Source organism: Neomonachus schauinslandi, chromosome 6 (assembly GCF_002201575.2).
Source record: "Neomonachus schauinslandi chromosome 6, ASM220157v2, whole genome shotgun sequence".
Lineage (NCBI taxonomy): Eukaryota > Metazoa > Chordata > Mammalia > Carnivora > Phocidae > Neomonachus > Neomonachus schauinslandi.
In genome coordinates, this window is record NC_058408.1 from 53,356,545 (window position 1) to 53,428,633 (window position 72,089).

Genomic DNA, 72,089 nt, shown 5'->3' on the forward strand with positions numbered 1-72,089 from the left:
CTTCATCAAGATAAAAAGCTTTTGCACAGCAAAGGAAAACAGTCAAAAACAAAACAAAACAAAAGACAACGAACAGAATAGGAGAAGATATTTGCAAATGACATATCAGATAAAGGGCTAGTATCCAAAATCTATGAGAACTTATCAAACTCAACACCCAAAGAACACATAATCCAATCAAGAAATAGACATGAACAGACATTTTTCCAAAGACATCCAAATGGCCAACAGACACATGAAAAACTACTCAACATCACTTGGCATCAGGGAAATCCAAATCAAAACCTCAGTGAGATACTACCCCACACCAGTCAGAATGGCTAAAATTAACAAGTCAGGAAGTGACAGATGTTGGCGGGGATGGGGATAAAGGGGAACCCTCCTACATATTGGTGGGAATGCACACTGGTGCAGCCACTCTGGAAAACAGTATGGAGGTTCCTCAAAAAGTTGAAAATAGAGCTACCATATGACCCAGCAATTGCACTACTGGGTATTTACCCCAAGGATACAAATGTAGTGATCCAAAGGGGCACGTGCACCCCAATATTTATAGCAGCAATGTCCACAATAGCCAAACTATGGAAAGAAACTAGATGTCCATCAACAGATGAATGGTTAAAGAAGATGCAATGGAATATTATGCAGCCATCAAAAAACGAAATCTTGCCATTTGCAGCAACGTGGATGGAACTAGAGGGAATTATGCTAAGCGAAATAGGTCAATCAGAGAAAGACAAGTATCATATGATCTCACTGATATGAGGAATTTAAGAAACAAGACAGAGGATCATAGGGGAAGGGAGGGAAAAGTGAAACAAGATGAAACCAGAGAGGGAGACAAACCGTAAGAGACTCTTAATCTCAGGAAACAAACTGAGGGTTGCTTCCTCAAACAGGCCATGAACTTGGTACCACTGACTCACAGCTGAGAAATGATTGAGGAAGTGGTAGCTCCAGTTCAGCTACATTGCATGGTGATCTACAGTTGTTTTCTCCTCAGTGACTTTGGAAGGAATTGACTAATCTGAACTAAATGTAGCGAACCATTACTAAATACCAGAATGCATCCTCATGTTTATTTTCAAAGTGGAATATTGTTAATGCTTGTAGAGAGATGTTTGAGATTCACAGAAAATGCTCTGGCCATGTTTACTACTCAAGTATTTCTGAACTCAATTATCAATCATCAATAAACCCACGTTTATTTATTTTCATTAATCTTGTGGAGAATGCAAATGCAAGGATCTTATCTCTTATAAGATTATGACAAATACTTAAAGTCAGCAAAAAGTTCACCTCTAGTTACCCAGGCAGGCAGGAAGTGTGGGCAAACAAGTTTGGTCCAATCATGCTGGTTGGTGGTAGAAAGGAGAAAATCACACTGTAGGAGAGTTTCAATATGCCATAAGGGTAATATGACTTCTCACACATTTGAGGGAAATTCCACTCAATTCAACAGTATTTATTGAGTTTCTGCCATGTTCAAGACACTGGAGTAGGTAGAGGTAGTGGTGGAAGAGAAGATTTAGAGATGAGTAAACTATAGCTTTATTCCAGTAGGAGAGAAGATTTAGAGATTAGTAAACTGTAGCCATAATTCTCCTTATAATTATACCTAGAAGGAAGAATAAAAGCAGGATATATATATATATATATATATATATATATATATATATATATATAATGTGTCATACAGGGGAAAATGTAGTCAGTAACCCAAGAATAGAAATAGTCATGTAGTGGTTTACTGCCCAAAATATCTTTTGTGCTTTTAGAGGAAGAGGACTCAGGCTACCAGCCACCTACTACCTTTAAAAATTTTATCCAGTAGCCAAGAATCTGAGGAAGAAACTCAGCTTATTTTGGATACAGTCTCCAGCTCTTACAGCAAAGCCTTCCATATCATTTCATTCAGTTCTTGGTCTTCAAATTTAAGTCTCTGGTGAGAATTTAGAAATATGCTTCTGTTGGTAGTATCCAGCGACATGGTGCCTGAAACCATAAATGCCTTTAAGAGATCCAGGCTGTAGATCCCAGAATGTAAAATATATACTAAGTACTATCAAGCTTACAAACTCCATGTGCCTTCCACCTGGTTCTTGACCTGCCATGAATCCACATCTCTCACCTATTGTCTACTCCCTGGCTCTTCCCTAGGCCAAAGCCCAGAGATCTTTGCTTTTTGTGACAGAAACTACCAAACTTGCTGTCTTTGCCCTTTTCTTGTGCTAATTTTCAGTTTGAAATGTCTTCTCTGGCCACAGAGATTTTAGTCTAAGCTTACCAACTATCTTCATTATATAACCTAGAATTTAGTAATTTGGTAGCTGATATACCTTAGCTACTAATTCAGCAGCTGTTGAGTTCTGAGGAAGCTCCTGGTAGAACTGGATGAAGTGATGTGTGCCAAACCACACCCTTCCTCAGTTTACATCACAGTGTAAACTGATTACAAAGTTATTTTGGGTGTTTTCTTTTAAGAAATCTTGACACTTGCCACAAAAAAACAAAGCCAAATATTTTCAAGGATTCGATTTCCTCTCTACCTACTTATGTGCTACTCATAAAATTAAAGGCAGGGGTGCTGGGTGGCTCAGTCGGTTAAGCGTCTGCCTTCAGCTTGGGTCATAATCCCAGCGTCCTGGGATCGGGCCCCACATCGGACTCCTTGCTCTGCAGGGAGCCCACTTCTCCTCTCCCTCTCCTCCCTGCTTGTACTCTCTCACTGTCTCTCCTTCTCTCTTTCTCGAGTAAATAAATAAAATCTTAAAAAAAAATTAAAGGCATCTGCCTTTGAAACTTGAACTCTGGTGATGCAAGTCATATAAAGTTCAGAGTGTCTAGGTCCAAATAGGGCTATGCCTGTAATAGTCATCCATTAAATATTTCTTAGCAGAATATATTTTCCCATTGCTTCTGACCATTTTTTTCCCTATTGTTTCATTCATTCAATCACTCAATTATTCATCAAATATTTATTGAGTTCTTGCCATGTGACAGTGACCGTTCTAGGTATAGGAAATATATCAGGAAACAAAAGAGACAAAAATCCTGCCTTCATGGAGTTTTCATCCCTTATAGTAGTAGGAGTGAAACAATAAATATTGGCATACCACATATTATTATAAATGGTCATAATCGATACAGAGAAACATAAAGTAGGAGAAGGGAAAAAGGAGGCTGGGATCAGGGGAGAGGTGGGATTGAATAGGTCACTTCTATGTTAGAATACTGGGAGAGTAAGAAGAACTAGCAAAAAAAAAAAAAGAGAGAGAGAGAGAGAAAGAACAGCCAGTGATGTAGGAGGAAAACAAGGGAGGTGTGGTTTTGGAGATTAAGAGGATGAGATGGGAACTAAGAAGTGATTGACCAACATGGAGGCCATTTGTTACTTGAAAGCAGCAGTTCCACTGGACTGATGGAGGTAAAGGCCTGATTAGAGTTATTTAAACAATAATGGGACACTTAGGGTCCTTCCGTATCTTGGCTATTATAAGTAATGCAATAAACAAAGGGGTGCATTTATCTAGTGCATATATAGGGTACAAACCAAGTGTCCATCAATAAATGAATGAATAAAGATGCATTATACCTACACAATGGAATATTACTCAGCCATAAAAAGGAATGAAATCTTCCCATTTGTGACAACATGGATGGACCAGAGCATGTTAAGTGAAATAAGTCAGACAGAGAAAGGCAAATACCGTATGATATGTGGAATCTAAAAAACAAAATAAATAAAAACAAACAGACTCTTAAATACAGAGAACTGGTGGTTGCCTGAGGGGAGGTGGGGGGTGCTGGGCAAAATAGGTGAAGGGGATGAAGAGGCACAAATGTTCAGTTATAAAATAAATAAGTCATGGAGATGAAAAGTACAGCATAGGGTATATAGAAAAAAAGTAGAAATTAAAATAGTGTTGTGTTAACTCATGGATAGGCTGAGAGACTAATGGGATACAAATTTCAAAAGAGGAATAAATGTATAAGGAAATTTAATATACAATAAAGGCAGAAATGGTAAAAAAGAAGAAAAGAAAGAAAGAAAGAAAGAAAAAGAAAAAGAAGAAAAAGGAAGGAAGGAAAGAAGGAAGGAAGGAAGGAAGAAGCATATGGAAAGCTTTCAGCTGTTAGTTTTCAAGAAAATGCAGGGAAACACCATAATGAGATATATCACACTAGATTGAATTAAATTGAAAGGACAACACCACCGAGTGTTGGTTAGAGTATAAAGATTTACATTGTTGGTGGCTATGTAAATTGGTAAAACAACTTTGGAAAATTAACAAGCAGTATCTTCTGAGCTATATGACCCTATGACACAACAATTCCACTCCTGGTGATATATACGCAATAGAAATGGATGCCTATGTGCAATAAAACACATATAAGAATGTTCATAGCTGCTTTATTCATGACAGTAAAAAAATTAGAAACAACTCAAATATCCATCCATAGAATGGACAAACTCTGGTATGTTTGTACAATGGAATATAAGAAATGAAGAACAATGAACTACTACTACATTCAACAATATAGATTAATCTCACAGAGATATATTGCATGAAAAAAGCTAGACACAAAAGAGTGTATACTTCATCATTCCATTAATATAATATTCAAAACCAAGCAAAATTAATCTATGGTGGTAGAGTAGAAAATAGATATTGCCTTTGGGAAGATAGTGACTAAAAAGGGACATGAGGGAACCTCTCTTGAGGACTGATATTATTCTAATTTTTATCAGGGTCATGCTTAAACACTATATGGTTAAGATCTGTGCACTTCATTATATGTAAGTCAGACATCAATACAGAAGGGTTTTTAGAAGATTTGGGAAAAGGGAGTAGGGACAACTTCATTTCTTTCCCACAATGCTAACATGAAGTTCTAAGGACACAGGACCTTACAGTATGAAGGATTGAAAGATTGTCCAGTCCAAACTCCTTCCACAGGAGCCTAGAAGCCTTCCACAGATGCTTTCCTGCAGACTGGAGTATGGATATGTGCCTATGGATGTCAATCACTTTTCTAAATGTCTGCATGTAATTATGATTGACTCTTTCAATTACGGTGGTGTGGCAGCCAAGAGATAAACTACAGCAAAACAGATTTGTGGTAAATTTAAAGAGTGACTCCCTTAAGAATTAAAGACATTGAAATATGGGTTCCATGTGGAGATGGGAAATTGTGACCAACTCCTCCCTGATATTTTATGAAAAGAAGCACCGTTTCTGAGTTGAGAAGACGTATTTCTGGTAGAATTCTGGATTATTCCAAACTGAGTGTTTCTCCATATTTGAATATATATATATAACATATATACCATACATATTATATATATATAATATATATGCCATATATATTTTTTATATATATAATATATATACCATATATATGTTTATATATCGTTTTTGGCTTGAATGTCATCATTTACATGTTTTTAGTTGAGCTGGTATAAAGATAACACACAGAAGAATGTAATGTCATACACCCAACTGGGTCACTCAGCTTGTTCTGAGGCTGCATTGCAGCTCGTCCCAGTTAGGACATTTTCCCTTTGTGTTGATTTGGAAATTACTAATGATGCAGCATAGACCAAGCCCTCTTTCTCTTGAAGCCAAGCCAACTTCCAGAGCTACACCTGCCAAAGAACACCCTCTGGGCTACGTGAAGCTTGCTTGCATGGTCTTCAACAGTGTGATGTAGCAACAGCAGTATAGACTGGAGCTCATGAATTGGGAGGAGGAGATTGCTGAACAAAAGGGGATTTTCTCCCTGCCTTCTCTTTCAGGCATGCCAAGGCCATGTAGGAAGGGAAATGTTCTCTCCCTACAGTAGCAGGTCCAAATTCAAAGGGGGTGGAAACTGATTGTGGGAGTATCCAGGATGGTAGGGAGAAAGCTGTGCGTTTTGTGGGAAGAAGTTGGAGCAAGGAGTAGAGAGGAGAAATCCTGCCCTGCTGACTACAATCCACGCTATAGGAAATTATGTAATAGGTTTCATCAGCACCTAGATTACTGAAGTCAGTGCTGTTCACCTCCAAAGACATGAGTCATAACTGAACACACACACACACACACACATCTAGATAATAATATCTTTTGGGGACCATGCATTTCAAGACATTCATTCTCATAGTAGAAGATGGAAAAATGATAGAGACAACTAAAAGAGTATCTGGTCTTCAACACCCACCAGTGTCATAAGATCTGCACAAAGGTGGTAATTTAAAGATCTAAGTGATGCTCACATACAGCATATAGGTTTTCGTTAACTATGCTGATTGAGAAAAAAGTGGATATTGACTAGAAGGCCTTTTAAAGGAAAACTCAGATAAACTTAAAATTTTTTAATAATATAATTTTTCAAGTACTGAATTAGAAAATAATTTTAATAATAGTTAACAGAGGTTGGTTGAAGTGTGGGGAAGTGGAGACTCAAATATGAGAGTACAAATCTGTATACATTTTTCTGTAGAACAATTTGGTAATATGTACCAAAAGTCTTAAAACACGAATTTCACTTACCCAGTAATTCTGATTCTAGGAATTTTTAAGGATAACATTAGAACTGCTATTCACACAATGAGATAATACATCAGCATTAAAAATGATGTTTTTAAGCCAACAACAAGACAGGTGAAAGAGAAATTAAGGAGTCGATCCCATTTACAATTGCACCCAAAACCATAAGATACCTAGGCATAAATCTAACCAAAGAGGCAAAGGATCTGTACTCAGAAAACTATAAAATACTCATGAAAGAAATTGAGGAAGACACAAAGAAATGGAAAAACGTTCCATGCTCATGGATTGGAAGAACAAATATTGTGAAGATGTCAATGCTACCTAGAGCAATCTACACATTCAATGCAATCCCCATCAAAATACCATCCACTTTTTTCAAAGAAATGGAACAAATCATCCTAAAATTTGTATGGAACCAGAAAAGACCCTGAATAGCCAGAGGAATGTTGAAAAAGAAAAGCAAAGCTGGCGGCATCACAATTCCGGACTTCCAGCTCTATTACAAAGCTGTCATCATCAAGACAGTATGGTACTGGCACAAAAACAGACACATAGATCAATGGAACAGAATAGAGAGCCCAGAAATGGACCCTCAACTCTATGGTCAACTAATCTTTGACAAAGCAGGAAAGAATGTCCAATGAAAAAAAGTCTCTTCAACAAATGGTGTTGGGAAAATTGGATAGCCACATGCAGAAGAATGAAACTGGACCATTTCCTTACACCACACACAAAAATAGACTCCAAATGGTTGAAAGACCTTAATGTGAGACAGGAGTCCATCAAAATCCTAAAGGAGAACACAGGCAGCAACCTCTTCGACCTCAGCCACAGCAACTTCTTCCTAGAAACATCGCCAAAGGCAAGGGAAGCAAGGGCAAAAAAGAACTATTGGGACTTCAAGATAAAAAGCTTTTGCAAAGCAAAGGAAACAGTCAACAAAACCAAAAGACAACCGACAGAATGGGAGAAGATATTTGCAAATGACATATCAGATAAAGGGCTAGTATCCAAAATCTATAAAGAACTTATCAAACTCAACACCCAAAGAACAAAGAATCCAATCAAGAAGTGGCCAGAAGACATGAACAGACATTTTTCCAAAGAAGACATCCAAATGGCCAACAGACACATAAAAAGTGCTCAACATCACTTGGCATCAGGGAAATCCAAATCAAAACCTCAATGAGATACCACCCCACACCAGTCAGAATGGCTAAAATTAACAAGTCAGGAAATGACAGATGTTGGCGGGGATGGGGAGAAAGGGGAATCCTCCTACACTGTTGGTGGGAATGCAAGCTGGTGCAGCCACTCTGGAAAACAGTATGGAGGTTCCTCAAAAAGTTGAAAATAGAGCTACCATATGACCCAGCAATTGCACTACTGGGTATTTACCCCAAAGATACAAAAGTAGGGATCCGAAAGGGTACGTGCACCCCGATGTTTATAGCAGCAATGTCCACAATAGCCAAACTGTGGAAAGAGCCAAGATGTCCATCGACAGATGAATGGATAAAGAAGATGTGGTACATATATACAATGGAATATTATGCAGCCATCAAAAGGAATGAACTCTTGCCATTTGCAATGACATGGATGGAACTGGAGGGTATTATGCTGAGCAAAATAAGTCAAAGAAAGAAAGACATGTATCATATTACCTCACTGATATGAGGAATTCTTAATCTCAGGAAACAAACTGAGGGTTGCTGGAGTGGGTGGTGGGGTGGGACGGATGGGGTGACTGGGTGGTAGACACTGGGGAAGGTATGTGCTCTGGTAAGCGCTGTGAACTGTGCAAGACTGTTGAATCTCAGATCTGTACCTCTGAAACAAATAATGCAATATATGTTAAGGAAAAAAGAAAAAAGAAGAAGAAGATAGCAGGAGGGGAAGAATGAATTGGGGGAAATCGGAGGGGTAGATGAACCATGAGAGACGATGGACTCTGAAAAACAAACTGAGGGTTCTAGAGGGGAGGGGGGTGGGAGGATGGGTTAGCCTGGTGATGGGTATTGAGGAGGGCACATTCTGCATGGAGCACTGGGTGTTATGCACAAACAATGAATCATGGAACACTACATCTAAAACTAATGATGTAATGTATGGGGATTAACATAACAATAAAAAAATTTTTTAAAAATGATGTTTTTAAGAACATATTTATTGATATTTAAGTGTGGGAGTCTGTTCAAGGTATATCAATGAGCAGGAAAAACGTATTTAAAACATATTAAAGGGGTACCTGGGTGGCTCAGTTGGTTAAGCATCTGCCTTCAGCTCAGGTCATGATCTCAGGGTTCTGGGATCAAGTGCCCTGTCAGATTCCCCGATCAGCAGGGAGTCTGCTTCTCCCTCTCCCTCTGCCCTGAGCCCAGCTTGTGCTCTTTCCCTCTCTCTTTCTCTCTATCAAATAAATAAAAAAAATTTTTTTTAAAACATATTAAAATATGCTGTGAATAGTATGATCCTATTTCATAAATAAATGTTTAAACAGTTGCACACACATAGAGGAAAGTCAGAAAAATATTTTATAAATAGTATGTATCTCAAAATTCTTTTTTTTTTTAAAGATTTTATTTATTTATTTGACAGAGACATAGAAGAGAGGGAACACAAGCAGGGGGAGTGAGAGAGGGAGAAGCTGGCTTCCCGTGGAGCAGGGAACCCGATGTGGGGCTCGATCCCAGGACCCCGGGATCATGACCTGAGCCGAAGGCAGCCACTTAACGACTGAGCCGCCCAGGCGCCCCCCCCAAAATTATTTCTGTTGAAAACCTCCATATTTCTTTATGGTTAGGCCTTAATGAGTCAACTAAAAATAAAGGGAAAAGAGAGACAAAGTAATGCAACTTAAGGCTTAATACTAAATGTGTAAGGCACCAGATCAGTGTTTCTCTTGTCTAATGTATAGATGTCACAATCACTTTGGATATTATGACTTATTTGGTCTGGGAGCCCCTGAAGCTGGTATTGCTAAAACTCCCCAGGTGATTTTAATGTACAGCCAGAGATGGGTCTAATGCACTGGGGCAGTGGTTCTCAAAATGTGGTTCCTGGATCGACATCATCAGCATCACCTGGGATCTCATTAAAAAGGCAAATTATTGGTCCCTCACCCTAGAAACTGAATCAGAAACTCTGAGAGTGGGGCCCAGCAGTGTGTTTTCACCAGTCCTCCAGATAATTCTGATGCAGGCTAAAGTATGAGAAACACTGCATCAGGGAATCATCAGAAACAATGCCATCAGTTTTCAGATGATCAACCACAGGAAACCTGTTTTAAAAAGACCTGCTCAGGGCACCTGGGTGGCTCAGTCGATTAAGTCTCTGCCTTCAGCTTAGGTCATGATCCCAGGGTCCTGGGATCGAGTCCCACATAGGGTTCCCTGCTCAGCAGGAAGTCTGCTTCTCCCTCTCCCTCTGCCCTTCCCCCCTGCTCATTCTCTCTCTCTCTCTCTCAAAATCTTTAAATAATAATAATAAAAAGACCTGCTCATAGCTCTACATGATAGTGGATTGATTGATCTATTCTAGAAGTCATCATAATTACAAATTTCCAAAATTGTGTGAAATAAGTAGGGAAAGGAAATTGTCTCTGTGCTCATGCACACAGGCAGTAATATTCCAAAGTAGGCTAAATAGACACATGTGAGAAAGCTTTGCTTTTACTTAGACACATGATTACATATTTCCAGTTCCTGGAAGTGTTATTCAGCTGCTACAATTCATGATCCTTTCCCACACTAATACATCCTCATGTTACAGCCAAAGGAAAATTTTCCACATGTAACACTGATCCATATCCAGGCTTAAAAACTTCAAAGTTTCTCCTTGCCCACAGGCTAAAGACCAAAATCCCCAACAAGGCTTAGGAGGTGTGACACACCACACATTGTGACCCCAACCCCCTTCCCCATTCTTGTGTCACATGATGTTGCCTGGTGAGTTCTGTGCTTTGGCCACCTTGGCCTCCTTTGTGTCCCTTGGACTCCCAGCCATCCTGCCTGCCACATTCTTTTCACATGCTGTTCCCTCTGCCTAGAACACTCTTCCCTCCTCCTCTTTGTCTATTTAATTCCTGGTCATCCTCCAAATCTCACTTCATTCCTCAGCTCCACAAGGCTACCTTCCCTGACCTCCTGACCATGTCACACCCATCTTTTACATGTTTGAAGAGCACAGTAATCTCTCCTTCAATACTCTCTCCTCTTACGTGTGATCTTGCATTTATCTGGGACACTCCTGGACTGATACCTATTTCCTCCACAATTTGATCAGCTCCACATGGGCAATCTCTCATTCATATGCCTGATACATTGTCAACACAGAGCTTGACATGTAGCAAGGGCTTAAGAATGCTTTTAGTGAGCAGATGAATGGATGAATAGGTAGATGAATGAGTGAAGAGTATTTTGACTATATTGCTAGGACTTCTTACTATTGAAGTTGTTGACAGTAGTCATTGACTTGCATCACACCATCCACATTCCTTGTTCAGAGTCCACATAATCTTACAGGAAGGAAAACAAAACTTTTTGGAAAGTAGTTTTATCTCTTGTGTATCACTACAGCTTGCATCTTGAGATCAGCTTGAGGAAGAAAACTGAAATAGAAGTCAAGTGTTTTACCCAGCTAGGACTCCGTGAATTGGATGTGAACAATTCGCTGCTTTCTGAAATCACATTAGCGAGCTTTGCCCATCAATTTCTCTCACTTGGGCTTGTTTTGACAAGCTTAAACTTTCATGTGCTAAGGGCCCAAAACAGTATTCAGCTGCCAAAACAGGCATTTAACATATGTGGAGGGATTTGTGTGAGAGCAAAGCTTTGGCTAAGTAGCTGGTAACATGGATCATGCTGGCAGCCCAATCCATTTAAAGGGACAAGGAGCCCCTGGATGTATCATGCTCAAGGGAAGAGCATGAGTTCCTTCCTGAAGAAGTGGTCAGACATGTCAACAGCAGTAGTGGATACAAAAAGATAACAAAATTGTATTTTTAACATATTGAGGGAAAAGACCTTTGGACTAAGAATTTTGTATCCAGCTACATTTTCATTTAAAAAATGGCTTAATAAAAAATATTCTTAGGCATGCACAGCCTCAGGTATACCTCATAAAGATACTACATTGAATATACTCTTGGAGAAAGTTCTAAATAAGAGAAACACACCCAGGAGCTGCTATTAGAGATGAGAATATAAAGATGATCAAATATCTTGGTGAAGTTTCTTCTCTTTTTTAAAAAGCTAGAATGCAAATAAAAGCAAAAAGGGAAGTATCTAACCCAGAACTAAAATTTAAACAACATGTGTGCATGAATATGGAGAAAACACATGGTAAAGTGTTTTTTTAAGGTAAGATAAAAGTATTGATATCATTAAGCATCCAATAAGGGGTTATGAACATAAGTATGGATGTATAAGAAAAAGGTAAATATACAGCATTTAAAGTAGTAGAAGAAAACTCAGTCTATCCCCTGGGAAGCAGGAAAGAACAATAAAGGAATTAGAGAAAGCCATGAAAATGAATAAAGACAAACTCTCTGGGCTGCTCAAGGGTAGTGAATTTGGATCTGATAGAGGTTTGGGCATGAAGCAGAATTCAAAGACATTTTGTTTTGGAGGACAAACCTTCAGTGACCCCGACATGGTTATTCACCTTTTCCTTTCTGATCACAGCAAAGCTGAGGGGCCTCCATGGTGCCCATTGCTCTTATTCAGCCACTGTGTGATCAAATGAAGCCATTTGCAAATTAGGGATATTATTTCCCTTGCCTTGGGCCCCAGGGAAGTTCTTAGAAGTCTGGCCAGCTTTCAAATTTCAAATTAGGGAGCTAGCTGTTGGAGAAAAATGGCAAGGCCAGACTAAAAACCATTGTAACAACCTGTGTACGTGTGCTGGATGGTGTACGTACAACCTGTGTATGGTTTTCTCATAGGCTCTGTTCCCTATTCCAGGGACTAAGGATAAATTAGTTGTTTGAAATGTGGAGCAGCCATACTTGTCAACTAGATACAAAATTTGGGGCCAGAGGGTCTTAAGAGACAAAAATCCCTGAGTACCAGAAGCTTATGTTTTTGACTTTTCTATGTATATAGAACCCCAAATACCTTGACCTTGATAGTAAGTTCGAAATGGAAGGATTAACTTGCATGGGAGAGATTTAACTTCCTGGGTTAATGGATTGGCTTGTGGGGGCATTAACCTCTTTCCTGAACATTCTAATTTCAAAGGTATGTATTGATCTTCCACTTTCTCAAGATACAATGGTAATAAGGGACCACATGTATTTTTGGTGTGAGAAAAGCCTCTATGGTAATTTTTTCCAAATGGAGTGTATGTTCTCTGGCTGGCTGGAACATTGACTGAACCAGGCAGACCTAATAAGTCTCAGTTCTGGAGGATATGTCCAGTGAACAGTAAGTCTGGGTAGCTTCTTGTGGGGGTGAAATTTCCAATACCCATTTTAGCAAAGCCAGTCCCAAATCAAATGAGGGAGTATTCCAGGGTGGAGCATCTTCTAGCATGCAACAGGGAGCAATGGGAAGTTCATACTCATAACTCTTCATTTCCAGGATAAGAAACCACGAGGGTACACATGCTTTGCCAACACACGCAGTTAGCCTTCTCAAGGGAAAACAAGAAACAAATGAAAGAACATAGAAAAAAATTTTAGGGCCCACCACTTAATTCCAATTCATGTATTTAATTTTTCTTAGGTTCTGGGAGTACCCATTAAATCGCTTTCAAATACATTTCTATAACTTTTTCAAGGTAATTGTTTTTCAAGAATACTGCTGGCTGGTTTATCTTGCCTCTCTGATTTTTCAGGACTCCTAGGAATTTCTAAACTTTAGGATAAGCACTCTTTCACCAGAGTTGTATTAGCAAGTTTAATTAATAGAAAATCCTGTATAATCCATATATCCGACATGCAGTTTGTGCAAAACTGCACATACATACTTCACATTCCCTCATTAACCTTAGCCTACAAAACCTGTTTATATTTGCCATAAGTCAGAGTCAGAGATGTATGTATTTTTGTAATTCAGGACTCACAATTTGTCTTTGAAATTCCACAGAACTTTCTCAATGCAGTCCCTATCACAAAACTGTCATTTCTACTTAGTGCCAGAAGGAGCCCCAGAGGCTTGAACTTTGGCTAGTAGAGTTACTATGCTCTAAACCTCAATGGATTAGTCAGGGGATATGGGCTGATGACTTGATTTATTTTATTTTATTTTTTTTTGGCATTAAGAAATTCCCTTTATTAATTTTTTTCTTTTTACCTATTTTAATTATGATAAATTTTCAAATATGCCAATGAAATGATAAACTAGTTCAGTAAACACTGTCAGATGCAACAATGGTTCACATTTTGGAAAATTTGCTTGTCTGTTTTTATTTTTCTCCATCTCTCTCCATCTCTGTCTCTCTCCTGAATCCATCTGAAAGTAAATCTATCTTAACACTTCATCCTAACATATTCTGCTGGTATTTCCTAAAAACAAGAACATTTTCCTACATAACAGCATGAGCACACCTAAAACATTAACTGTAATTCCTTAGTGTCTTCTTTCTCATCAATATCCATACTGCCCAGTTGTTTCTAAATTTCCTTTGACCAGAATTTAATCTCTTCAAATTTAGAAAAGTCCCACACCATTGTAGTGTGGTTTTGTTTTTCTGAAATTGACTTTCAGATGGGATGACATAAATTAATTTATAGAATGTCGTACATTCTGGATTTGTCTGTGTTTCCTTGGGTGATGTTTCAATTTGTTGCTCTAATCCTGTATTTCTGGTAAGCTGAAAGTTAGGTCTATATAACCCCAAGGTCTCATGTCACCCTTTGTCCTTAAAAGAAGCAGAGAACTTAGTAAGTTTCACTAGATGGCATCTTTTTTCCTCTCTCTCTCCTTTACCTTTTTTTATCAAGTTACTTCCAAGCCCACTGGTCTCCTCCTGGTCTGTTCTGCCTTGCAGTTCTCCAGCACTGGGTTAAAGCCATACTACCCTTATTTTCAGGCTTGCTTTGAAGTTGGAGGGGAAAATGTGTTCTAGAACCCTCATTTTTGTTAACTAGTTGTATTTGATTTTTTTTTCTCATTAAACTTCTGTTTTAATGGGTCTCAAAATTCTGTGACAGATTTTTGTTCAAGTTGTTTCCATTAAAAAGTACTGATTTTAAAAATAACTTAAGGGTGCCTGGGTGGCTCAGTCATTAGGCGTCTGCCTTTGGCTCAGGTCATGATCCCAGGGTCCTGGGATCAAGCCCCACATCGGGCTTCCTGCTCGGCGGGAAGCCTCCTTCTCCCTCTCCCACTCCCTCTGCTTGCGTTCCCTCTCTCGCTGTGTCTCTCTCTGTCAAATAAATAAATAAAATATTAAAAAAAATAACTTAAAACTGCCACACACACACATACATACACACAAAAAAGAAAAAACAAATGGTCCACAAAACATTCTCCTTTCCTTCTGAAGGTTTTATGATGCATTGTTATCATTAACCAGTCTTTTACTATGTAACTTAAATGGTCAATTGACAGAAACAGTTCTGAGACCATTCTTCCACCACTGATTAAGACTGGGGTGGCAGGTATTGGGGATAATATTAATTTAGCCTTCTGAGCTTTCTGGGCAGACCTGGTGACCTTGCCATCTCCAGCTGCCTTCTTGTCCATTGCTCTGATGACATCCACAGCAACCATCTGTCTCATGTCACAAACAGCAAAATGGCCCAGACGAGGATAGTCAGAGAAGCTCTCAACACACATAGGCTTGCCAGGAACCATATCAACAATGGCAACATCACCAGATTTCAAGAACTTGAGACCATCTTCCAGCTTTTTTCCAGAAGGACGATCTATCTTCTCCTTCAGCTCAGCAAACTTGAAGCAATGTGAGCTGTGTGACAGTCCAGCACAGGGGCATATCCAGCACTGATTTGGCCTGGATGGTTCAGGATAATCACCTGAGCCGTGAAGCCAGCTGCTTCCATCGGTGGGTCATTTTTGCTGTCACCAGCCACATTGCCCACGACGAACATCTCTGACAGACACGTTCTTGACATTGAAGCTGGCATTGTCCTCAGAAAGAATCTCACTCAAAGCTTCATGGTGCATTTCAACAGACTTTACTTCAGTTGTAACATTGACTGGAGCAAAGGTGACCACCATGCCAGGTTTAAGAACACCAGTCTCCACTCGGCCCACAGGGACAGTACCAATACCAACAATTCTGTAGACGTCCTGGAGAGGCAGACGCAAGGGCTTGTCAGTTGGACGAGTTGGTGGCAGAATGCAGTCCAGAGCTTCAAGCAGTGTGGTTCCACTGGCATTCCCATCTTTACGGGTGACTTTCCATCCCTTGAACCAAGGCATGTTAGCACTTGGCTCCAGCATATTGTCACCATTCCAACCAGAAATTGGCACAAATGCTACTGTGTCAGGGTTGTAGCCAATTTTCTTAATGTAGGTGCTGACTTCCTTAAAATTTCCTTGTATCTCTCCTGGCTGTAGGGTGGCTCAGTGGAATCCATCTTGTTAACACAAACAATTAGTGTGTAAGCCAGAAGGGCATGCTCACGGATCTGCCCATTCTTGAAGATACCAGCTTCAAATTCACCAACACCAGCAGCAACAATCAGGACAGCACAGTCAGCCTGAGATGTGCCTGTAATCATGTTTTTGATAAAGTCTCTGTGTCCTGGGGCATCAGTGATGGTCACATAATACTTGCTGGTCTCGAATTTCCACAGGGAGATATCAATGGTGATACCACGTTCATGTTCAGCTTTCAGTTTATCCAAGACCCAGGCATACTGGAAGGAGCCCTTTCTCATCTCAGCAGCCTCCTCAAATTTTTTGATAGTTCTTTTGTCGATCCCACCACATTTGTAGATCAGATGACCAGTAGTGGTAGACTTGCCCGTATCCACGTGTCCAATGACAACGATGTTGATGTGAGTCTTTTCCTTTCTAATTTTGGTTTGGATGAGCAGTGGTTCTCACAACACCTGTGTTCTGGCGGCAAACCAGTTGCAAAAAAGCTTTTGTTAACCAGTTGTATTTGATTTTAATCCTTAAAGCTTGAAACATTATCCTTGTTTGTTGTTGTTGTTTTTTATTAACATATAATGTATTATTTGTCTCGGGGATACAGGTCTGTGATTCATCAATCTTACACAATTCATAGCATTCACCATAGCACATACCCTCCTCAATGTCCATCACCCAGACACCCCATCCCTCCCACCTCCCCCACTCCTCAGTTTTTTCCTGAGATTAAGAGTCTCTTATGGTTTGGTCCCTCTCTGGTTTTGTCTTTTTTGATTTTTACCTCCCTTCACCTATGATCCTCTGCCTTGTTTCTTAAATTCCACACATCAGTGAGATCATATGATACTTGTCTTTCTCTGATTGACTTATTTTGCTTAGCATAATACCCTCTAGTTCCATCCACATCATTGCAAATGGCAAGATTTCATTTTTTTGATAGTTGCATAATATTCCATTGTATATATATATACCACTTATTCTTTATCCATTCATCTGTTGATGGACATCTAGGCTCTTTCCACAGTTTGGCTATTGTGGACATTGCTGCTATAAACATTGGGGTGCACATACCCCTTCAGATCACTACATTTGTATCCTTGGGGTAAATACCCAGTAGTGCAATTGCTGGGTTGTATGGTAGCTCTATTTTCAACTTTTTGAAGAACCTCCATACTGTTTTCCAGAGTGGCTGCACCAGCTTGCATTCCCACCAACAGTATAGGAGGGTTCCCCTTTCTCTGCATTCCCGCCAACATCTGTCATTTCCTGACTTGTTAATTTTAGCCATTCTGACTGGTGTGAGGTGGTATCTCATTGAGGTTTTGATTTGGATTTCCCTGATGCCAAGTGATGTTGAGCACTTTTTATGTGTCTGTTGGTCATTTGGATGTCTTCTTTGCAGAAATGTCTGTTCATGTCTTCTGCCCATTTCTTGATTGGATTATGTGTTCTTTGGGTGTTGAGTTTGATAAGTTCTTTATAGATTTTGGATACTAGCCCTTTATCTGATATGTCATTTGCAAACATCTTCTCCCATTCTGTCAGTTGTCTTTTGGTTTTGTTGACTGTTTCTTTTGCTTTGCAAAAGCTTTTTAACTTGAAGTCCCAATAGTTCATTTTTGCATTTGCTTCCCTTGCCTTTGCAATGTTTCTAGGAAAAAGTTGCTGCGGCTGAGGTCAAAGAGGTTGCTGCCTGTGTTCTCCTTTAAGATTTTGATGGACTCCTGTCTCACATTGAGGTGTTTCATCCATTTTCAGTCTATTATTGTGTGTGGTGTAAGGAAATGGTCCAGTTTCATTCTTCTGCATGTGTCTGTCCCATCTTCCCAACACCATTTGTTGAAGAGACTATCTTTTTTCCATTGGATATTCTTTCCTGCTTTGTCGAAGATTAGTTGACCATGGAGTTGAGGGTCCATTTCTGGGCAAAACATTATCTTTGTAATATATTAGTGACTTCCACAAAGATGGCTTTCATAGTTTTAGATTTTGAAAGTTACTTCAAGTTCCTTCGGTCCAGCCTCCTTTATTTACAATTAATCCATTCATTTATTCATTCAATAAGCTGTGTTTCAGGTACTCTGCTAGTCACAAGGGACACAAAATGATGAAGATATAATACTTGCCCTTATTGAATTGGGAAATAGACATGTTAATAATTATCATTTCAGCCCTGAAAACTTTCCTAACTTCCTCACTTTGCATTCAAAATAGGCTTGCAGATTTCCTCAATGTTCCTATAGCATCCTATACATATGTATAGCATTGATTTTATCTCATGGCATTGTGATTATTCATTATTTGTCACTGTTCTCCACTAGACTGAAAGTTCCTTGAGTTTTTGAGATACTTTTCATATCAGTGTCTTCAGTATTCAGCACTGATCTCTGAAACATAACAAATGTCCAGTAAATGTCTGATAAATTAATGAATGTTATGAGTTAAATGCTGTTAGATATTGTAGCAATATGAACAAAATGGTATAAATATTGAGAAGGCAACCTTTGAATTGGAGTTCTAAAAGGTGAATAAAGACGGGGAGGGGGTGGTTAGGATATCACAGGGAGAAGGAATTGCAAAGAACAAAGTGGTATTTCAAAGAGCAAAATATAAAGACAGGCTATCAGGGGGGAAAATGAAAAGTGGGTTGGGATGAGATTTTGAAGAGTCCTGACTGCTAAGCTAAAACTTGTTTGGATTCTATCCCAGAGGCAATAGGGGGAAAACAGAAGCTTTTTAAGATAAGGAATGACATGATCACTTTTATTTTTTCAGCAGAATTATTCTAGTATAGGACTGAAATGGAGGAAACTGGCACCAAGGAGGAGAAATAAAGAAGAAAAAAAGCAACCAAGAGAGGTTCTGTGACCTGTCCAACATCATAGTGCTAGACAGTCATCACACCATCACTACAAACCTGAAGCAGGGCAAGACCGTTGAGCTTAAGATTCTGGGATGTGGGCATAAGTGTTGTTCAGAGGAAGGTGAGGTATGAGAAACCAGAGTTACCAGAATGAAACCATGTGTCAGGGAGAGATTAAGCTACGTCATAAAAATATCAAGGATTGTTAGATAGGCTGACAGGAAAAGAAGGTATTTGAAGCAGAAGTTAAAACAATGAAAGGCAGAGACAGACTGCTGTGTGTGTGTGCTGCTAGTGATCTAGGGACTAGAGGGAAATAGGGCTGCAGAGATAATCAGGGATTAGTTTGTATATGGTTCTTGGGTTAATAACATTCATATATGTATGTCTAAATTGTTACCATCTACAGCCTATTCTGGCTATCATAGGTGGTTTATTTATTAGTCATCTAGCTAGACAGATGAAGATTTAGTCAGCTAGTTGGTTACTTTAGAACCACATACTTTATAAAGAACTGTTTCCTGGCTATGGGTTTTCCACTGGTCAGTGGTGGGTATGCCCCATCTTCTGGAAACAACTAGATGAACTATCCTAGGCTTTGTCATCAGCACTTACCACAAATGAAACTTCAGTTGAAACCTACTGATAAGTTGATAGAGTCAATGAATAAATCATGTTAAGACAGGACTCTGAGAATCTGAGCATGTCCTGTAGAGGTGCCCACACATCTCTGTTCAATGAGGTATAAAGCCTCACACTATGTACACCAATCACGCAGAGAAAGAGGTGTGACTGAGAGGAATTTGCCCTCAGGTCTGCTTCCCACAGATTCTCGTACACCTCTTTGGGTGCTGGCCACAAACAGAGATACAGAGATCTGCCACAGTCCTTTTTACACTGCTCGGTCCAGGGACTGGGGAAGGGAAAATCTGAAATGCAAAGGCTTTTTCTTCTAAATCCAACCAGCCGCTTTCAAAGGAGACTGAAAGCATGATAGAGCAGAACTTCTTGCCCTTCTTTCTGTTTGTTTATTTCAGTCCTCTACTTTCTCTTTTGATGAGCTACTGTGTCAGGGTTGGCCTCAAAAGCACGAGTGGTCTAAATAATTAAAAAGTGAGGAACCATGTCAAATCATTCTACTTCCCCATGTTCCCTCCATCCAATGAATCATTCATTCATTCATTCATTCATTCATTCATTCATTGATCAACAAATATATAAAGTGCTCCTACTATGTACCAGGCACCATTCTAGGCTTTAGAGATAAATCCATGAACAAAACAGACCTACTTCTCTGTCCTGTGTAACTTCAAGTGAAGAAAGACTGACTTTAAATAATGAACACTCAGGTAAGAAAAATATAAAATAGGTTAGAAAACAAGTTCTATGGAGAAAAAAAATATAGCAAGGAATGAGGGATTGAGAATGCAGGGGTTGATAGGAAGGAGGAGGTAAGAACTGCAATTCAAAAAAATGGTGGTCAGGGAGGCATTTAGAGATGGCATTTTTGTGCCTTGAAGGAGGGGCCCACCTTACAGCAAAGTGCTTCTATTTCTACTCAAGGGAGTTCTGTAGTCAGTGCTATTCTCAACTTTGGCAGGCATTCAGAGAGTGCTCTTTGCCATGGAAGTTCCTTTCATTAAAAAGACCAGCAGCTGGTCCAAATCAAGCTCTTCACCTTGACCCAAAAACACTCTTGTTGCTTTTAAATATTCTCTGTACCTCCTGCTATGAAGAATCTACACAGCAATCCTGGGAATATCATTCTCTCCAGACTCACTTCTTTGCATGGCTCTCCTCTTTTCTACAGTCTGTATTCACATCCAAATAGCTACAATTATCTAGAGAATCCAAGAGAACTTTGAATTTCCTAGGAAATTGAAGAAAGACGTATAAAGCTAACAGTTTTGAACACGTTCTTAGTGCTTACATGGAGCAAGACTCACAACAACCTCAAGAGGCGGGTACTGGTGTTGTTCAGTTTTACAGATAAGTAAATTAAGGCTTAAAGAAGTTAAATACCTTGTCTATGGTCATAGTATATTGCAGCCAGAATTTGACCCCGGTGGTGTACTCTAGAGCCCACACAGCATCCAGCTTTCACTTTAGTGTTCACATCTGCCACTGCTAAGCCACGTTAAAACTTTATCCTTTTGTAAAATATTAAGTGCCTGGGTGCCTGGGTGGCTAAGATGGTTAAGTGTCTGCCTTCAGCTCAGGTCATAATCCCGGGGTCCTGGGATCAAGTCCCGCATCAGGCTGTCTGCTCCTTGGGAGCCTGCTTCTCCCTCCCCCTCTCTCTCTCTCTGTCTCTCATGAATAAATAAATAAAATCTTTTAAAAAAATATTAAGTGCCTGACTCAGAGTATCTTAAATCATGTCTTCCTATAATATGATATACTATTTGATATTACTTTTTCATCCAGTACCTCTCTCTCCCCCAAAGAAAGAAAATTTTACAGTAAGTAAAAACTTGCATTCAAATAAACTTAAAACATGGTCTTACAAAAAACTAAGCCCACTTTAAAGATGGAAGGAAGGAAGGACAAATAGAGCAGCAAGGAGAATAATAGTTTCCTAGCTTCTAGAGTCCCACAGGTCATCACCACAAAAAAAGTTGCGTTCTCTTATTTCATTTATTTCCAACTTACTCATCTGTTTTTGATGACCTTTTACTAAGTGCTAGTCACTGAGTTGTGGGCACTGATATAACCCACATTTCTTTATGTCAATAGTATTAATGATGATAATAATCCAAATTTCACTAGGTTTTGATGTCATCTATTCACAGAAGTCTTCTTAACTCTTTAGTTAAACCAAAATTTATATATTTTTAAAAAGCAAAGTTTTGAGACGTAAAACCTTTTGAGAGCAAAGGAAAGCTAAAATTGAAATTTATTTTCATGACACACGTAGTGATTTCCTTCTGGGAGCAAAATGGCATAACTTTACAGAGACCTGTGCATTTAATTTATATTGGTTATACCTTCATTGATCTGTGTATCTTCAAAATCATTTATATCAGGTGCACACCTAGTGTGAAATCAATGTTCAGAGAGACTTCCCTTGAAAAAAGTATATCCTCTCCTATTGTCTTAAGTGATTGGAGCTCCTGTTGATCTAAGTGGGAATGATACTGTGTTCTTGTTCTCTTTATCCTGGGGAATGCTTAGATTCACACATAGTTCTCTTCAATTTGTTTTTAACAATAACAATTTTTCCAATCTGCCCTGGGATTTATATAAACTGAAAGTCAACAGTTGGCTGTGATGATGCTCACAAAGCTCTCTGAGACCTGGCTAGGGAAACTTGCCATCATGTTTTCTGGCTCTGGCCAATTCTGGCTGCAATATACTATGACCATGTTGCAATAAAAGGACAGTCAGAGAGACGTAAATCGTTAATTTTGAAGAAAGAAACTCCATGGGATTTAACTTGGTTGAGAAGATACTGAGATATGGTTTCACATATGCATATTTTAATTGATATTTTACAAGAAACCATAATTGGGGCGCCTGGGTGGCTCAGTCGTTAAGCGTCTGCCTTAGGCTCAGGTCATGATCCCAGGATCCTGGGATGGAGCCCCACATTGGGCTCCCTGCTCGGGGGGAGGCCTGCATCTCCCTCTCCCTCCCCCCCCCTGCTTGTGTTCCCTCTCTCGCTGTGTCTCTCTCTGTCAAATAAATAAATAAGATCTTTAAAAAAATAAAATAAAATAAAAAAGAAACCCTAATGGATTTTCTATAACTAAGCATTTGTTTAGGCATTCCACTGGCAAGGTCAGATTCCAAAGAGCCCAAGGAAAGTGGACCCAAGAGAAATGGTTTGAATGTATGCTGTAGGAGAGTGAGAGAGCCAGTCTAGGATGTGAAAATGAATTTAGGTGCAGCTGCTTAGAGGATATGGAATGAGAGAAAGCTGTTGCTTTGAGGAAAGTAAAAGTCAGGGCCGGGAAGTTAAGCAGTTTTATACGTATTCCCTTTGCCCTGATGGTTCATATGCATCGTGTTCTTCAGATCTGCCAGGTTGTATCCCAAGAGAGGAGCACAGAGAGAACTTCACCCCAGAAAGACAGGAAACTAACCTCTAACCCAGTTCCCTAACCTCATTATGGCTTTTAGCATTTTCCACTTTATCTAGAGCAGGCTGACCCAGTTTGAATTCCACTGAAACTGATTTTCCCCTAACTTGACACTGAGGCACATACCCTCATAGGTATTCTAAGCCTTAAAGTATTTAAACAATTTTTGTCTCTGACAGAGCCAAAGCAACTTTCCTAGCTTCACATTTCAGTTCTACAACATTCCTCAAATTCTTCGACATTCATTTAAGCAAAGGTATCTTGCATTCAGAGGTCAGCTCTACTTTAAATACATGTCTAACTCTAGTGTTATAAATTTGTAGCCAGACCCCTGCTTGACAGTTAGAACAGACTAAGGATTCTATTAAAAAGTGTTTGTTCACTGACTGTTCAGTATGTAGAAAGGAGTAAGTTTTGCTGTCCCAATTTCCATGAAAATTACTTGAGGTCAAGAACTAACTTTCCATAATGTTTTGTTCCCATTTTGCTTCCTTCTCTTTTATCCAACCTGTTTACAGTCCCAGAACTGAATAGAGGTTTATCCAGTGACATTGAACAATTCAACCTCTTTATTAATAAGCTCATTTTCTATAAGTTTAACTTGTCTCTCTTTCCTAATCATGAACTCCTGCTACTGTCCACAGAAGCTCTTAATTCTGTACAAAGGGGTAAGCACTCAATCAATTATAGTACCTTTTACTAAGTTGATGATAATCCATTTTATTTGAATTGGCTATCCATAAAGTGGTGACATTTATTAGCCTCTGAAATAGCCTGACAATGAATCTTGAGAACCTCAGACTCTGAGGAAATATTAACAAACAAAATACATGGGATTGGCTTTAGATCAACTTATCAAAAGAAAATAACTTGTCAAAAGAGCTGTATTTCTGGGGCACTTGGGTGGCTCAGTGGGTTAAGCGTCCGACTCTTGATTTCTGCTTAGGTCATGATCTCAGGGTTGTGAGATCAAGCCCTGTGTCAGGCTCTGTGCTGAGCATGGAGCCTGCTTGAGATTCTCTCTCTCCCTCTCCCTCTGACCCTCTTCCTACTCTCTCTCTCTCTCTAAAAAATAAATAAAATAAAATAATAAAATAATTTTTTTTTAAAAGAGCTATATTTCCTTTCTTTACCTCAGGAAGAACAATAAAAAGCCTCTGCTTCTTTTCCATGCAGAAAAAAAAGCTACATGCAAATAAAAATGCTGATGTATGGAGTGTATGTAGAATAAATAATCTAAGTGATGGGTCACTATGTGATTTGATGGTACAGTTTCAAGCAACTTAACTGTAATGCAAAGTCACAGTGTTTACACATCTGCTGCCACACCTACTCAACCAATCCTGGATCAAGGGTCTAGGTTACCCTTGTTCCTGAACCAGGGGTTTGGGTACCATTGAAGAGAATCACCCAACCCTGTGGATTAGGGTCACTATAACATCAGTGCAAGACAGCACTAAATACTGACTCTTTTATTTGAGGCAATCAAGCATGAAATATTTAAACTTCTTGTTTCTCTATATAGATATCTACATTCATACTCCCCTACCCCTCCCCACACTTTCCTTCATTTGTAGAGCAAAATGAATTGCCATTTCTCTGGTTCAGAGCAAACACACTCCTCTGTGCTCTGGATCCCAGCTCTTCCTGTCTCCCACAGGACCCAGCTCCATCAGTTATTGTCACTCTTTCTTCTTTCTTTAGCCTGCCCTTCTCCACTGGCTCCTTTCCATCAGTGGATACCCATGCTTATACAGCATTTCTCCCCTCTACTTACCTCAGCCATTTCTTTACCTGCCATTCAAACTTCAATTTACTAATAATCTGTTACCCCAGTAAATTCACTGAAGCAGCTCTTGTTAAGCCCATCAGCAACCAATCCTAATGGACACTTCACATTGACCTTAGTTTATTTGAACTTTGACAATTCATTACTATTTCCTAGTTTAAAATGTTCTGCCCCTGGGTTTTTATAGTAAAATTTTCTATTGACGTTCCTGTTACTTTAGTCCCAATGTTAGCCTTCTTGTCCACACCTAATTCAAAAGTTGGTGTTTCCCTAGAATCCATCATCATGCCGTTTTTCTTATTCTACATTTCTCACTGAATGTTCTCACCTACTTCTGTGGTTTTAACTGTTACTTAGAGGCTGATGTAGCCAAAGTAGTTTTCCCCCCTTTCTTTAGTCAAGTACACTGCTGGCGGTTAAAATGTCACTTGCATCTCTTCTTGGGTGCAAAGATATATAGTAGACAGTTTCCTATCCTGGGAAAGAAGTCATGCCACATTTTCACTGACTTTTTGAAGCTGTACAGCCTCATGGGATGCAGAGCTCTTGGTAGAAGATAAAGCAATTTGCCTAAAGATTCCTGAGGATCCTTCCATGTGGGAAACAGTAAATTACTCCAAATCCTGTTCTTGAGATTTTGAGTTAGGAAGATCTGCTAGGGTGAGCCAGCATAGTTCCCCACGCAGGTCTTGGGGCAAAGAAGGGTGATACAATCCCTAAAAAGTTGCCATGAACATAAATAGAGGATACAGTGGGCTAGCTCTGGTGCTTCATCAGCAGAGAGAAAGGGAAAAAGCAATTCTCTTGTCTTTGAAGTAGCTAATATGGAAACCCCTAGAGTGTGAGCGAAACCATTCTCTTTCACTTGTAGAGTTCTTATATCCTGTCAGTCATCAAGTCTTTCTGATTCCATTTCCAAATATCTCCTGTACGCTTCCCTGCTTTCAATTTCATTGTCATTGATTTGAGTTAGTCCCTCCTCATCTCTTGCCAGGACAATTACAACAGTCTCTTTACTGGGTTTCTACCCCAAAGTCTTACCCAGCTCTCAGAGCCAAATACCTAAAAATGCAAATGTGATCCTATCACTTGTCTGCTTGAAACCATCTGATGGTTTCCCACCAGCCATAAGCTAAACCCCGAACTCCTTTAACACGCCCCAGATGGACTCCATCTTCTGGACTCTGCCTGTCTATTCAGCTTCAGTTTTTTCATTTCCTACCTTATGTTTCAGGCTGTAGGAAAACCAAATTATTTGTGGTTAGCCCTAATCCCATGCTCTTTTCTTCTTTCCATCTCTTTGTTCATGCTGTTCACCAAGTCTTGTATGCTCCTCACCTTGCAGTTTGCTCTTAGTTGTCTTTCAAGACTCAACTTGGGAATCATCAATTCTCTCACTGTCCTGAGCCATTTTCTGGGTAACTGGAATATTTATCTTTGTAGTTATTCCAGCCACCCCCTATCCCCCATCAGGCCATTCCTCCATGTTTTTCAGGAATTCTCAATGTCCTAGCTTGGAAGTCCCACCCTGACAGTTATCAAAGATGATTAGGACAAAGGAGTGGTAACACATTGTTGAGAAGATTGGGAAACAATACCTAAGAAAATACCTCAGAAACCCTGAGGAATTAGAGTAGGCCTTAGCTTAATTGTTCCCTGATCTTACTCACTTTTCTATTCACCTCTCCCTGATAAGATTTATAGCTGCAGATAATAATTTTTTCCCTGTAGATTCTCCACATGATAGCAAATGGAATGTGCCTAATTATCTGCTTATGAGGTAACATCCTCTGTTCATGCCTATTGTAATTTCTACTCCTCACAGTAATTAGAAAAGCTTCATAGGATGAGTGGGTCCAAATACCGTTTTACAGTCATTAAAAGCACCAGTTTTGGAATTAGACTAACAGACTCAACTTCAAATACTCATTCATTCTGCTGCATACTGTGTAACTCTGGTACTTAATCTAAGACTTAATTTCCCATCTTTAAAATGAAAATGATAATATTAATAATAATAATACATACCACAGAGGATTATTGTGGGGACTAAGTGAACTAAACATATAAAACACTTGTTTAAGTGCTCAATAAAGGTTAACTTTACAGTGTTCTTGGGAGGACCAAAATCAATGCTGGGAATACAGAGCACACTTTTGGTTGGACTGAACCTAATGATGTGCCTTTCACTGCAATTAAGTAAGCGTGCCTCTGGGTAGCAGCCGCTTGGATAGAGCCTCTTCCGCTCCCTCAGGTGGGAAGGAGCGGAAATGAATCATGCAGTGTAGAGAAGATTGGAGCTGGTGTGGGAGGGGAAACTGTGTAGGAAGCTTTCTCTGTTTCTCTGCCTTGGTTCAGGCTCCCACTTAGATTGTAACAACAACATGATATCTGTGGGCCCTTTTTCAAGGGCTTTGGAACAGTCACAAGGCTGGCCCACTTGATAACCAATCATTTGTCTGTGGACAGAGGTAATCCTCTCAGTGTGGCTGGATTAATGACTGGTGCTGGTCAGCTGATCAGGACTCAAGAGTGAGCTGAGCAGAGAACAGGCCCAGCACACAAATGCAAAATGAGAGGAGTCTGTTTCTATTGACTTTCCTGCTTCCCAAACTTTTGGCTTGTTCCTCAGGGCCTGATCTCTTTGGTCCTAAGACTCTGCTCTACAAATTAGGCATGTTCTACGCAGCTCTGAGGAGAAGGCAGAGCATACTTGATACTAACTCAGAAGGTGAGGAATTAAGTTCAAATATTAGTATTTTACCAAATCTCTCTCATCAAACTATGAAAGTTCACCATCCCTATGATGGGATTTCCAAAAGCCCATCTTTCAATCCGAAACATCAGGTGCTTCAACATTCTTAACTAAAAGGATTCTAACTGAAGTGCTATAGACTTCTTCAGAGATGGTCCCAGCTTGGGGTGGCATCTCTCTGTCACTTTGCCACCTCACAATGTCCACTTCTGAAGAGTGTTACCTGGACCACCATACATTCAACATCTCTCCTCTGGAAATAAGGCCCAGAAAGAGAGTTTAGAGAATGTTCCTTTAAGGATAGCATGACCTACAGTCCCTATGATTAACCTGATAAATCTTATACTTTTGGACGGGGTGTTGTTTTAGGTTAATTTTATAATTTCCACTAAATTGGAAGTCTGTCACTCAAAATAGTCCCTGGTTCCTTTTTCACCGATGAGTCAAACATGTGAATAATTGGTCCTCCTATTCCTAGAAAGTAAGTGAAGTCATTTCAAAGCACATCTTAAGAAAATAGGGCAAGTCCTGGGTGGCTGGCTTCTGTCTTTTGCAAAACTGGAGGGTATGGCAGTGTTAGCATGGATTGCTAGGAGTATGCATATCCACAACACCCATGTATCCCCTTCCTGAGATTTACCATGGTAAGTTCAAACATTTTTTTTTTAAAGAAGTAAATGTTGTAGAAAGAGATGACATCTTCTGTGCAGCTCACTGCAATAGTAATCACAATCATGAGATAGGTTGATAAGATTTTATTATTTCTATGCAAAATTTTTTATATATCAACAATAATAGTAGTAGCAATAGTAATAACTAGCACATGCAATGTTTACAACATGCCCAGCACTATTCTGAGCACCTTCTTTGTATTTACTCATGATCTTACAACTCCACAAGGTAGGTATCACTGTCATTCCATTTTATTGAGGAACTAGTATCATGCTGAATGCATCCTTCATAAATTGCTTTGTAACTTACTATGTTTTTGAGATGTATTTGTGTTAATATGCATAGCTCTAATTCATTCATGTAAGCTGCCACAGAGTATTACATTATATGGCTATTCTACATTATACTTACCTATTCTCCTGTTCTTGACTCTGTGGTGGTTTATGATTTTTCACTACCATAAAAATATTGTCAAGTAATATCTGGTGTATATATATGCTCTTGCATATGTGCAAGAATTTCTCTAGAGCAATACACTCAGAACTGAAATTGCCCCATCACAAAGCATATTGTTAAATTGGTGTGTCAATTTACACTTCCACCAGCAATATATGAAAGTTATTATTTGCTTTGCACTCTTACCAATAGTTGATATATCATCAGGCTCTTAGATTTTTTTTCCCAATCTTATATAAACAAGATAATACTTTGCTGTAGTTTTAATTTGTGTTTTTCTGATTTCTGGTAAGATTGAGCATCTTACTGAGACATTCTTCTTTGTGAATTGCCTGTGCCTCACTAGCTTTTGTCACTTTTCCTTTTGAGTTTTCTCTTTTGTGCTGATCTACGGGAGTCTTTTATACCTTTGGTCCTTATTCCTCATATGCTATATAACAAACACATCTAATGGATAATGCTTGTCATACATCTTTCCATTGCTACTTGCCTTGAATCCATGGAGTTCAGTCTCATTACGCTCATAGGTGTTGCTAACACAAACACCAGACTCTTAGATCACTCCACTTCTCCTGTGTTCACATCCTTATAAGGTCCCACATATATTCTCCTACCCTTCCCCAGTCTCAAAACACTTTCTCACAGTTCATGGTCATGATCAGTAAAATTCCTTATATTCTTAACCCTTCTCTGAATTCTCCTTTTATCTTCCTATTAAGAGGATTCTGGCTTAGGACACTGCTTCCTCTGTGGCCCACTCAAGTGGTGGCTAGTTTAGGTCTTGTAGCTTTCATATCACTGGGCATGAAGGTGGGATATGTGTCCTCTTGTCTCCCAATGTTGCTTTCAGATCATATTATCCCTCCGATAACATACCCTCCTCCACAACTACACACAACTCTATCTCACGTTGTGGCAGTTTTAGAATATAGTCCCAAAATTCTTTGATATTTCTCTCATTGAGAGGTTGGGTCTACATTCTTCCCATGAATCTGGTTTCTCTGAGAATGCTTGACCAATGGACTTCAGTGGATGTGATGCTGTGGCTGTTTCAAGGTCCAAGCCTCATGAAACTGGCTGTTTCCACTTATATTTTGGGATTCTGACTTTTGGAACCCAGCCACTATGCAGCCCACAGAGCAGGTCAGGTAGAAAGAAAGAGTTCTCAAAAGCCTTCAATCCCCACTGAGCTCTGGGCCAACAGCTAGCACCAACTTGTCAGCCATGTGAGTGAGCCACCTTGGAAGTGGATGCTCCAACTCCCAGCAATCAGCCTCAGCTGATGCCACATGGAACAAAGATAAGCGTTCTCCACCAAGGCCTGTCCAACTGCAAATTCATGAGTTATATAAATAATTGCTGTTTTAAGCCACTCGATCTGACATAATTTGTTACACATCTAAGCTTCCTTTCCCTCTAAAATTCTTCTATGAGTCTATACTTTTTTTTTTTAAAGATTTTATTTATTTATTTGACAGAGAGAGAGACACAGCGAGAGAGGGAACACAAGCAGGGGGAGTGCGAGAGGGAGAAGCAGGCTTCCTGCGGAGCAGGGAGCCCGATGCGGGGCTCGATCCCAGGACCTGGGATCATGACCTGAGCCGAAGGCAGACGCTTAACGACTGAGCCACCCAGGCGCCCAAGTCTATACTTTTTTTTTTAATGGTTAACTTTCTGGTTTTAAAATAAGTGCCAATCCTTATCAGCTGTTTATACATCATGGCCCAATTTCTGCCACAAATCCCTCACTGTAATAAGAGCCTTCTGATAGAGCTTCCCAGATAAGGTAAGTAACTCAGCACTGAATAAGACATTTCTTTCTTTTTAGGTTGCATTTAGTGTGAGACTAAATGCATTCCCTGGAATTCAGTTGAATGAACACAACATAACCTGACTTCTTTATGTTTTCATTAGCTAAGCTGACTCATCTCTGAATGAAGTAACAAATACTCACCTCAAGAGGAGTGAAATAGGCTTGAGTGGAGGGACAGTAGGTATGTTTAAAAAAAAAAAGAATGGTTAATCCTCTTCTCCCCTTTTACCTACCTCTTTTCCAGAAATGAACTCAGACAATCCCTTTCCTTTACCCCCATATTTGGATAAAAAGAGGAGGAAAAGTGGATAAAATAAGGCGAGAGGACAGGGAGTAGGATTAGAGGGTACCCCAGAGGGCATATGTATATTTTTATAGCACTGTTAACTTAAAAAAAATTACATTTCTTTTATTTATTTATTTATTTATTTATTTATTTATTTATTTATTTTTTAAAGATTTTATTTATTTGACAGAGAGAGACACAGTGAGAGAGGGAACACAAGCAGGGGGAGTGGGAGAGGGAGAAGCAGGCCTCCCGCCGAGCAGGGAGCCCGATGCGGGGCTCGATCCCAGGACCTGGGATCATGACCTGAGCCGAAGGCAGACGCTTAACGACTGAGCCACCCAGGCGCCCCTTTTTTTTATTTTTAAAGATTTTATTTATTTATTTGACAGAGACAGAGATAGCGAGAGCAGGAACACAAGCAGCGGGAGGGGGAGAGGGAGAAGCAGGCTTCCCCCCGAGGAGGGAGCCCGATGTGGGACTCGATCCCAGGACCCTGGGATCATGACCTGAGCCGAAGGCAGACGCTTAATGACTGAGCCACCCAGGCGCCCCCCAAAATTACATTTCTTATGAAGAAGATAGTAGATTTCTCATGTATGGACCTGTGAGAATTAGTGATTTGTAAGACATCACGTACTTTGTGGCATAAACAGCCTGGAATCTGAGTAAGTCAAGGGCTTATTTTATTAATTCTGATATCATACCCTTTACAATGAGAAGGATGACAGAAACCTGCCACCAAAAAAGATGTCTAAGGATGGAGAGGCTGACCTTCCAACACCCAGGCCTGCCATCTTGGAAAGGCCTCATCTTACACACCCATTTCCTCTTCCTTCTCTCCTCCAGATCATACTTCAATCTCCTGCCTTAATATTTCTGGGGGTTTAGGAATGGGGTTTAAAGAGGAACTCATGGACTCCCTTGATTCTTTCATGGAAGTGAGGATGGGGGAAAAGAGAGGGATGTTTTGTCAGGAAACATTGTTATCTTTTCTCTTTATGTTCATTTGTTTTGTTTTGTTGCTTAATGGAGGAGTAGAGGTATGACCACTCTGAGGTACAGAGCTCTCCTTTACTTCCTCTGTTTTCATGTCCTCATGAAGGCAGAAGAACAAAGTGAAGTCATTTAGTACATGACCATGCCCTAGTCCATACTCCTTTCCTTTTATTCACATTAGACAAGCAGAATGAAATTACATTTCCTTGTTAAAAAAAGCAGAGATAGGGGTGAAACTTTTTTTCCTCATAGAATGTCTGAGCTGGAAATCACCTTGGAGATGTGGAGGCCTGTAATTTCAGACTCTGTTATATGGTGCTCTCAGGCTCTGTGGAGAAGGTGAATAGACTACTCTGCCCACTTCAAACATGGCTCTGCTTTGATTCTTTTATATACCTTGGTTTTGTATAAGATTTATTGATAAAAGACTACCACCAATTTTTAAAAAGCATAAAAATCCACTCATCTTCTTTAATTACCTTCTTTTGCTGATGACAAAAAGATGCAGTGAAATAAATGCATTGTCCGGGAACTTCAGTGCACATCAAAAGCAGAATGAGAATCTGGGCCTTTTAACCTCCTGTCTAGTGTTCTAATCTTTTCCCTACTCATGCTGTGCATGCTATGTGATTTACTAGCCAAGAGGAAGTGGGGTCAGGGGTGTTGGGATAAAGGAAGCTGACTGACCCTGGATCTTACCCTCCCAATGAGGAAGTCATCTTAGAGCCTTTAGCACCTCTGTCATTGCTTCTGCTTCACACCAGGAAGCTGAAGCACATGATTCCCTACTGATGATGCTTTGTGCAGCCCCATGTGAGCCACACTGAGCCACACCAGCCAGCTCAGACTCTCAGCTTGAAGGCCTGAGAAAGTAGACTCACCGTGCAGAGAACACCCTCCTCCAGGTCCTTCAAGCCCCCCAACTCCAAGGAAACATATCTTTTAAGATGTTAACAAAAGTCTATTTCTTCTGTCTCATTGTTGGTGTATAGAAATGCAACTGATTTCTGTGAATTGATCGTATATCCTGACACTTTACTGAATTCCTGTATGAGATCCAGCAATTTTGGGGTAGAGTCTTTTGGGTTTTCCACATAGAGGATCATGTCATCTGTAAAGAGTGAGAGTTTGACTTCTTCTTTCCCAGTTTGAATGCCTTTTATTTCTTTTTGTTGTCTAATTGTTGAAGCTAGGACTTCTAGTACTATGTTGAATAGCAGTGGTGATAGTGGACATCCCTGCCATGTTCCTGACCTTAGGGGAAAAGATCTCAGTTTTTCCCCATTGAGAATGATATTCACTACGGGTTTTTCATAGATGGCTTTTATGATATTGAGGTATGTGCCCTCTATCCCTATATTGTGAAGAGTTTTAATCAAGAAAGGATGCTGTACTTTGTCAGATACTTTTTCTGCATCTATTGAGAGGATCATATGGTTCTTGTGCCTTCTTTTATTTATGTAGTGTATCACATTGATTGATTTGTGGATGTTGAACCAATTTCCAGCTCAGGAATAAATCCCACTTGGTCGTGGTGAATAATCCTTTTAATGTACTGTTGGATCCTATTGGCTAGTATTTTGGTGAGAATTTTTGCATCCATGTTCATCAGGGATATTGGTCTGTAGTTCTCCTTTTTGATGGGGTCTTTGTCTGGTTTTGGGATCAAGGTAATGCTGGACTCATAAAAAGAGTTTGGAAGTTTTCCTTCCATTTTGATTTTTTGAAACAGCTTCAGAATAGGTATTAATTCTTCTTTAAATGTTGGTAGAATTCCCCTGGGAAGCCATCCGTTGGGAGATTTCTGATTGCCACTTCAATTTCCTTGCTGGTTATGGGTTTGTTCAGGTTTTCAATTTCTTCCTGGTTCAGTTTTGGTAGTTTATAGGTCTCTAGGAATGCATCCATTTCTTCCAGATTGTCTAATTTGTCAGCATATAGTTGCTCATAATATGTTCTTATAATTGTTTGTATTTCTTTGGTGTTGTTTGTGATCTCTCCTCTTTCACTCATGATTTTATTTATTTGGGTCATTTCTCTTTTCTTTTTGATAAGTCTGGCCATGGTTTTATCAATCTTATTAATTCTTTCAAAGAACCAGCTCCTAGTTTCATTGATCTGTTCTACTGTTCTTTTGGTTTCTATTTCATTGATTTCTGCTCTAATCTTTATTATTTCTCTTCCCCTGAAATTGGTATGGAACCAGAAAATACCCTAAATAGCCGAAGTAACGTTGAAAAAGAAAACCAATCTGGTGGCATCGCAATAGCCTTTAAGCTCTATTACAAAGCTGCAGTCATCAAGACAATATGGTACTAGCACAAAAACAGACACATAGATCAATGGAACAGAATAGAGAGCCCAGAAATGGACCCTCAACTCTATGGTCAACTAATCTTCAACAAATCAGGAAAGAATATCCAATAGAAAAAAGACAGTCTCTTCAACAAATGGTGTTGGGAAAATTGGACAGCCACACGCAGAAGAATGAAACTGGACCATTTCCTTATACCACACACAAAAATAGACTCCAAATGGTTGAAAGACCTCAATGTGAGAAAGGAATCCATCAAAATCCTTAAGGAGAACACAGGCAGCAACCTCTATGACCTCAGCTGCAGCAACTTCTTGCTAGATCCATCTCCAAAGGCAAGGGAAACAATGGCAAAAATGAACTATTGGGACTTCATCAAGATAAAAAGCTTTTGCACAGCAAAGAACACAGTCAACAAAACCAAAAGACAACCAACAGAATGGGAGAAGATATTTGCAAATGACATATCAGATAAAGGGCTAGTATCCAAAATCTATAAAGAACTCATGAAACTCAACACCCAAAGAACACATAATCCAATCAAGAAATGGGCAGAAGACATGAACAGACATTTCTGCAAAGAAGACATCCAAATGGCCAACAGACACATGAAAAAGTGCTCAACATCACTCGGCATCAGGGAAATCCAAATCAAAACCACAATGAGATACCACCTCACACTATGACAGATGTTGACAGGATGTGAAGAAAGGGGAACCCTCCAACACTGTTGGTGGGAATGCAAGCTGGTGCAGCCCCTCTGGAAAACAGTATAGAGGTTCTTCAAAAAGTTGAAAATAGAGATACCCTATGACCCAGCAGTTGCACTACTGGGTATTTACCCCAAAGATACAAATGTAGTGATCCAAAGGGGCACGTGCACCCCAATGTTTATAGCAGCAATGTCTACAATAGCCAAACTGTGGGAAGAGCCTAGATGTCCATCAACAGATGAATGGATAAAGAATAAGTGGTATATATATACAATGGAATATTATACAGCCATCAAAAAAATGAAATCTTGCCATTGCAATGACATGGATGGAATTAGAGGGTATTATGCTAAGCGAAATAAGTCAATCAGAGAAAGACAATTATCATATGATCTCACTGACATGAGGAATTTGAGAAACAAGGCAGAGGATCATAGGGGAAGAGAGAAAAAAATGAAACAAGAAGAAACAAGAGGGAAACAAACTATAAGAGACTCTTAATCTTAGGAAACAAATTGAGGGTTCCTGGAGGGGAGGGAGGTGGGGGGATGGGGTGGCTGGGTGATGGACACTGGGGAGGGTATTTGTTGTGGTGAGCACTGGGTTATGTAAGACTGATGAATCACAGACCTGTACCCCTGAAACAAATAATACCTTGTATATTAATTAATTGAATTTAAATAAAATAAATAATTAAATGTATGTTCAAGTGAAAATGAAAAAAATAAAAATAAAAAAGATGTTAACAAGTCTATAACTTCAAAAATGTGAATGGATAGAATACTCTGCTAAGGCCATGACTTGTGATATCACTTCAAAGAGATTTCTGTACCTTCCTGACACTAAATAGCTCTGAAATGACACAGTACTCTTATCTTTATTAATCAGCCTGACACCCTCTATTTACAATCTTCTACTTTTTGTTTTGTGGTTTTGCATAGAACCATAAAATGGACAGTTCCTTAAAAGTTGGGATCAGAGTCTGAGAACCTTATTCTCCAAACCTCAAGGTGGTACCTATAAATAAGAATATGCATATAAGCTTAGACAAAATATTAGATTCATAGGCTATCCTGGAAAATGCAGTATTTGTAGTAACTGGTAAATATACACAGGAGAATGCTATGTTCTTAATAGGTTCTTACATTTCTGAGGAAGAAATAAATTAGGCCCTGGCTCCACACACCCCATGACAAAAATATAAATGATTTAGAGGAAGTATATGGTGGCCAAAGATAAAAATGAAATAAATGATGAGCTTGTTGATGATAGGCAGAGTGAAAGATAACAATGCATCTGGAGGTAATGGGATGATGACATCCTTTTCAATACAATCCAGAACACACTGTTGACCACTGTCTGTAAGTAAGGACCAGGCATCATAGGAATGCTGATTCAAAGGGAACACTCTATTTTCCAAGGTAATGGTGCAAGGCAGTCCCAGATGGAAGTGGAATAGGACCAGATTCAGGTCCAGAGTGAACAAGTTGTTTATAGTCTCGGAAAGGGCATGGAAATGGAGGGGAGCTTCTGGATGACCATTTTAGCTCACTCCAGGGTCTGGTCACAGTGTTGGGAAGAGGAAACAGCATTGGCTGCAGTGTCAGCAATGATTTGGAGAAGGTTTTTGCTGAAGGTAAGCAGCAGTGAAAAGACGTAAGTTTCAACTTAGGTCTTTTGTTTGCCCAATGTGTTGTGTTTTCCAACATTGTCATTTGGCAGTAATGGCAATGTTGATCTTAGTTGTTGCAGGAAAACTCATAATTCTCCTGGTCCAGTGGAAGATAAGGAAAATAGCCAGGAAGAGGAGGGGAGTAGCAGTAGGTTTTTACCTCTTTTTTTTTTTTCTTTCAAAGTAGAACTAGCTAAATGGACAGAGAACTCACAATGGAATGTTTAAGAAGTACCCAGGAAGTCTACTGCTGAAAAATCAAGAATGTAGAGGGAGATGTCTGAGCCAGAAAACTGGTGGAAAATAAACAAAACAAAACAGTTTTTTGGAAAAAAAAAACAAAACAACAATCTGCCTCTTTGGCTTTTTTTTCTTTCTTCCTGAGAATAATAATGTTTTACAAAGGTAGTGAGTATAAGGGCTAACTGAGTAGACAGAGAGTATCTATTTACTATAAAGAGTTCAAAGGGGGCAGAGATTACAGTAAGTTGGAGCAGTTGAGGAAATGGTGCCTGGACCTTGATCTTCAAGGATGGGTACAATTCACATTAAGTGGAAAGAAAACAGAAAGAAGGGGCTTGCTGGGTAGAGGGAGATGTCATGTACAAAGGAAGCAGGAAGCACAAGGCCACTATTATTCCTGGTTTAACAGATGAGAAAACTGAGGCTCAGACTAAGTCACTTATCTAAGATACACAGCTCATACACCACTATACTGGGAAATAAAGTAAAGCTACTTGATGCCAAAATCCATATTCCTTCCCCCAGAACCCAAGTTCACAAGGCTGACAGACACATAAGCAACTATAACAGATGATCATGAATTGAAAGCTGTCTCATTACTTTTCATTTTCATTTAGTTATACTTTTCATGACATGATCAAAAAGAAAGCAACATTGTTTTCTGGAAAAATATTTATTTCCTGAACTGATATCACCTAATTAATTCACATGGGAGGGTCCTCCAAATGGAGAAATAGGGGAAACATAACATGGCTCAAAACTTAAGCTGGCAAATTTCTGAGGATGAGGTGACACTGAAATGGGGCAGTGGGAGAGAACAGAAAAGTAGTAAGAAAGTGGAGGCAGAATCATTTAGCTCTAAAATGTTCTGAATTAAGCTGATGATCCTTTTCTGTTTAGACACATTTCAGATTTTCAGAAATTAAAGTTTCTGTCCAAAGCAATATAACATCCTTGGTGTTTGCAAGGTATGTGTTCTTTTCAAAGATTTCAAATCAAGGCAAATGGATGACCCAGGAAGGATTACCAGTAACCTTGGTGAGTCCAGGATCTAACTCTCACCTGCCTCCAATCCTTTGTGGAATAAAGTGGTAAATCAAGTGATGTGTAATAGAGATTAATCTTTTTTTTTAGAGCTACAATTCCAGTGTCTGGGTGTCTCTGGCTCCTGCTAGCTTGCTGGGCCTAGCCTCACAAGTGACTAGGTAATGGATTGATGAACTACTCAATGACCCATGATTAACTCAATCCCTTGCATCTGAAGTTCAAAATTAAACAGATGAAGATGTTAGGTAGTTGGTAAGGATAAAATATCTTCAGGATGGCTGTGACTGCCTGAGCAAAAGAGTACTGAAACCCTTCTAGTGGTTGGAGATAGAATAACAAGCTCTTTGACATTTCTGTTATCTTTGAGGTAGGTACAGCTTCAGCTTCTCAATGATCCCCTAAAACTCCTTGCCTACTTCTACTAGAGCCCATGTCACATTGTAACTGTCTATGCACAGGTATCCCATTCTCAGTAGACTGAATGCTTGGAGGCAGTCACAGTATTCTATCCTTATTTGTATTCCCACTTCCTTGCATGCAGTAGATGCCCATCAAATGTTGAATGGTTGAGTGGGGAGACGGATGGAGAAAATCATCACCCTCACCATGGTTAAGCAACTCAAAACTGGTGATGGAATGCTTAACATTAACTTGGCAGTGGAAGGAAATAATCCTGAGAAGAGTTCATTTCCATAAAGGCATCTCAGATAAACCAACTAAGGAATGTGTATAGGCAATCAAATGAATAATCTGTTGAAAAAGCACCCATAAGTTTCAGAAATTTGTTTTCAAGGAAGGCAAGTCATGAATGAGGGTATTTACAGCCTTGCAACTTTTAATTGTAACAATGTTGTAGAATGAGCAGATACCAGAAAAGGCCAGTTAGGATCATCACCCAGATGTTTGGCAAATCTACCCTTTGACTAGTTAATTATTCAAACCATCTGGAGTGATTTTTAAATACTACATTCCAGAACAGTGGTTCTCAACTCCTTTTCTTATGTCCTACAAGTCTTCTGTTTCTCCTCTTGCTCCCCCCATCTCTTCCTCACTCCTCTGAACCCTCTTCACCCAGTTACTGTATTTTTCACCTTGGTGGAGGAATGGCACAGTGTGAGAAACTCAAAATCTCTTAAGAGCCACTTCTTTGCTGTGATTCTAAAATTCTCAGAACTGTGGGTGTACGGAAACTGTTGCAGATTCGTCTAAAATGTATGAAGAGCAATACCAGAGGAGAACATTCCCTCTATAACTAAAAAAAGTTTCTCCAGGCTGGGAAGATGTAGAGAAAGAGCAGATATGATGAAGGCAAAGAAGTAGGTGGACTTCACAGAGAAGCTGATATCCTGTTTTCTGGGAAGAGTCCCAGAGAGGTGGCAAGATCCTGAGAGATTTACGGGAATAGAACCTACACCCAAAAGACAGAACCAGAGAGAAGGACTGGCTGTAGGCAGATCAAGATGAGAGAGAGACAGAGACAATCAACAAGATCACCATGTCCAGGATGATCTGGCAGCAGAAAGATGGTCCCCATGATTCATCACAGGACCCAGAATCTGTGAGGAGATTCTCCAGCCTTTAAGTAACAGAAAGTGGCAGTTCAGCAGCAACCTGAATGGACTACTAACTGAGGACCACGCTGAACCACAGAGTCTCAGTAAAAACCTGTGGTGATGAATGGTGTGCTCCTGCAACCCCATGTCTTATTCTGTATAAGGTCCTCACAACTGAGCCACAGCACTGCAGAAAAGGGGAAGAGACCTTAAAATGAGCTTAAATTTTCCTTTCTATGCTGTAATTGTGAGCTCAACATAGTAATTAGAGATATAGAAGTATAAACAATTTGTATATTCTGTATGTCTAAGTGGGACTGAAACGCACTTTTGCTATGTATCTACCTTTCTATCCACCCATCCATCCATCATTTTCCACCCTCCATCTCTTTCCAGAAAGAACCTAAGGCAGCTTATAAGTATATATGACCATTTAAAGAATCTTGGTGCTACCAGAGTAGATACATGAGTTGGACCAGACATTGCAACTCAGAAACCAAGAGGGACCATGTAGCCAACACAAATAAATAAAGCATGTCAAAGTAAGCCAAATCCTTTGCCTAAACTGTGTCCACTTTTGCTGACCTACAGCATGTTCCATGATGTTGAACATCCGAATTTAAGATTACGGATGTGTGTGTGTATATGTGCATATGTATATACATACATACATATGCACATATACACACATATATGTTTATGCATGTATGAAATTTTTAATTATTGCATTTTAAATTTTGTAACTGAGTTCTTTGATTAGGAACCAGAAACCTGACAATGTCAGATCTTGCACTTTGTGTTATGCATTACAGGCATTGTGCTTTGCAGATATTATGTTTTTTACAAATCGAAGGTTCAAGACTTCAGTGGAGTACAAAAAACAAAAACAAAAAACTTCAGTTGGAAGAAGTTGACTGCAGATGTGGTGGGAATAGCAAGAGAACTAGAATGACAAGTGGAGCCTGATGATGGGACTGAATTGCTGGAATCTCATGATCAAACTTTAGGGTTTCTTCTTATGGATGAGCAAAGAAAGTAATTTTTTGAGATGGAATCTACTCCTGGTGTAGATGCTGTGAAGACTGTTGAAATGACAATAAAGGATTTAGAACCTTACATAAACTTCATTGATAAGGCAGTGGTGGCATTGGAGAGGATTGACTCCAATCTTGAAAGAAGTTCTTATGTGAGTAAAATGCTATTAAGCAGCATCACAAGCTACAGAGAAACTGTCATGAAAGGAAGAGTCAATCGATGTGGCAAACTTCATCATTGTCTTATTTTAAGAAACTGCCACAGACACCTCAACCTTCAGCAACCACCACCCTGACCAGTCAAGCAGCCATCAACATGAAAGCCAGATTCTCCATCAGCAAAAAGATTATGACTCTCTGAAAACTCAGGGGATGGTTGGCGTTTTTTAGCAATAAATTTTTTTTTAAAGATTTTATTTATTTATTTGAGACAGAGAGAATGAGATACAGAGAGCATGAGAGGGAGGAGGGTCAGAGTGAGAAGCAGACTCCCTGCCGAGCAGGGAGCCCGATGCAGGACTCGATCCAGGGACTCCAGGATCATGACCTGAGCCGAAGGCAGTTGCTTAACCAACTGAGCCACCCAGGCGCCCAGCAATAAAATATTTTTAAATTAAAGTATTTTTAGGCATAATGCTATTGTGTACTTAATAGACTACAATATAGTGTAAACATAACTTTTATGTACACTGGGAAACCAAAAAATTCCTTTGACTCTCTTTATTATATTTGCTTTATTGCAGCAGGCTGGAATGGAACACACAATATTTCCAAGTTATGCCTGTGTATAGAATTCAGCCTCATGTATTTTAACTGGTAATGATGTTTAATTTTATTCATCATAATAATAGCTGAGTACAAACATAGGTTCTTCCAAACAGAGAGAGTTTTCACACTGATTTTTATATTCAGGGCACTGTTCCTCAGTTCTGCACTCATACCAATAATATTAATTGTGAATAACAACTTGGACAATCAGTTCATTTTCAAAAAGTCTGATATCAGAAAACCATTTTTGAAAAATAGTGTTCTAATCCCCAATTTTGAAACAGAAGGTTTGGCAACTGCTTTTAGTTACAGGAGGCAGAAACCAATTTCAGTATATGGAAGTGGACCATACTATTCCTTGACAAATGAGTTTCCCAGAGGCATAGTTTTGTTAGGAAAGAGCAAATGAAGTCATGTATTTGCATACCATCAATAAATGCCCCTGTAGGTAAATATTTAAAGTATTTACATGGTTTGTAATAACAATCAAAAGGGCCAAGTTTTGATCTAACCTCTCTCATAAGTTATGTCTAGAATTTCCCTTTGATTAACATGAACAAATCAGTTTTTTTCTCCAACAAATCAAAAAAGGTCTTCAGCACCATGTAGTGAATGACCAAGCCACGTGATTTGTATGTTCTACAGCAGATTAGGTGTTGACCTTTTTGTTGATCTAAGTAACATATTGCACTGTCTGTGGTTCTAGTACAGCAGCATGTCCGGGTTATGGAGGTAATAATCACATCCACAGTGGGTAAGATTTAAAATTTTCTAACCCAAAATGATTTCTCTGAGCAATGCAGTAGGGAGATTTTAGAGTTCCTGGTCCTTGTAAAACAATATCACTCTGGATTTGTTTCACTATAATCTAAAGTTACCACCAAGAACCAACTGTACTCACAAGAGTACCATCTCAAATCACACTTAGTCTTTTTGAGTAGTCTGCATTAAGTCTTTCAGGACTAATTCTGAACACATTAAAAAAAAATCATTCCCAGGGATGGTGTCTCTCCTGGGCCTCTGTCTCTTCCAAATGTTATTTAGTAATGGTAAAACATTCATCAACACCACAAAAATAAGATGGTATTGACTAAATCGGTATTTCTATTAGTTGCAAGAAGAAATACTCCAAATGATTTTAATTTTTTGTAAAACTTGTCCTGTAGTTTTTCTATGTCTTCAAAATGATAAGCAACATCACGTCTGGTTAGACTTCCATTTCCAAATGGTTATTCCTGATCAGGAAACACCATTTCTGTTTGGACAACTGGCACACATTTATAAAAACTGTCATCAGTAAGCGCTTCCAATTCCAGGAAAAATTTTCTTAATACGTAGCTGCATTTCACAACAGCATATCCTGTATCATAATTAAGCCTTGATGACAAGTTATGCCATTTCATAGTTGACTAAGTGCTTAACCTACATAATTCCCATATTCATATTGCTGCCTCAAGTTGTATTCTCTTGTCTCAGACACACATTTTTTGCATATTAATTATATAAACATCTTTGATTAAAAAAAAAAGACAGGGTTAAGATTTATTTTGTTTGGTCTCTAATTCAAATTAACCCTGAACAAAGCTTATATTACAAAAAAAAAAATGTAATGAACAAGGAGTTATATGTAGGGAAGCTGAATTTGGGAAACGCAAACATTCTCATCTCAGTGACATCCTAGGTTTTGAGCAATTCTGTAAGAAGGTTAGAAGTTCAGTTTTTATTTATTATTTACACACATTTTTATTTCTTTCAAAGTGTATGTACAACAAATGAATCATGTCAGTGTCTCTCTTAGTGAGGATATGCTCTGTAGCTGCTACAAGAACACCCAGCTTTATAGCTGAAGTGGTGTTTTAAGCATGACAGGCAATGAATTAAAACACTAAAACAGGCCTACTATTATGAGACATTTCAGGGGTTTTTTCTTTTCTTTTTTTTTAAATTCAAGTATAATTAATATACAGTATTATATTAGTTTTAGATGTACAACATAGTGATTCAACAATTTTATATATACATTACTCAGTGCTCTTAAATCCCTTCAACTATTTCACCAATCCCCCCACTGACCTCTCCTCTGGCAACCACCAGTTTGTTCTCTATATTTAAGAGTCTGGTTTTTTGTCTCTTTTTTTTCCTTTGTTTATTTGTTTTGTTTCTTAAATTCTACACAAGTGAAATAATATGGCATTTGTCTTTCTCTGACTTATTTCACTTAGCATTATACCCTCCAGATCCATCCATGCTGTTGCAAATGACAAGATTTCTTTTTTATGGCTGAGTAATATTCCATTGTATTCATATACTACCTCTTCTTTATCCATTCATCTATGGATGGACATTTGAGTTGCTTCCATGTCTTGGCTATTGTAAATAATGCTACTATAAACATAGGAGGGCAGGGACACCTGGGTGGCTCAGTCGGTTAAGCGTCTACCTTCAGTTCAGGTGATGATCCCAGGGTCCTGGGATCAAGCCCCACATCAGGCTCCCTGCTCAGCGGAGAGTCTGCTTCTCCCTCTCCCTCTGCTGCTCCCCCTGCTTATGCTCTCCCTCTCTCTCTCTCTCTCTGTCAAATAAATAAGTAAAATCTTTTTAAAAAGTAAAAAATAACCATAGGAGGGCATATATCTTTTCAAATTAGTGTTTTTGTTTTCTTTAGGTAAATACTCAGTTGTGGAATTATGGTAATTCTATTTTTAATTTTTTGAGGAACCTCAATACTGTTTTATGCAGTGGCTACCCCAGCTTGCATTCCCATCACAGATAGTTCAGGATTTTAACATACATCAGGCATGGCAATTCTAATGTCAACTTGCCAGTCTCTCTTTTTTTTTTTTTTTTTTTAAGAGAGAGAGAGCCCACATGAAAGGCAGGGGGTGGGGCAGAGGGAGAGGGAGAGAGAATCTTAAGCAGGCTCCACACTCAGGGTGAACCCCAATGTGGGGTTTGAACTCACCACCCTGAGATCATGACATGAGCCCAAATCAAGAGTCAGATGCATAACTGGCTGAGACACCCCCGGGGCCCCTTGCCAGTCTTTTAATAGTGACTAACCCCCCAAAATTTTTTCACACACTGTGGGCAATGTTTTGTGGGCAAATAAATCTGCCTCTGGACCTTGAGCCAACATTTTGCAACTTTCAGGTGGCTGGAGATCTTTGCTTTGAGAGAGGAGTGCTTTTATTTACTTATTTTTAATTGAGATGTAATTGATATATAACATTGCATTAGTTTTAGGTGTACAACATAATGATTTAATATATGTATATATTGCAAAATGATTACCATAATGTTTAATTAACATCCATCACCACAGTTACAATTTTTTTCTGTGATGAGACCTTTTAAGATTTACTCTCTTAGCAACTTCCAAATACAAAATAAAGTATTATTAACCATGATATACATTACATTCCCAGGACTTACTTATAAGTGAAGTTTGTACTTTTTTTAGCTATATATATGTATTTTATTATTATTAACATATAAGTTTGTACTTTTTGACCACCTTTACCCATTTTGCCCCCTTCTCATCACTCACCTCTGGCAACTACCAGTCTGCTTTCTATGAGTTTTGGGTATTTTGGGGGGGGGGGGTTAGATTCCACAAATAAATAAGATCATATGATATTTGTCTTTCACTGACTTATTTCACTTAGCATAATGCCCCCAAGGTCCATCCATACTGTTGCCAGATTTCCTTCATTTTTATGGTTAATGTTCCATTGTTTGTTTGTATATTATATATATTCAGTTCCTCTGTCCATTTTTAATCAGATTGTCTGTTTTTATGCTATTAAGTTGCATGAGTTCTTTGTGATAGATATACATATATGTCACATATATCACATTTTCTTTATCCATTAATCTGTCTGTGGACACTTAAGTTGTATCCATACCTTGGCTATTGTAAATAATGCTGCAATGAACATGGGGGTACAAAAATCATTTTGAGATAGTGATTTTGTATCTTTTGGATAAATATCCAGAAGTGGAATTTTTGAATCATACAGTAGTTCCATTTTAAAATTCTTGAGCAACCTCCATACAGTTTTCTTTTTTTTCCCATTTGATTTATTTTTTAACATATAGTATATTATTAGTTTCAGAGGTAGAGTTCAGTCATTCATCAGTCTCATAAAATACCCAGTGCTCATTACATCCTGTGCCCTCCTTAATGTGCATCATCCAGTTACCCCATCCCCCACTCCCCTCCCCTCCAGCAACCCTCAGTTTGTTTTCTATGATTAAGAGTCTCCTATGGTCCATACAGTTTTCTATAGTGGTTGCACCAGTTTACTTTCCTACAAAGAGTGCACAAGAGTTCCCTTTTCTTCACATCCTCACCAACACTTGTTATTTCTTGTCTTCTTGATAACAGTTATTCTAACAGGTGTGAGGCAGTTTTTCACTGTGTTTTTTTTTATTTTTTAAAGGTTGTTTTTTTTTTTTTTTAAGATTTTATTTTTTCTTTGAGAGAGAATGAGAGAGAAAGGAGCAGGGGGAGGGGCAGAGGCAGAGGGAAAAGCAGGCTCCCCCTGAGCAGGGAGCCCAACATGGGGCTCCATCCTAGGACTCTGGGATCATGACCTGAGCCAAAGGCAGATGCTTAACAGACTGAGCCACCCAGGTACCCCTCATTGTGGTTTTAATTTGCATTTCTCTGATGATGAGTGATGTTGAGCACATTTTCATGTACCTGTTGTCTATCTGTATGTCTTCTTTGGAGAAAGGTCTATTCAGTTCCTCTGCCCATTTTCTTTATATATTTTGAGTACTAATCCCTTATCGGATATCTGATTTGCAAATACTTTCTCCTATTCCGCAGGCTGCCTTTCATTTTGTTGATGGTTTCCTTTGGTGTATAGAAGATTCTTAGTTTAATGTACCCCACTTGTTTATTTTTGCTTTTGTTGCATTTGTTTTTGATGTCAAATCCAAAAAATCACTGCCAAAACTGTTGCCAAGGGGTTTACCCTCTATATTTTCTTCTAGGAGTTTTATGGTTTCAGGTCTTATGTTCAAATCTTTAATCCATTTTGAGTTGATTTTTTGTGTGTGTAATGGGAGATAGTGAGGACTGCTTTTCTTTTAGCTTTATTCTCTAGCTATTCAGTTTACTGCCATGGTCTAGCCCTCCCCAAGAATGTCAGGTTGCCAGAGATCTTACTTCTGAAAATTTTCACCATAGTCTTTCTTGTCTGCTTACAATAATCACAAGCTCAGCTTGAGCTGAACTGAGTCCGATGGTATGACATGTTATGTCATGCCAAGCTCTAGGAGCTGGAGTGTTAGGAGTGCTCCATTTTACTGAGGTTACCCTGGTTACATCAGGAACCATGTGATGGGCCCTGGCCATCTGGAAGTGCTTAGTGATGCCACGACATCTTTATATCATCTTCATGGGCACAATCATGCAGGAGGTCAGGAGGCACTGTCACTTAGCAGGCCCTAGTTGAGCATGAGGCTGAGGCCATGTTACTGCTACTCTTGTACCTTCCTGAAAATGTGCTCACCTTCTTCCTTTTTTTGATTTTTCAGTGGCTTCCCATCACTCTCATGCTATAAGCCTAGATTCCTAGCATGACATATAAGACCCACTGCCCATCTGAACAGTCTGTTGATTCACCTCTGATATGTCATCTCTTCCCTTCTCATCCTTAAATTTAGGTACCACTCAAATGAGTACCTCTCTGAACTATCACTGTTCAATTAACCCCATGACTGTATATTCTGTTTCTTCTGCTTTCAGATCCTTTCTTTCCTTCCACCATGCCCACTAACAGGCTAACTAGAGATTATCATTCCAAACTCTGTTCTGGTATTACTTCCACTCGATAAATTTATCCTGATTAATCGGAAGCCCCTTGGGTACTTGGGTGGCTCAGTCGATTAAGCGTCTGCCTTCAGCTAGGGTCATGATCCCAGATCCTGGGATCGAGCCCCACATCGGGCTCTCTGCTCAATGGGGAGCCTGTTTCTCCCTCTCCCTCTGCCTGCCACTCCCCCTGCTTGTGCTCTCTCTCTCTCTCTGTCAAATAACTAAATAAAATCTTTGAAAAAAATTAGAAGACCCTCTCTGCCTGCTATTTCCTGGACTTTCTGAACCAACTTTTATGAAAATAATATGCTGCTCATATGAGTGAGAAATGAATGATCATAAGTGGAAAATGCTGATTTATAGGTTTAAAGTTGAATGCTATCTAGGGAAACCAGTCTTGGCAGGGATAGGGAGTGATTAAGGAAAATATGTTTTATATACAACTAATTCTTCCTGTGGTTTTTTGGAAATCAGCCTGGATTAAAGCTTTGGAAATTTTTTTTTAGTATTTATTTATTTATTTATTTATTTATTTATTTATTTATTTATTTATTTATTTGAGAAAGAGAGAGAGAAAGAGAGCAGGGGAGGGGCAGAGAGGAAAGGAAAGGCAGAGAATCTCAAGCAGACTTTGTGCTGAGTGCAGCCCACCATGGGGCTCAATCTCATGACCCTTAGATCACGACCTGAGCTGAAACCAAGAGTCAGATGCTTAACCAACTGAGCCACCCAGGCTCCCCAAAGCTCTGGGAATTCTTAAATGTACATCACAAATTACTAGCAAATCAAAAGTTTCCAACTTCAGTTGAAAGCTAAGGCTCTCTCTGCCTAACAATTTAGAAAAATATTTATTTATTTTTTAAGATTTTATTTATTTATTTGAGAGAGAGAGTGAGAGAGAGAGCATAAGACAGAGAGATCCAGGAAACAAACTGAGGGTTGCTGGAGTGGTGGGGGGTGGGAGGGATGGGGTGCCTGGGTGATAGACATTGGGGAGGGTATGTGCTATGGTGAGCACCGTGAATTGTGCAAGACTGTTGAATCACAGATCTGTACCTCTGAAGCAAATAATACATTATATGTTAAAAAAAACAAAGAAGAAGATAGCAGGAAGGGAAGAATGAAGGGGGGAAATCGGAGGGGGACACAAACCCTGAGAGACTATGGACTCTGAAATACAAACTGAGGGTTCTAGAGGGGAGGGGGGTGGGAGGATGGGTTAGCCTGGAGATGGGTATTAAAGAGGGCATGTTCTGCATGGAGCACTGGGTGTTATACGCAAACAATGAATCATGGAACACTACATCAAAAAAAAAAAAAAAAGACAAACTGCTAGTTACCAGAGGGGTGGGGTGCAGGGATGGGGAAAATAGGGGGTGGGAACTAAAGTGTACACTTATCATGGTGAGAAAAATATTTACAAGACAAGAAAATAAAGTGGTTAGTTAAAAAAAAAAAAGAGCGAGAGAGAGATCATGAGCAGGGGGAGGGGTAGAGGGAGAAGCAGATTCCCTGCTAAGGACCCTGGGATCATGACCTGAGCTGAAGGCAGATGCTTAACCAACTGAGCCACTCAGGCACCCTAGAAAAATATTTATTCAAAGTGTTACTTTAATTCTTTAAATGAAAGCAAGAAAACTGACCTGATTTTTTTTTTCTTTAACTCTTAAGATGGGGTGAAAAAAGAAAGACACTATTATAGTGGATGTTGTTCCTACCCTGCCCAGATCCTTTTCATTGAGTAGGCACACCCATCACCACCAAAGGCACACAGCTGCCCCTTCTCCAGAGAACTGCCATCTAAGAGAAGCCACCTGCCCTCAAGCAGTCAGCCACCAATGACTGGCAGACAGTAAATATACAGTACTGGCTCCCTTTCTCAAAGTGGAACTCCCTGTGGTATAATTCATGCTCCAGAACTCCCTGTGGGACACAGGCAGAAGCTAGTTCCAGCTGAGATCATATCCTTACTTCCTTTCCCTATCTTATTCCACTCCCTTCCCTTCCCTTCTCTTGAGAGCATTTCTTCAATAAACTGCCTTCATGAAAATCTATCTCAGGGTCCTCATCTAGGGAACTTGATCTAAGACACTTATCACCTTAGTAGATCCATCTGGTTCCCACTACAAGGACTAAGTGGTTTCAAATACTCTGCTGTTGTTTGAAGAAGGCAGGGCTCTTTGTATAGCTTAATACCCCTACATTAGAGCCCTGTTCAAGGCCACCTTCTGACATTCATCCCCCATTAGGAGTTTGTTCTGCTGTGGACTTGCCAGAGTCAGATGCTTAACCAACTGAGCCACCCAGCAACCCCAGAAAGCCCAAAGATCCATTGACTGATGAATGTATAAAGAAGATGTGGTATGTATCTACAATGGAATATTACTCAGCCATCAAAAAGAATGAAATCTTGCCATTTGCAACAATGTGGATGGAACTAGAGGGTATTAAGCTAAATGAATTAAGTCAGTTAGAGATATACAAATACCATATGATTTCACTCATATGTGGTGACAGAAAACAGATGAACAAAGGGGACAGGAAGGAAAAATAAAACAAGATAAAAACAGAGAGGGAGGTAACCATAAAAGACTCTTAACTATAGAGAACAAACAGGGTTGCTGGAGGGGAAGTGGGTGGGGGGATGGGGTAAATGGGTGATGAGCATTAAGGAGGGCACCTGTTGTGACGAGCACTGGGTGTTATATATAAGTGATGAATTACTATATTTTACTCCTGAAACCTATACTACATTATATGTTAACTAACTTGAATTTAAATAATAGATAAATAAATTAATTAAAAGATACAGCAACCCCATTCAGGTAAACAAGTACATACTGCTACTCCCACCCCCCCCAAATATAGATTTCCCTAAAGATTCCTAGTAGAAATAACTTAATAAGTCCAATTCTTATTTCTAGATCAAATAAGGAAAACAGAGCAAGACAGGAAAATATTTCAATGCAAGTAATGTCAAAATAATCAGAAATTCCTGTAATCATTAATAAAAGAAGAGCTGACCTTATAAATATTTACTTCATCTGAAACATTAGCAATCCCATTTATTACCTATGATTAAGAGTCTAATTAATAATTCATTGTTGACATGTATTTTTCTTGCTTTCTAAAAGTTAGCCATCACTTCATTATGCAAAATGGTGAGAAACCATCTTTGGTTGAGATTCCAAAGCTGTGGATTCCAATAGTGTTGCAATACACTAACACATTTTCAGATATTAAAAATGGGGGCAGGTTACCACCAAGTTTTCAAAGATTTAATTTTTGGATAAAGCTTAAATTAATTTTGCATATGAAGATTCAGGGCACTGCAAAATAAAAGCAGCAATAATAATAGGAAATGATGGCACCTTCAAAGTCGGGAATTTCCATCTGGAAAACTAGATCCTGAAAAAAAGCACCAAGTTGTAAAATGAAGGACCTAATAGTTGTGAGAGACCAACCAATAGTAGGCAGGATAGGTAGGAAAGGACAAAACACTGTTAACAGACAAATAGGATTCTATCCCAGTTTTTAGTTTTCTGGTGCTTGCTATTTACTGAGTTAGTCTTTTCCTGAGAAGCAACTAAACCTAAATGGAGAATCCTTAGAACTTTAATGGATTCTCAGAAACCTGAGTTTTGTCTGGGTACCATGGGAATTCTGTACAACTTACTTGGAGACTGTCTAATGTAGCTTGGCTGAAGGAGTGTATATTGTGGAACATATGGAACAGTAGAGAAAGGAACTGTTGTAGAATTTTATATAAATTATATAATTTGCACCTAACAGAAATCCAATTAGTGGTAGGCACTGAGCCTGGCCTATGGATTAGAAAACTGAGGCCCAGGGACACCTGGGTGGTTTAGTAGGTTGAGTGTCCAACTCGGTTTTGGCTCAGGTCATGATCCCAGGGTCATGGGATTGAGGCCCCTGTCTGGCTCTGAGCTTGGTGGGGAGTCTGCTTGAAGGAGAGCATTTATTGTGATGAGCACTGGGTGCCTATTCCCTCTGCCCTCCCCCCTGCTCATGCTCTCTTTCTCTTATTGTTTTAATTTTAATTCCAGTATAGTTAACATACAGTGTTATATTAGTTTCAGGTGTACAATATAGTGATTCAAAACTTCCATAGAACACCCAGTGCTCCTCACAAGTTCACTCCTTAATCCTCACCACCTATTTCACCCATCGCCCTGCCCACCTCCCCTCTGATAACCATCAGTTTCTTTTCTACTTCTAAGAGTCTATTTCTTGGTTTCTCTCTTTCTCTGTCTCTTTTTCTTTGATCACTTGCTTTGTTTCTTAAATTTCATGTATGAATGAAATCAGTGATATTTGTCTTTCTCTGACTGACTTATTTTACTTAGCATTATACTCTCTACTTCCATCCATGTTATTGCAAATGGTAAGGTTTCATTCTATTTTATGGCTGAATAATACATACATATATTTATATAAAATATCTTTATTCATCTATCAATGGACACTTGGGCTGATTCCATAATTTGGCTATGGTAAATAATGCTGTTATAAGCACAGGAGGGCATACATCCCTTTGAATTAGTGTTTTTGTATTTTGGGGGTAAATATGCAGTGGTTTGATTACTGGATCATAGGGTAGTTCTATTTTTAACTTTTTGAGGAACTCCATAGTGTTTTCCACAGTGACTGCACCAGTTACATCCCACCAACAGTGTCCAAGGATTCCTTTTTTCTCCACATCCTTGCCAACAGGATGTCGTTTCTTCTTTTTTTTCTGTTTTTTCTTCTGTTTTTTATTTTAGCCACTCTGACAGGTATGAGGTGATATCTCGTTGTAGTTTTGATTTGCATTTTCCCTGATGATAAGCGGTGTTGAGCATCTTTCATGTGTCTGTTGGCCAGGAGATTGCCATCTCTGTTGGTATCCCTCATCCAATTGGAGGCCTGAATACAAGGGATAGGCTGACCCTCCCATGAGTAGGAGGGAACTCCTCCTGCCTGACTGCTTTGAACTGGGACAGTGACCTTTACCACCTTTTGGACCCCAACTGAAATATCAATCTTCTCAAGTTTTGAGGCTGCCAGTTTTTGGACTGAAACTTTTACCATTGGCTCTCCTGGGTCTCCAGCTTGTCAGCTGTAGTTCCTTGGGACTTCTCAGCCTCTATAATCATGTGAAGGAGTTTCTTATTTTATATACACATGCACACACAAGCACACATCTTCTATTGGTTCTGTTTCTCTCTAGAGAATGCTAATACAGTCTCAAAACTTAGGTTGATATCTTTTTAAAATCTGTTCATTTTAAGTAAATATGGGAAAGAGTATGTTCATTCTTTTCTGCAGAGTTCCCAGCCTTGTATTTGAAAAGAGACTAAAGCACAATGGGAAAAAAATACCTTCTTGCTAGGCTGTGATATGGTGTGAGTGTGTGTGTGTGTGCATGCGCCTACACATGTGTGTGTTTGAGTAGGAGAAGCACCTATAATACGATTTGGTTTCTAAGGACTAAGAGAGAGAAAATAATGATAACTATTAAAACGGAGTGGTGTTACTTTATGCTATTTCACACATTATTTAGATGCTGAATTACTTATTCCAGAGCCTAACTGGATGAAATGTGAAAATATGATTCATGCTAAATGCTCTTTAGGAGAAATAGTCTCTAGCTGGGTGGGGGCAGGGCTTTTTCTTTAGGAAAATTTCCTCTGGTTATAGAAAATTTTTAAAAAGTGCTGTCATTTCCCTCTAGTGGCAGGAAGGAAATAACACCCATTGAGAAGAACAATGTAAGATTAGAATGCTTTCATCCAGCAAAGAGATGAGCCTTCTTTTCTTCCTTCTTTTTGAATGTAATGATCAATTGCCAATCATAAACTAAGCATTGCTACAGATAGGAAATGCCCTGCATCAGAGAATTTGTAACTGCATTGAGAAAGATGTGGTCAAAGTAAAAGAGAAACCTGACCACTGAATGGGCCAGGACAACTTTGCAAAGTAGGTGACAAAATGATGGATGAGTCTCCTTTTCTCTATTACCAAGACTTCACCAGATATCCAATGATAACAGAATCTACCTCCCCTAAATTCTACCTCAAAGAATATTCTGGTCCTTTCTTGCTTGCTTCTATTCCCTTAATCTACATCAAAAGTTATCTTTCCATCTCCTATTGCCTCATAGTTCTGTTTTTCTCCTGCCTTTCATCAGTGATCCACAAAACCTTGTACTATTATTGACTTCACTACATTATTTTTTATTTGAAAATATTCTCTAAAGTTATTTTAATTCCAGTATAGTTAACACACAGTGTTAAATTAAAAGCCTTTGTGCTACCAATATTACTATCAATATAGTGATTCAAGAATTCTATATACTACTCAGATTACATTGTTTTAAAATTGCATGTTTTGGTGTCTATTCCTTCCTATCCCCACTAAGTTTTGAACTCCTTAAAGTATAATCTAAATTTTACTCATCTTTGAGTCACAGGTGTCTAGCTCAGTGTCTGGAACTCAATAAACATTTGTTGAAATAAAGCATGCATGTGTCAATTAATGAACAAATGAATTTGGAAATAATTTAATAATAACAAGTCCATTGATTAAATATATTATTCATATTTGATATTATTAGGGAAATTGTGGGATAAGGACCTGAACTCCAAAGTGAAGCTCAAATAAAAATTATAGTAGAAAATAACCAGAAGGGGTGCCTGGGTAGCTCAGTCGATTAAACATCTGACTTTTGATTTCATCTTAGGTCATGATCTTGGGACATGAGATTGAGCCCCATGTTGGGCTCCATGCTCATTGTGGAGTCTGCTGGAGATTCTCTCTCTCCCTCTGCCCTCCCTAAATAAATAAATAAATAAATAAATAAATAAATAAATAAATCTTTAAGAAAAAAAAATAACTGAGAGATTGTTTTTTGTCAGGTTTTCCAGAATTCAGCCTTCTTAAAAATATGTTTGAGGGTGATCAGATGGATAGAAGCACTCACTGATACCAAACATACTTTACACTCTCTACACATTAAATGGAAACATGCAAAGTTTGCTGTTTAATTATGATTCTCTCATGGGGGGAAAAACGGAAGGAAACCTAGGGAATGATAAATCTTATATTCAAAATTAAAATGACATTCAAAGCCTGAAACTGGTTACTTTTCCCCTTTCAAAAATTAATTTTTTCTACCTTCTTTTTCCTACTGAGAAAAAATAGATCATTTCAGATAGCCAAAAGAATATAAATTTTATGACCCAAAGAACACAAAAGTGAGGTATGATTAATCATATGTTTTTAAGTGAAGAGAGGAGGTATCAGTCGTGTCTATATCTCTCAGAAAAAAAAAACACACTAAGATAAAAGCTTATAAAAGGAAAATAAAGAAAAGACATTTTCCATATCCTAGATGAAAACATGTGACTTAAACATAGGACATATTTATATTTTAAATGCACACTTTCCTAGACCATAGGTCATTGCACATGAGAGCTACCAATTCATCCCCCAAAATGAGCTGAGAACTTTTACTTCCAAGAAGGACATAGTAGGTCAAGACAGGATAAAACCCTGCTTGTAACAATTAGGAAATATTGGATACATTACCAAAAAAATCATCTTAAAAGCATCAGAGAGATGTGGAAGCAAAGAGGGGAGCAGAGTTAGTAAAATTCTAGCTGCCTTTTTTTGCATAAATTGAAAAGATGATCCTAAAATTTATATGGAAATGCAAAGGGCCCAGATATAAGTCTATATATTTATGATCTATTGATTTTCAACAAGTATTTGGATGACAACTCAGTTGGGAGATAATAGTCTTTCTGACAGATGGTGCTGGGACAAGTAGATATTCACATGCAAAAGAATGAAGTTGAACCTCTAATTTACACTATACATTAAAAATTAATTCAAAGTGGATCATAGAGTCACACACAAGGGGTAAAATGGTAAAATTCTTAGAAGAAAAGCAATTTCTTACATATAACATTAAAATCACAAGTGACACAGGAAAAAATGAACTACAGCAAAATTAAAAGCCTTTGTGCTACCAATATTACTATCAAGACATTGAAAGTACAACCCACAAAATGAGGGGAAATATTTGCAAATAACATATGATAAGGGACCTGTATTCAGGGTACATAAAGAACACCTACAACAATAAAAGACAACCCAACTTTAAAATGGACAAGGAATTTGAATAGACATTTGTCTAAAGAAGATATATACAAATGGCCAATGAGCTCAACATCATTTGTCATTAGAGAAATGCAAGTCAAAACCATAATTAGCTTCTAGTTCACATCCATTAGGATGGCCATAATTTAAAAGACAGACAATGGCAAATGTTTGCAAGAATGTGGAAAAACTTTAAGTTTCACAGATTGCTGGTAAAATGTAGAAGGTGCAGCCACTTTGGAAAATAGTCTGTCAGTTCCTCAAAAGTTTCAACATAGAATAACCATATGAACCTGCAATTCCACTTGTAGTATATACCCAAGAGAAATGAAAACATATATCCACACAAAAATGTGTGCACAAATATTCATAGCAACATGATTCACGATAGATAGAAGTGGAAAGAAGCCATATGCCCATCAACTGATGGATGAATAAATAAAATGTAATATATCCCTAGAGTCAAATATTAGCCATAAAAAGGAATGAAGTATTGATATATCCTGCAACATTGATGACCCTGGAAAACATGCTAAGTGAAAGACGCCAGTTATAAGAGGCCACATATGTATAGTTCTATTTATATGACATTTCCACTAATTTCCACTTATTTCCAATAAGCAAATCCATAAAGACAGAATGTAGATTTGTGGTTTCAGGGATTGGAGGAGGGAGAGAATTCTGGAGTGACTGCTAATGTGTAGGGGATTTCTTTAAAGGGTAATAAAAATATTCTAGAATTATACTACTTCTGGGTATTCATAAAAAGAAAACAAAAATACCAATTTGAAGAAATAGAAGTATCCTTATGCTTATTGCAGAATTATTTACAATAGCTAAGATATGGAAGCAACCTAAGTGTCCATCAATAGATGAATGAGTAAAGAAGATATAGTACATACACACAATGGAATATTACTCAGCCATAAAAAAGAACAAGATCTTGCCACTTGTGACAACATAGATGGACCTAGAGGGTGTAATGCTAAGTAAAATAAGTCAGACAAAGACAAATACCATATGATTTCACTTATATGCATAATCTAAAAACAAAACAAATAAAAAAGACAAAATAGAAACAGACTCATAGATATAGGAAACAAGCTATTGGTTACCAGAGGGGAGGGTTTGAGAGTTAGATGAAACAAGTGAAGAGCATTAGGAGGTACAACCTTCCAGTTATAAAATAAATGAGACATGGAGATGTAATGTACAGCATAGAGGATACAGTCAATAATATTGTAATAACTTTCTATGGTGACAGATGGTAACTAGACTTGTCATGGAAATTATTTCATAATTTATAAAAATATTGAATCACTATGATGTACACCTGAAACTAATAGGATATTATACATTAATTATACTTCAATTAAAAATATTCTGAAATTATAATGCTGATATTTACACAACTTTGTTAATATACTAAACACTATTTGTACACTTTAAAACTGATTTTTATGGTATATGATTCTCATTTAAAAAATCAAGAGCATTCTAAATCATCTAGTTTTTCCACAATAGAACACTACATGGGATGTATGTCTGAGACATGTTGGACAGAGACATATCAGTGATTTGAAGCCTCATGGCATGCTAATCTGTGGGTCTCAGAATCCTTATGTTCTCCATTTAACTTAAGATTATTCTTCTGTGGGGTGCCTGGGTGGCTCAGTTGGTTAAGTGTCTGCCTTTGGCTTGGGTCATGATCCCAGGGTCCTGGGATCAAGCCCCGCATTGGGTTCCCTGCTCAGTGTGGCATCTGCCTCTCTTTCTCCCTTTGCCACCCCCCCCCACCGCTCATGCTCTCTCTCTCTCAAATAAATAAATAAAATCTTTTTAAAAAAATAATTCTGTTGATCTCAGTGTGCCCCTTCTCTCCTCTTTTCTTCCTATCCACAACTTTGTCCTCTACCAAATATACAAGTCATTCCTACTGTAAATTTTAGCTCTTCTTTTCTATATTCTAGACATTATGATTTGCAGTATGTTCAATGACTAAGTCCAGAAGTGAACATTATCCAAGGCAATGTTTTTCAAAATGTATCAAAATCACTGAGGGAGAGAGTCTAGTCTACTGTTGACCATCTGCATACTTCAATACCAGGGCAAGTGCACAAAGAAGTCTTCCCCATTCCAAATACTGCAGGTGGAAGGCTTGGCAATTCTCTCCACTTAGGGGAAATTTTTCTTGTGTCAAATTCACCCATTAAGTTACAGATTCACTCAAGGACCCTGAAGTCTATCTTTCCTTCTATATTTGAATGAACAGAGCAAGAGCATTCTGACAGGGGTCAAAGGATACAACATCTATGGAGTTATTTTCAATACAACTGGGAAAAATCAAAGGAAAAAAATATTATCTGTGTCCCTCAGAGGCAAACAGGAAATCCTTCTGATGGTTATCTGGCTAACATGTCTTAGCATGGCTATGACTCACCCTCTATTCCCTGGTGTATTTCTAGCAAGTACCCTAACCATAGCGTGAGCCCAGGAGAACTGCAGGTCTTCACAATTCCCCTTGTCCCCTACCCTCCATGTCTCAGGAAGCCTGAGATCTGATAAGGATGGGTAACAATATATAAATGTTCCAAATGGGTGGCTGGAAAAAGTGATGTCACAGGGGAAACAACAATCAAATGCATAGGCCAGACCTGCTTCTGTATTACAATAAGGTAAGAATCAATCTGAAAATAAGGCCTCTGAAAGCAACTGAAACTTTTTTCTTAAAACAATCCCCATCAAGACCAAAAACTAATTACCTTTAAAAGAATCACAAGCTATTATCATTTTTACAAAATGATAAGGATTTCATTAAATTTTTAATTTGCAAAGTTAAAAAGAGTGATCTCCTTTCCCTAATATTAAAAAAAAAAATCTCACTTTCTAGAACCACTAACTGGGAGCCACTTTTGTCCAGCTGAGTTTATTTTCCTGGTTGTTTTTTCTGTTCTCAGACTGACTTACAATGAATACCAATAGCAGTCCTGAGAAGTCCACCTTTGTCCCTTCTACTCAGCCCACCATGCTCCACATTGGAAAATGAAGAATTGGCCTCAGGGTAAAGAAAGTTAGTGATTACATCCAGAATGAAGCAGAAGCTAGAACATTGGTTAGACAATGACCTGGAAAGCACTTAAACATTGTGATGCCCAGCTATATCTCTGACCAATTAAATCAGAAATTTCTGGGCATGGGACCCAAGAATCAGTATTTTTAAAAACTCCTTGAGTGGTTCCAATGAATAGCCAAGATTGAGAAATACTGGACTAGAGGAAAGAGAAAGATGCTCCTAACATCTGAAACTCAAAATCACATGAGGTTTGATCCCATGCAGTTATCCTAGAACCCCAAAGCTTCCAGCCCTGCCACCATCACCAAGCAGAAGGTAGTATTGCCTTTTCTTATATTCCATTCTTTCAGCTGTAATTCCTCCTTTTGACTTTTTCTCCATTTAAGATGCCTTGAAGTTCAAGTTAACTTAGTTTTATCTGGTTATACCTATTGCATGAGTGCAGCAGGCAGGTACTTGCTTTAATCACTACCATCTCCTCTCTCATTCCTCATGTGTCACTCAATTTCTATAGGTCAGTGAGTCTCTAAGTATTGTTCCCACACCCAAGGCATTGGCATCACCTGGGAATACACGTAAATGATTCATGAGTTCCACTTGTAAAATGAGAAACTCTGGGGAAGGAGTCCATCAATCTGTGTGTTTTTTTTTTTTTTAAAGATTTTATTTATTTATTTGAGAGAGAGAGAGAATGAGAGACAGAGAGCATGAGAGGGAAGAGGGCAGAGGGGGAAGCAGACCCCCCTGCTGAGCAGGGAGCCCGATGTGGGACTCGATCCCGGGACTCCAGGATCATGACCTGAGCCGAAGGCAGTCGCTTAACCAACTGAGCCACCCAGGCGCCCCAATCAATCTGTGTTTTTACAGGCCTTCACATGATTCTGATGAATGCTAAAGACAGAACCACTGCTCTGGGCATCCATGAGAGAGCAGTTGAGGCCCCTGCTATGCAGCTCAAAGCCAACAGATAGTACAGAGCCTTTAGAAGGGGTGCAGAGGAGTGGAGGCAATGCTGGGACAAAACACAGAAGCCACCTTTAGATTAAATAACTATACCAATATAAGCAGCATTAGTAGCAGGGGACTTAAGAGACCATAACCCTTGAATCTCTTTCTGCTGTATTTCCTACCAACCCCTTCTGTCTCCTCTGTGTCCGTGGATTTTCTTTTAGTTGAACAGCAATCTATTGAGGATACACATATCCCTATTTTGAACATTACATCTCTCACCAGACAGTGATTCTCCCTCTGAGTTTTCCAAAATATGAATGTATACAGAGTGCTTGCCATTCATTTCATTGTTCAAGAGCCGAATAAGAAGAATACAGTTTGGGGGTGGGGAGGAACAAGGAACTTGGCTTCAGTGCCAGACCCTTAATTCATCAGCAAGTATTTATTTATTCTATGAGTAGAGTGTTATGGTAGATATTATTAACAACTGACCTAACATTTCATTAGGCTATTTTGATTTTTTTAAATTTAATTTTATTATGTTATGTTAATCACCATACATTACATCATTACTTTTTGATGTAGTGTTCCATGATTCATTGTTTGTGTATAACACCCAGTGCTCATTGCAATACATGCCCTCTTTAATACCCATTACCAGGCTAACCCATCCCCCACCCCTCTCCCCTCTAGAACCCTCAGTTTGTTTCTCAGAGTCCATAGTCTCTCATGGTTCATCTCCCCTTCAGATTTCGCCCTCTTCATTTTTTCCTTCCTACTATCTTCTCTTTTTTATTCTCTTTTTTTTTTTAACATAGAATATATCATTTGTTTCAGAGGTACAGGTCTGTGATTCATCAGTCTTACACAATTCACAGCACTCACCATAGCACATACCCTCCCCAATGTCTATCACCCAGCCACCGCATCCCTCCCACCCCCCACCACTCCAGCAACCCTCAGTTTGTTTCCTGAGACTAAGAATTCTTCATATCAGTGAGATCATATGATACATGTCATTCTCTGATTGACTTATTTCACTTAACATAATACCCTCTAGTTCCATCCATGTTGTTGCAAATGGCAAGATTTCAGGGTTTTTGATGGCTGCATAATATTTCATTGTGTGTGTATATATATATGTGTGTGTGTATATATATATATATATATATACACCACATCTTCTTTATCCATTCATCTGTTCATGGACATCTTGGCTCTTTCCATAGTTTGGCTATTGTGGACATCGCTGCTATAAATATTGGGGTGCACTTACCTCTTTGGATCACTACATTTGTATCTTTGGGGTAAATACCCAGTAGTGCAATTGCTGGGTCATATGGTAGCTCTATTTTCAACTTTTTGAGGAACTTCAGATTGTTTTCCAGAGTGGCTGCACCAGCTTGCATTCCCACCAACAGTGTAGGAGGGTTCCCCTTTCTCTGCATCCCTGCCAACGTCTATCATTTTCTGACTTGTTAATTTTAGCCATTCTGACTGCTGTGAGGTGGTATTTCATTGAGGTTTTGATTTGGGTTTCCCTGATGCTGAGTGATGTTGAGCACTTTTTATGTGTCTGTTGGCCATTTGGATGTCTTCTTTGGAAAAATGTCTGTTCATATCTTCTGCCCTTTCCTTGATTGGATTCTTCATTCTTTGGGTGTTGAGTTTGATAAGTTCTTTATAGATTTTGGATACTAGCCCCTTATCTGATATGTCATTTGCAAATATCTTCTCCCATTCTGTTGGTTGTCTTTTGGTTTTGTTGACTGTGTTCTTTGCTGTGCAAAAGCTTTTTATCTTGATGAAGTCTCAATAGTTCATTTTTGCCCTTGCTTCCCTTGCCTTTGGAGATATTTCTAGGAAGAAGTTGCTGCGGCTGAGGTCAAAGAGGTTGCTGCCTGTGTTCTCCTCTAAGATTTTGATGGACTCCTGTCTCACACTAGGTCTTTCATCCATCTTGAGTTTATCTTTGTGTATGGTATAAGGCATTGGTCCAGTTTCATTCTTCTGCATGTGGCTGTCCAATTTTCCCAACACCATTTGTTGAAGAGACTGTCTTTTTTCCATTGGACGTTCTTTCCTGCTTTGTCAAAGATTAGTTGACCACAGAGTTGAGGGTCCATTTCGGCTCTCTATTCTGTTCCATTGATCTATGTGTCTGTTTTTGTGCCAGTACCATACTGTCTTGATGATGACAGCTTTGTAATAGAGCTAGAAGTCTGGAATTGTGATGCCACCAGCTTTGCTTTTCTTTTTCAACATTCCTCTGGCTATTCGGGGTCTTTTTTGGTTCCAACAAATTTTAGGATTATTTGTTCCATTTCTTTGAAAAAAGTGGATGGTATTTTGATGGGGATTGCATTAAAGGTGTATATTGCTCTAGGTAGCATTGACATCTTCACAATATTTGTTCTTCCAATCCATGAGCATGGAATGTGTTTCCATTTCTTTGTGTCTTCCTCAATTTCATGAGTATTTTATAGTTTTCTGAGTACAGATTCTTTGCCTTTTTGGTTAGATTTATTCCTAGGTATCTTACGGGTCTGGGTGCAATTGTAAATGGGATCGACTCCTTAATTTCTCTTTCTTCTGTCTTGTTGTTGGTGTATAGGAATGCCACTGATTTCTGTGCATTGATTTTATATCCTGCCACTTTACTGAATTCCTGTATGAGTTCTAGGACTTCTAGTACTATGTTGAATAGCAGTGGTGATAGTGGACATCCCTGCCGTGTTCCTGACCTTAGGAGGAAAGCTTTCAGTTTTTTTCCATTGAGAATGATATCTCTGGGTTTTTCATAGATGGCTTTTATGATATTGAGGTATGTGCCCTCTATCCCTACACTTTGAAGAGTTTTAATCAAGAAAGGCTGCTGTACTTTGTCAAAGGCTTTTTCTGCATCTATTGAGAGGATCATATGGTTCTTGTTCTTTCTTTTATTAATGTATTGTATCAAACTGATTTGATTTGTGGATGTTGAACCAACCTTGTAGCCCAGGAATAAATCCCACTTGGTCGTGGTGAATAATCCTTTTAATGTACTGTTGGATCCTATTGGCTAGTATTTTGGTGAGAACTTTTGCATCCATATTCATCAGGAATATTGGTCTGTAATTCTCTTTTTTTGATGGGGGCTTTGATTTTGGGATCAAGGTAATGGTGGCCTCATAAAACGAGTTTGGAAGTTTTCCTTCCATTTCTGTTTTTTGGAACAGTTTCAGAAGAATAGGTATTAATTCTTCTTGAAATGCTTGGTAGAATTCCCCTGGGAAGTCATCTAGCCCTGGGCTCTTGTTTGTTGGGAGATTTTTGATGACTGCTTCAATTTCCTTAGTGGTTATAGGTCTGTTCAGGTTTTCTATTTCTTCCTGGTTCAGTTTTGGTAGTTGATACATCTCTAGGAATGCATCCATTTCTTCCAGGTTATCGAATTTGCTGGCATAGAGTTACTCATAATATGTTCTTATAATTGTTTGTATTTCTTTGGTGTTGGTTGTGATCTCTCCTCTTTCATTCATGATTTTATTTATTTGGGTCATTTCTCTTTTCTTTTTGGTAAGTCTGGCCAGAGGTTTATCAATCTTATTAATTCTTTCAAAGAACCAGCACCTAGTTTCGTTGATCTGTTCTACTGTTCTTTTGGTTTCTATTTCATTGATTTCTGTTCTGATCTTTATTATTTCTCTTCTCCTGCTGGGTTTAGGCTTGATTTGCTGTTCTTTCTCCAGCTCCTTTAGGTGTAGGGTTAGGTGTATATGAGACCTTTCCTGTTTCTTGAGAAAGGCTTGTATTGCTATATACATTCCTCTTAGGACTGCCTTTGCTGCATCCCAAAGATTTTGAACAGTTGTGTTTTCATTTTCATTGGTTTCCATGAATTTTTTAAATTCTTCTTTAATTTCCTGGTTGACCCATTCATTCTTTAGTAGGATGCTCTTTAGCCTCCATGTATTTGAGTAATTTCCAACTTTCCTCTCGTGATTGAGTTCTAGTTTCAAAGCATTATGGTCCAAAAATATGCAGGGAATGATCTCAATCTTTTGGTACCTGTTGAGGCCTGATTTGTGACCCAGGATGTGCTCTATTCTGGAGAATGTTCCATGGGCACTAGAGAAGAATGTGTATTCTGTTGCTTAGGGATGGAATGTTCTGAATATATCTGTGAAGTCCTTTTGGTCCAGTGTGTCATTTAAAGTCTTTATTTCCTTGTTGATCTTTTGCTTAGATGATCTGTCCATTTCAGTGAGGGGGGTGTTAAAGTCCTCTACTATTATTGTATTCTTGTCAATGTGTTTCTTTGATTTTGTTATTAATTGGTTTATATAATTGGTTGCTCCCATGTTAGGGGCATAGATATTTACAATTGTTAGATCTTCTTGTTGGATAGACCCTTTAAGTAGGATATAGTGCCCTTCCTCATCTCTTATTATACTCTTTGGTTTAAAATCTAATTTGTTACTCTTTTTCGTGGTGCCTCAGAGGCGGGAGGCTGCTTCAGGATGAAGCTGAACATCTCTTTCCCAGCTACTGGCTGCCAGAAACTCATTGAAGTGGATGATGAACGCAAACTTCGTACCTTTTATGAGAAGTGTATGGCCACAGAAGTTGCTGCTGATGCTCTGGGTGAAGAATGGAATGGTTATGTGGTCTGAATCAGTGGTGGCAATGACAAACAAGGCTTCCCTATGAAGCAGGGTGTCTTGACCCATGGCCGTGTCTGCCTGCTGCTGAGTAAGGGGCATTGCTGCTGTAGACCAAGGAGGACTGGAGAAAGAAAGTGCAAATCTGATCGGGGTTGCATTGTGGATGCCAATCTCAGTGTTCTCAACTTGGCCATTGTACAAAAAGGGGAGAAGGCTATTCCTGGACTCACTGATACTACTGGGCCTCGTCGCCTGGGGCCCAAAATAGCCAGCAGAATCCGCAAACTTTTCAATCTCCCTAAAGAAGATGATGTCCGCCAGTATGTTGTGAGAAAGCCCCTAAACAAAGAAGGTAAGAAACCTAGAACCAAAGCACCTAAGATTCAGTGTCTTGTTACTCCACGTGTCCTCCAGCACAAACACCGGCGTATTGCTTTGAAGAAGCAGGGCACTAAGAAAAATAAGGAAGAGGGTGCAGAATATGCTAAACTTTTGGCCAAGAGAATGAAGGAGGCCAAAGAAAAATGCCAGGAACAGATTGCCAAGAGACAGAGGCTGTCCTCTCTGAGAACTTCTCCTCTAAGTTTGAATCCAGTCAAAAATGAGATTTTCTAAGAATGACAAATAAATAAGATCAGACATCAAATAAAAATAAATAAATAAATAAATAAAATCTAATTTGACTGATATAAGGATTCCACCCCAGCTTTCTTTTGGTGTCCATTAGCATGGTAAGTGGTTTTCCACCCCCTCACTTTCAATCTGGAGCTGTCTTTGGGTCTAATATGAGTCTCTTGCAGACAGCATATAGATGGATCTTGTTTTTTTTTTTTTTTCCAACCTGATACCCTGTGTCTTTTGACTGGGACATTTAGCCCATTTACATTCAGGGTAACTACTGAAAGGTATGAATTTAGTGCCATTGTATTGCCTGTATGGTGACTGTTACTGTATATTGTCTCTGTTCCTTTCTAGTCTGTTACTTTGAGGCTCTCTGCTTAGAGGACCCCTTTCAATATTTCTTGTAGGGCTGGTTTCGTGTTTGCAAATTCTTTTAGTTTTTGTTTGTCCTGGAAGCTTTTTATCTCTCCTTCTATTTTCAATGACAGCCTAGCTGGATGTAGTATTCTTGGCTGCATATTTTTCTCATTTAGTGCTCTAAATATATCATGCCAGTCCTTTCTGGCCTGCCAAGTCTCTGTGGATAGGTCTGTTGCCAATCTAATGTTTCTACTATTGTAGGTTACAGACCTCTTGTCCTGAGCCACTTTCAAGATTTTCTCTTTGTCTCTGAGACTTGTAAGTTTTACTATTAGATGTTGGGGTGTTGACCTATTTTTATTGATTTTGAGGGGGGTTCTCTGTGCCTCCTGGATTTTGATGCCTGTTTCCTTCCCCAAATTAGGGAAGTTCTCTGCTATAATTTGCTCCAATATACCTTCTGCCCCCCTCTCTCTCTTTCTTCTTCTTCTGGGATCCCAGTTATTCTAATATGTTTCATCTTATGATATCACTTTTCTCTCAGATTCTGCCCTTGTGATCCAGTAGTTGTTTGTCTCTCTTTTTCTCAGCTTCTTTATTCTCCATCATTTGGTCTTCTATATCACTAATTCTCTCTTCTACCTCATTTATCCTAGCAGTTAGAGCCTCCATTTTTTATTGCACCTCATTAATAGCCTTTTTGATTTCGACTTGGTTAGATTTTAGTTCTTTTCTTTCTCCAGAAAAGGTTTCTCTAATATCTTCCATGCTTTTTTCAAGCCCAGTTAGTATCTTTATAATTGTAATTCTGAACTCTAGGTCCAACATTTTACTAATGTCTGTATTGATTAGGTCCCTGGCAGTTGGTACTGCCTCTTGTTCTTTTTTTTGAGGTGAATTTTTCCATCTTGTCATTTTGTCCAGAGGAGAATAGATGAATGAAAGAACAAAATGCTAACAGGGTAACAACAACCCCAGAAAAATATACACTAAATAAATCAGAAGAGACCTGAAACCGGGGGAGAAGGGAAAGAAAGAAAAAAAAAGAAAAAGAAAAAAAAGAATATGATCAAATATGATTAGGCTGGTGAACAGAGCAGTGCCACACACTAAATTTTGGGCGTATTTTGGTCTGGTAGAAGAAACGGCCTCCCAAAATTTTAAAGAAAGAAAAACTTATATATGTACAAAAATAAGGGTAAATACGATGAAGGGATAGGATATGACTGTAAAGATGAAAATTATAAAAGATTTTATAAAAGGAATTGATAAGTTGGTTGAAAAAAGAAAGAAGAGAAATTAAAAAAAAAAAAGGGAGAGAATGTGATCAGGCAGGAGACTAGAACAAAGTCATACACTAGAGATTTAGGGTATATTTTGGTCTGTTAGAAGAAATGTATCCCAAAAGAGAGAGAGAACAACTTCTATATATATGTCAAAAATAAGGTTAACTACAATGAAGGGATAGAATATGACTTTAAAAATGAAAAATAAAAAGGATTTTTAAAAAAGGGATTGATAAGATGTTGGTGGAAAAAGGAAAAAAAAATTCAAAAAAAAAATAGAAAAAGAAAAAAAAGAAAATTAAAAAAATTAACTTTGAAAGACTAAAGAATCAGGGGGAAAAAAGCCATGAATTCTATGTGCTGTATTCCCCTAGCGCTGGAGTTCTGCAATTCTCATTGATCAGTAAACTTGGTCTTGGCTGGCTGTTCTTGCTGATCTTCTGGGGGAGGGGCCTGTTGCTGTGGTTCCCAAATGTCTTTGCTGGAGGCAGAATTGCCCCGCCCTTGTGAGGGGGCGCTGTGCTAAGTAATCTGCTCCGGTTTCCTCTCTGGAGCTTTTGTTCCCTGCAAGCTCTCCATACAGCTTTGGAGGATGAGAGTGAAAATGGCGACCTCCCAATCTCTGCCCCAGAGGAGCCGAGAACTCAGGCCCCACACCTCAGTGCGCCCCCAGAGAAAAGCAGTCAGTCACTTCCGACTCCCCGGTCTCCAGCCACACTCTGTGCTCACCCGGCCTGTGACTGAGCATTTCTATCTCTGGCACCTGACCCCGTGTGGAGTCTCCAAACCCAGCAGATCCCTATGGTACACTCCCACGCTGCTCCTCCCAGGGGAGGAAGGGGAGTCTCCCCGGATCTGCTGCCTGTTGGGTCCCTGCTGGAAGAGCAGTGGCCTGTCTGTGCCACAGATCACAGTTTATGGCAACCCCGAGCTGAGAGCCCATGCCTTGGCTCCATCTCTGCAGCTGGCTTCCCTGCTCCAATACCTGGGAGCTCTGCCACACTCAGGCACCCCAGTCTTTCTGTGGCCTCGAGGGTCCTGAGACCACACTGTCCCAGAGAGGGTTTCACGCCCCCCGCTTAGCCACTGGAGTGACATCTGTCAGTGGAGCAGCTTCTAAAAGTTCCGATTTTGTGCTCCACTGCTCTATCACTTGCCAGTAGCGGCTAACGGAGGCCTCCTCCCCCCGCAGTCTGTCTTCCCGAATATCACCTTGGATTCACTTCTCTGCACGTCCTACCTTCCAGAAAGTGGTCGCTTTTCTGTTCAGAGAGTTGCTGTATCTTTTCTTCAATCTCCTGTTGAGTTTGTATGTGTTCAGAATGGTTTGATCCCTATCTAGCTGAATTCCTGGGACCAGACGAAATTTAGGTCTCCTATCCTCCACCATCTTGCTCCTCCTCCCTCTCATAATTTCTTATATATATTTTTATTTATTTTTATTTTTATATGTCCGTGTCCAGCAATTGCCTACAACCCTTTTCCTGGCTTTATCTGCCTCCTTCCAATCCATTTGTTACACAGAAGCCAAAAGATTCTTTCAAAGGGACAATCCCACTGTATTACTTCCTTCCTTAAAACTCTCCAATGACTTCAAATGCACTGGACACAAAACATAAATTTATTTTTATAGCTACCAGAGTCTTCATGATCTGGCTCCCACACACTTCCCTACTTCCTCCCCACTACATTCCCCTTCCACAATCATTAGGCTCTGGTCCCCAGTCTTACTGCTCCTCAATGAGCGATTTCACTTGCTGTTCTCTTGCCTAGAAAGGTCCTCTCCCTATTTTCTCATAGCTGACCTCCTTTCTGACCATTCAGGTTGTAAGTCAAATCTTACCCTCTCCAGGAAATAGGAACACCTACTTTACATTAGCAATCCTTACATAGTTGCAATCTCACTGTCTTTTATATAGTACTATCCAGGAGCTAAGTAGTTTAAGGGAAAAGTTCCCAGAATTTGAGAGCCAGAACTGTATAAATCATGCAGCCCAAATTTGTACTCAATGCAGAAGTCCTACCCCCTATAACATCCATGACAGCTATTCCTTGATCATTTCCAGTCCATTACCTAAGACAACACATTCTACAACTGAAAAGTTTGAATTATTACTCTTTCCAATCATGTGTTTAAATCTGCCTCTCTAAAACTTCCACCATACATTTGCCCTATAGACCAACACAAAATGAGTCTGTTCCTTTTCTCACATGATATTTCTTCAAACATAGAATCACATCAATTCTTCCTTTTTCTCCTTTGAGGCCAAGAGTTTTCATTGTCTTTCATTGTTTCCTTTATAAGTTGTTTCCCAAGTCCCTGATCATTCTGGTTATTTTCCTTTGTATATGTTTGAATTTATCAGTGGTAAACACAAACAAACAAATAGTAAATTCATCTGCTTCATGGAACATTACACTGACCTTCCCCTCATTTTGGCTCTGTGGCCAGACTAAGATGGAGTAAGTGTTTATCACAGTTGACTCATATTTAGAAGATATGGATTAAGATTTTGTCACTTTAGTGATGTTCCAAATCCTCTGCCAGATATTATTTGAGGATATGCAACAGCAAGAGGAGAATTATGCTGTTCAACTTCAGATTTCCTGGGCTTTTAATGTTTTCAGTATGGTTGGCTTAAAGGCAAGAATTTCCTCTTATTTGAATAGGTGGTATTTAAGAAACAAAACAAATGAACAAAGAAGAAAAGAGAAATATCAAAAAACAGACTCTCACCTATAGAGAACAAACTAATGGCTACCAGAAGGGAGGTGGGTGGCGGGATGGGTGAAATAGGTAAAGGGGATTAAGAGTACACTTATGATGAGCACTGAGTAATGTATAGAATTGTTGAATCACTATATTGTGTACCCGAAACTAATATAGCACTGTATGTTAACTACAGTGGAATTAAAAGAAAAAAAGAAGAAGAAATGGTTGTGCCTACCTGTAAACAAACAAACAAACATACATACAAAAAGAATTCCTTCTTATTTGACACTTTCCAGGTGGGTTAAAGGATTTACTTTAAAATTTAAACCTCAACGTGGTTTTCTGACCCTGTTTGATGGTTCTTTCTCAGCAAACCTGCTTATAATGTTCTGGCTCTCAGAAAAAGGTTTTCAGGAGCAAAGGGCAGTGAACCTGAGAGCAGCTTCTCAGATCTTTGTTTCTTTCCAGGCACAATCTCAGATGCTAACTCACAGGTTTCCTTAGTTCGGGTGCTAATTATTCTGCTTATCCTTTCTTTTCCTTCTAAATAATATCCGTACTTTAAAACAGAGTGAAATACAATGCTGCAAGCACCAGAATTGTAGTTCCAGATGGCCAAATGTATTTTCTGCCAAGACCTTGGGAATTTCCTTCTGCTCTTGTTCAAACAAGTACTGACTTTCTGACCTCCAAGACATGCACTGAGGTTCATGTTTTTCAATTCTCATCCCAAAGCAGTAGGTGATCTAAACTATCTAGGTCCTTCCTGCCTTACATTAAACCTGCTATTGGCAAGTAGAATGGAAAATAGTGTGAAACTAAGACTGAAACATTCCTGACTCAGCAATGTGCTGAGATTATCATAATTTATGCTCTAAGGCATAAACAACATTTAACATCCTCCAAGATTGGGCCCCTGTCCACCTTTCCAGTTTCTTTCCTCTTTTTTCTTCTCTCTCACATCAATCCTCTAGCTACACTGAAATGTTTGTGGCCCCAGTGAGCTAGAGACTAAACTTTGTACTGAAAAAAACAGGGGAGACCTAGAACTTAAAGACATGTGGGTGATGTATATAGAACCTAATGACACGTGTTTTCTGGGAATTTTTATTTTATTTATTTATTTATTTATTTATTTATTTATTTATTTATTTTTAAGATTTTTTTTTTTTTAAGTAATCCCTATACCCAACATGGGGCTCAAACTCACAACCCTGAGATCAAGAGTCACATGCTCTACCAAATCAGCCAGCCAGGCACCCCTTTCCAAGAATTTTTAATGGGAAGGTTAACAGTATTTCAAAAAAACAATGAGACTCAAGGACACAACATCTCACCTCCAGTACAACTGTACAAGGGTTGTGAGAGAAAAAAATTGCCTTCACTTGAACAGGTTGTGGGAGAAGTGGTGTCTACAAAGGTGATCTGGATTTTGTTAAGACAAGCTAATGAAGAGAGTAATGGGGAAAGAGGTTGTGTATCTAGGAGACTTTCCTGAGGCTTGGCTGTGAGGACAAAGACTGTGAGAAGAAGGGTTTAGGGGATCTGATTGGGAAATGATGTGTGATGGAGTACAACTAAGGAATATATGGAGCAGTGTGAGGTGAAGAGAGGTGGGATACCATGAGGGTAAGCTCAGTTCTGACCACAGTGCCTTCCTGCATTTAGTCCTCAGGCAGTTTAAAGTTGTGAGATAAAGAGGAATATTGAGCACAGAGCTTGGGGGCCTGGAGAGGGTCCCAATCCAAGTGTGCAGAGCTCTGTGGGCCTCCCTTTAATCCTGACATGGAGCAACTATAGAGGTTCAAAAGAAACTCTATGAGCTTTCTTTCAATTGAGTAGATGCTAACCAATCATTGGTTTTATTCATTTATCAATTATTTATGGGTGCCTACAATGTACAGCACAGTGTTCTAGACTCTAGGTAAACAAATATGGCCTCTGTTCTTCTGGAATTTATAGTTAGTGGAAGACAGACAGTTCCTAGGCCCAAAAGGAGAACTAGGAATTAAAACTGGAGATGCATACTAAGGTTTGTTTATTTTCTGAATTAACTTATGAGACTAATGGACGTGAGACTGAAATCATGAGGTTGATGCCCAAAAGCCACCCAAGAAATTACTCATTGCTTCATAATCATAATCTTTCTGTATATGTCATTTTCTTGCTGGTATGCTGTCCTTCTCTTGAGTTAACTTCAATCTGTAATTTACCATGTTCCACCATTTAAATATGAGAAAATGTTGCATGGAAGTAAATTTGGAAGAGATAGCAGGTATGAATAAATGGGAAAGACCCAAGCTCCACTTCATTTTTCTCGGTGGAGGTGGTGCAAAGTTGCCCATAATGGAATGCAGAAGTACCTTCAGCTGGAATGTGCCTTGAGCCCCTTTAGTCACACTGAAAAATATAAATCCAGGTATTTAAGACCATATGCTCAACTTCAGGTCTGTATATTCCCTCTATACTGTGTTGGGTCCCTATGACTCACCAGCAGAACATAACTGAAAGAATGCCAAACTCATACAGGAAGAATGCAACCCCTGGGAAGAGCGTGGCTGACAGGAGAGTACTTGCCAATGAGAAAATATCAGATTTTTTTATCCCATTCAGGATTTTTTTTTTAGGCAATGCAAGAGCTGAAGGAATGTTGCTGCATACCAATCTCCATCACAAGAGTGTGATGCCACTTCCAGTGAATTCATTGTCCCAAGAGATAGGAGCCTTATAACATTTCATGTTAAGGCCAGGAATGCCAGGAGTGATGCTTGGATAAGTTTTTAAAATTTCCCAGCCAACTTGCCAATTGAAAAATAGGGCAAATTGCAGTCTCAAGGGTGAGAAACTAAATGCATCAATGATGTCCCTTTCCCTGTTCAGCTTGGGGACTTTACTGTCAGTATTCCCTGGGAGTCTTCTGGCCTGGAGAAAATTATAAATAAATAAATACAGTTAACACCACCTCACAGCAAGATTAGAGACCTCTAACATAACTGTTTTGAGAAAAAGCTAAGAAGCCACCCAAAAGGTGAAAGGGGCAAGGCAGATTCTGTTCACCCAGAATTCTTCAAGTTTCTCTTTAGACCAGTCCATCTATCTATCTGTTTGTCCATTTAGTTATTTATTTAGCAACCACTGACTGAGCAGTTATTAGGTGTCTAACTGGGGTTCACAGGTCAATAAGATACAGTTCCTCTTCTTGAGGAGCTCATTCATATTGTAGTAACAGGCCACCAGACAACTACATAGGCAATTCCCATGCTATATGGCAGCTGTTATAATAGAATT

The 72,089-nt window shown here is 39.0% G+C and overlaps 2 pseudogenes; one reads left to right on the forward strand and one right to left on the reverse strand.

The window, feature by feature from the left end:
• Nucleotides 1-15,004: 15,004 nt before the first annotated feature.
• On the reverse strand, nucleotides 15,005-25,120 carry LOC110574217 (annotated as a pseudogene).
• A 38,538-nt stretch (nucleotides 25,121-63,658) lies between these two features.
• LOC110574011 lies at nucleotides 63,659-64,426 on the forward strand (annotated as a pseudogene).
• The last annotated feature ends 7,663 nt before the right edge of the window (nucleotides 64,427-72,089 follow it).